Source organism: Nasonia vitripennis, chromosome 5, assembly GCF_009193385.2.
Source record: "Nasonia vitripennis strain AsymCx chromosome 5, Nvit_psr_1.1, whole genome shotgun sequence".
NCBI lineage: Eukaryota > Metazoa > Arthropoda > Insecta > Hymenoptera > Pteromalidae > Nasonia > Nasonia vitripennis.
Genome location: NC_045761.1, coordinates 2706411 through 2766516, shown reverse-complemented (window position 1 = coordinate 2766516; position 60106 = coordinate 2706411). Strand labels below are relative to the sequence as shown.

General features: G+C 47.0%; 7 protein-coding genes across 19 annotated transcripts; 2 read left to right on the top strand and 5 right to left on the bottom strand.

Moving 5' to 3' along the window:
* Nucleotides 1-1870: 1870 nt before the first annotated feature.
* LOC100123304 (myc box-dependent-interacting protein 1) lies at nt 1871-27653 on the bottom strand. Of its 4 annotated transcripts, none has more exons than XM_003425247.4 (9): nt 27150-27652; nt 8661-8796; nt 7066-7256; nt 6528-6800; nt 6220-6338; nt 5983-6026; nt 5430-5639; nt 4775-4953; nt 1871-4534 (listed from the first exon to the last, which is right to left on the bottom strand). In XM_003425247.4, exons 1-9 carry the CDS (start codon nt 27216-27218, stop codon nt 4454-4456), a joined length of 1302 nt encoding a protein of 433 aa, XP_003425295.1. In that variant the 5' UTR covers nt 27219-27652; the 3' UTR covers nt 1871-4453. The 4 variants fall into 4 exon arrangements, with proteins under 4 accessions (XP_003425295.1, XP_001606930.2, XP_008201929.1 ...); XM_001606880.6 differs by having other exon boundaries at nt 4775-4917; XM_008203707.4 differs by lacking the exon at nt 5430-5639 and having other exon boundaries at nt 27150-27653.
* A 225-nt stretch (nt 27654-27878) lies between these two features.
* Nucleotides 27879-37684, bottom strand: LOC100123297 (acidic leucine-rich nuclear phosphoprotein 32 family member A). Of its 2 annotated transcripts, none has more exons than XM_031932420.2 (7): nt 36335-37684; nt 32169-32312; nt 31848-32080; nt 31667-31770; nt 31501-31589; nt 31317-31419; nt 27879-31235 (listed from the first exon to the last, which is right to left on the bottom strand). In XM_031932420.2, exons 1-7 carry the CDS (start codon nt 36407-36409, stop codon nt 31174-31176), a joined length of 810 nt encoding a protein of 269 aa, XP_031788280.1. In that variant the 5' UTR covers nt 36410-37684; the 3' UTR covers nt 27879-31173. The 2 variants fall into 2 exon arrangements, with proteins under 2 accessions (XP_031788280.1, XP_001606921.2); XM_001606871.6 differs by having other exon boundaries at nt 31501-31574.
* On the top strand, nt 34714-40614 carry S2P (membrane-bound transcription factor site-2 protease). 5 transcript variants are annotated; one of them, NM_001193293.1, is given in 6 exon segments: nt 34714-34887; nt 38791-39069; nt 39141-39491; nt 39565-39723; nt 39796-40053; nt 40125-40614. In NM_001193293.1, coding segments are annotated over 6 exon segments (1533 nt in total). In that variant the 5' UTR covers nt 34714-34767; the 3' UTR covers nt 40491-40614.
* Nucleotides 40062-41282, bottom strand: LOC100123282 (LYR motif-containing protein 2). Its single transcript, XM_031932422.2, has 3 exons — nt 41059-41282; nt 40839-40979; nt 40062-40761 (listed from the first exon to the last, which is right to left on the bottom strand). Exons 1-3 carry the CDS (start codon nt 41092-41094, stop codon nt 40684-40686), a joined length of 255 nt encoding a protein of 84 aa, XP_031788282.1. The 5' UTR covers nt 41095-41282; the 3' UTR covers nt 40062-40683.
* Nucleotides 41283-41476: 194 nt separating this feature from the next.
* LOC100120228 (zinc finger C4H2 domain-containing protein) lies at nt 41477-45177 on the bottom strand. The gene is made up of 5 exons (XM_001607747.6): nt 42749-45177; nt 42504-42675; nt 42249-42427; nt 41963-42163; nt 41477-41880 (listed from the first exon to the last, which is right to left on the bottom strand). Exons 1-5 carry the CDS (start codon nt 42805-42807, stop codon nt 41751-41753), a joined length of 741 nt encoding a protein of 246 aa, XP_001607797.1. The 5' UTR covers nt 42808-45177; the 3' UTR covers nt 41477-41750.
* Nucleotides 43741-49140, top strand: LOC100123273 (sorting nexin-12). 3 transcript variants are annotated; one of them, XM_008203704.4, is made up of 11 exons: nt 45111-45240; nt 45457-45552; nt 45622-45746; nt 46083-47205; nt 47310-47380; nt 47508-47653; nt 47807-47922; nt 48135-48311; nt 48375-48534; nt 48612-48651; nt 48721-49140. In XM_008203704.4, exons 4-11 carry the CDS (start codon nt 47123-47125, stop codon nt 49020-49022), a joined length of 1095 nt encoding a protein of 364 aa, XP_008201926.1. In that variant the 5' UTR covers nt 45111-45240; nt 45457-45552; nt 45622-45746; nt 46083-47122; the 3' UTR covers nt 49023-49140. The 3 variants fall into 3 exon arrangements, with proteins under 3 accessions (XP_031788281.1, XP_008201926.1, XP_032456208.1); XM_032600317.1 differs by lacking the exon at nt 47807-47922; XM_031932421.2 differs by lacking the exons at nt 45111-45240; nt 47310-47380; nt 47508-47653; ... (3 more) ...; nt 48612-48651; nt 48721-49140 and adding an exon at nt 43741-44693 and having other exon boundaries at nt 46083-46850.
* A 2564-nt stretch (nt 49141-51704) lies between these two features.
* Nucleotides 51705-57627, bottom strand: LOC100286822 (cortex). Of its 3 annotated transcripts, none has more exons than XM_008203701.3 (9): nt 57323-57626; nt 56219-56287; nt 54098-54364; nt 53563-53812; nt 53312-53497; nt 53091-53244; nt 52826-53033; nt 52441-52759; nt 51705-52332 (listed from the first exon to the last, which is right to left on the bottom strand). In XM_008203701.3, exons 1-9 carry the CDS (start codon nt 57470-57472, stop codon nt 52121-52123), a joined length of 1815 nt encoding a protein of 604 aa, XP_008201923.1. In that variant the 5' UTR covers nt 57473-57626; the 3' UTR covers nt 51705-52120. The 3 variants fall into 3 exon arrangements, with proteins under 3 accessions (XP_008201923.1, XP_008201925.1, XP_016842450.1); XM_016986961.2 differs by having other exon boundaries at nt 52167-52364; nt 57323-57627; XM_008203703.3 differs by lacking the exon at nt 56219-56287 and having other exon boundaries at nt 57323-57625.
* Between the last annotated feature and the right edge of the window lie 2479 nt (nt 57628-60106).

The window sequence follows — 60106 nt, the reverse complement described above, 5'->3', positions numbered from 1 at the left end:
GAGTCTCGCTCCGTCTCTGTCTCTCTCTCTCTCTCTCAAGTTCTCAACCCGCCGCCGCTGCCTGGGACACGCGCGCGCACGCGACATACTACTGTACCCGTGTGCAGTGCAGTAGCGCCGTCCTTGTCTCTCTCTCTCTCTCTCTCTCTATGCGGACTGACTGACTTTTTCGGGACCCCCGCGTGCACCGCGAAAGGGACTTGCATATGGGACGTTCGCGGTTTGATCCGAAACCCGACGTTTTTCATGCACCGGCGACGCGATGGACGCGTGTTTATAGCTCCGTCTTCCTAATTTTTGGAGCGAGAGCGGTATCCGCCTATATCATAAGATGGCGGAGCCCAGTCGAACTCACTCCAGCAGCGAGTGTGACACGTCGTGACATCTTCCGGCCATGGGGCTTCACTACGGTGACTTACGTTTGAATTTCCCGCCATTGCGCGAGGGTTGGCAGGCTTTTTCGCGGGCTTTGGAATGATTTTTAAACTTTCAGCTGCTGAGAGTTCGTTTCATTTTTTAACACATCGAACAGTGACGATTCCATTTACTCGAATAAGTTCGTAGATATTTAAAAAAAATAAAACGCCTCGATAAGAATCGAAAATCCATGCTTCAACCCCGAGCGCGAGAATTCGAGAGCATTTCCTATGCGTTTTCAAGATCACTCGCCGCCAGCCCTTGACTTATCCGGTATATACACAGCCGCAGCCCGACGAGAAATGCAAAAAAAAAAAAAAAAGCGCCCGACTGGGGCTTCCCGGCTGAACTTCCGCCGACGATCATTTTTGCCTCCGGGGGTTTTCTCTCTCGCGCCGACTTTCCTTGAATTATACGCGGCCGCCTCGCATTTCCCGTCGCCGCGTCTGAGATCCGCCAGTTTACCCGTATATACTTATCGTTCGGTATTGGTGCGACGTTATGCAATACAGTGGAACGAATAATCCTTTGGGCATTGACGTGAAACCCTATGTGTATAGTGCAGGGCACTTCTCGGAAATGCGCAATGTTAACAACTTGAGCTACCGAATCCGCGCGGAGCTTATATTACGGAGAGTGATTTGTGTAGTGATGGAATAATCGAGAATTCATCGTTAGCTCTGCTCGAACGAGCGAATGGCAATTTTGGGCGTGAACCTGGCGCTTTTAGATTTTGCTTTGTCATTTTATGAGAATTAAACGCACTGTTGTATAAATATTGAACGAGCGATATTTATCACATCAAACAAAATGTAATCGAGATTTACGTGATCGTTTCGCGTTTGCATTAACAATTATACATCTATCTCTTATCTTAGAGGATGAAAGTGTGAGACTGTGTGAGAGAAAATTGCCATCAGCCACCTCTAATTCGCGGTAGAACTTTTTCACCCCGTTCGTGATTGTATATACAGATGTTCCGGTACACTTACAGTGAACGTGTTGCGCAATAAATTATTGGATTTGAAAAAGATGTATGTTCTACATCATTAACGCTTGCTCAAAATTATGTAACGAAAAAAAAAAACTGTTTGCTGTGTCGACGCCAAGAAACGTTCCCAAAACGTCGCACATAAGTACTGTTCACACAACTGAGACTTTTACATCCTCCACGAGAAATCGCGCCGAGTAACCCGCGGGATCATACTTTTGCATGGCCGAACAAAGCCCTTGGCATTAATTTTTTTTTCTCTCTTTTTTAATACAAATCCGATTTCCGCATGGACGAGGGCTTCTCGCAATTTGTTGCGCTGGTGTACGCACACGTCGCTTTCGCATAATCCGATTACACGCGTCGCGCGTTTCATCGATTCCGCCTTGAATAAGCCCAGGGATACGCGGATAAACACAAAATAACGGATCACGCGAGGGAGTTAAGCTCAGAACACACGAGTCGCATAGCAGACACATGCTAGTTTATTGTACTTTAATTATTACTTAATGTTTCATTCATTATAATTATACTTTTAAGGTTACATATTTGCAGTTATGGCTACAGTAAAATTAGACAACACGACATAAATATGACAAACGATATAACAACGATCGATTCCACAGTTACACCGACGTCTCCGTCTGTTTCGCTTCGTCGCTAATAATCTCTCATTTTCGTTTCGTTTTTTCTCAAACGAGTACATATTAATAAGTGCAGGTAAAAAGCTTACGATCGGGGACTACGTGAGCAGCGTCTCCTCGATAGAGTCAGCGGTCGACGGAATGCTGATTTCGCTTCTTTTTTCAAAATACCTTCTCCATTACAAAACGCGTGTACATATAAAATCTTATAAAATCTCATAGTAAAGTAAAAAAACGTTCGTCTTTCGAGCCCTGCGCTACAGTCTTCGTAGACCGCTGCACTTTCGAGGAGAACGCTGAACAATGTAACCAACATCGAAGATATTTCATGAACTTAGCCTCTTTCGATTTTCATGAGCTCTTTAATTGGCGTAACGATGGGTCGATCCTTCAACTTAAACATTTGACAATTTGTATAAAAGAACAATCCATCTTGACTATAAACTGTCGTTTCTTAAATCATATAACGGAATAAAAACATACGTGCGAACTCGTTCATGACGTTCATTGACTCGCTTTATTGTTTGCTCTCTTTCAAGTTTATATTGTCGTAATATTTACTACAAAGGGTTTGATACAATACTCAAGAGTTTTTCATAAAGTATTATTATTATCATTATTATTATTAATATTAATATTATTGTTATAATGTATAAATTTGTAAGGACAAAATGGTTTTAGTCAATTCGTTCGCTGCGATGCAATAGTCGCACCGTAGCGTCCGACGATTAGCAGCTGCCATATAAGTATATATACTTTCTACGCGATTTGTAGAAAAGAAACAAAGATTAATCAAACTTATTCATTTCACGATGATTAATCGGATTTATACTCCGCGGAATACATCGTATAAAATTTCATGGATGACGTGATCCGCAACAATAGATTTGCGTAAATTCTATAAATTCGTAATTTCATTTTTATAATATATTATATTTCATCCGTCCACGCCGCACATTTTAACCTTCTAATGATGAGAAGACGCGTCATTTCAATGAGTAATTGTTTGATGAATACTAGGACCTTACTGATTTGGTGAACCGCTTCATGCGAGACGGCGTCAAAGTATATTTCTTGCTTTTAAAATACATCTCTAAAAAATTCACGCAGCGACTCGTCCATTAACAAAACATAATGAGATAAGGAGACGAAATAACGAAATTGCTTTTCGAAAACGCTGATGGACGATTCGCTTCAATAAAATAGTCTTACGATTTACAAGTATAGTCTCTATGTACAAATTCATAAAATAATATTAATTTATTATTATAGACTTTCATATAGTAGTTATATCGCCCGTAGCTTAATTACGTAGCAGTTTAGTGTTGTTGGCTCGCGCGCATTATTCTTTTGAAATTCTCATGAAATACATCGTTTGATTGGCGACGCGCGAGAATAGCTCGCTCGATGTACACACTGTTACATAGCAGAACTCTTAACGAAGTATCGGAAAATCTCGTCCGACGCGAATTTGCAATAAATTTACTAGATTACTCGATCGTTGTCGAAGATAAATTTACAAGTGACTTAGGATTGCAGCACAAATAGCAATCGCGTCCACAATCTCGTCGATATTGTACAGGTTTCGATAGTCGTAAAAAAATTCACAATTTCATCGTATAAATATATTACACCTTCAGATTCGACGAAAGCTTCCGATAATCCACTGTATGACGTAACGATAAAAAATTCCGCAGCTACACCGAGAGAAAATCGAACCGTGCCAATAAACATCGTCGCAATCAACAACAAACTCTCATCAGAATCTTTACAAAATCAACTTCGTCGCAAGCTCGACTCTTTTCTCGGTGCGAGCACGGCCATGCGCGAGAAAGAAGGTTAAAGGAAGGGAGCAGTCGGAGACTGAGAGAAATTAAAGTGAGAAAGTTAGAATAAGAAAAAGGATTTTAGTGACGACGTCGTTGCGGCGCATCCTGCGAGAAAGACAACAGCAGCAGCAAATGTCGTCGGTATTGGCACAGACAGTGGCTGGCTTAAGGCACTTCGAAACCGATCGCTTTCCCTTTCCGCAGCACCCTTCAGCAGCGTGCGTGTATCGCATCTCCAGCTCGTTCTCTACGTTCTTCGTAGTCGTCATACCATATCGTTGTCGCACGTGCATGCGTGTAGCTGTAATCGTTGGCTCGCCCCTCTCGGTGTTTCGGTACACGCGGAGATCGCGGAAAAGGCCGCGCGGGAAAAAAAGTGAAAAAAGAACGAGAGTGACTGCGCCGTCGTTCTCTTTTCCTTTCGGGCTCTGCTCGCTCTCTTTCTGTCTCTGTTTTGCGTCCAGCTCGCGCGTCTAGGAGCTACCCGACGCAGCGTGCTCGGCACCTTTTTCCTTTCTCCGCGAGCAATGGAGTGTGTAACGTGGCGATTCGGGGTTGGCGCACGCGGCTGCTCACAGTGGCTTCGTAAAGTTTGCCGGGAACATGCCCTTCTCATTCGTTCCCTCCTTTATTCCCATCAACCAGCCCTCCTCCTGAAAATAACAAATCCATGCGTTAGGCGTATACGAAAAAATATTGGTTCTGTCGTCTTAGAATGCTCAGCAGAATAACCGAGAGAGAAGGAGATCGGTAAAAACAGGTCACAGAGAGCCAAGAATGTCCTCTCCGAGAAAGATATTTGAATAACTTGAACGAACTCCCAAAAAAGCTACATCTCTAATCCCCCTTTATGTTTCTCTCTCGGCGGCGCATGGTCGAGAGCGGCTACAAACCTGTTCTTCCGGATCGTCGTACTCGACAACGCGAATGATTTCGCCGACTTCGAACGACAGCTCGTCCACGTCTTCGCGATTGTACTTGTAGGTGGCCTTAACCCTGTACAAGACGCCCGGTGGCAGATTGTCAGTTGTCGCCCCTGCAGATAAATGGATACCATTTTCATATTCCACGTCTAGAAGGATTCAATTTGCCGCCATTAGGAGTGTTTATTCATCGTTATTGCTTGGATCGCATATAGTTATGTATACATGTATTGCCATTGTGTTATATCGAGAGTCAACATTTATAAGCATGCGTGTGCAGAATAAGAGAGTGTTATACGTGTTGGCAGGCAAATTGGGTAGGCGAGAGGAAACAAACGATTGTAGAAAGTTATTACATAGAAGCGAGCGGGAGAGAAGCGTCTTTTCATCTCAGACGACTTATCTCCGATTGGGAAATTTCATTGAAAGCGATTTCGTTACGAAGCTAATGAATTCCACCTCGAGTGCAACAAACTGCTATTAAATTTATTGGTTCCTCGGCATAAACAAAGCAGAGCCGTATTGAATTTCCAATCGAAGGAAAGCTCGCTTTCGACGAAAGTCTCCACACGACAGTGTGTTTAGCGGTGGCGGCTGCGGCGGATGTCAAGCGCTGCCTACTCACCGACGGGAATGTCGTAGAGCTCCTCGACGCCGCGCTTGCTAGCGGGTGCCTTGGCGCTCTTCGGCGACGAGGCCTCCTGGTTATTGAGCGAGCTCGAGTTATCATTGCTGTTGTTAGCACTGGTGTTGTTAGCATTGCCGTTGAGCTGTGCAGCCGGCGCGATCGTCGAGGCGACGTCCTCGTGTGACGCGGCCGTCGAGTCGTCCAGGGCTGTAAAAGAAACGCCAAAAACACACACAAAACACTCAAACGGCTGTCGTTTCATTTCGTAAACCAGGTAGTGCCTCCTTCGTCGACTGATTCAGAACACGAGAGAATTATTAGAGACACGCGCGATCGAGATTAAAGTACAAACGTGTTTTTTTTTTCTCACAGAGATTCCTTTTTTAGAGAAGATACACTGACGATTAATAAATACGACAGATAGAAAGAGAAGAACAAAATAGTGTTAGGCACACAAGTCACAAAAAAACATTGCTCTTTTTGCTGAATCTGTTTTTCTTGCGTATTCTCAAAGTCAAGAGTTATTAGGCGTGACGGAGCTTTTAGTTACCTGCCGAGACGTTGTTCTGAGGTGGTTGCGTGTTGATGATGAGCCTGAAAGAAGAGCGATCGTTAATGTCCGATGAGTCGACTACTTTTTTCGTCCTTCTCCTCGTTAAAAAATTAACAATCCAACCCAGAGCAGGACTGATCGTTAGATCGAAAAAATTATTCAGTCCTGCTCGGCGTGACCATCTACAGAGGAGAATCGACGAAGCGTGACTAATGCTATATGGGATGTACTAACGAGGAGTTGGCGTTTGGCGATTTCGGCGACTGAGGCGACGAGTTCTTCTTGAGCGTGTACGAGCCTCGCTGGCTGTCGTTGGCCAGTTTGTCGACTATCGCCTCGAGTTCCGAGAAAACCTGAAAAGCAGAACGACATAATAAGTAAAATCAATTTCCCAGCGCTGCAGCGGTAGCTTTCTACGCGAAAGCCGCGTCTCTCTGGTCGTTACACTCCGACCGCAGGGAAAAAAAAACACTCTCGCTGCGCTCTAAAAGCATCCCAGAAAAGGAGAAGAAGAAGAAGAAGAGGAAGCTGCGTAGGTATACCTTGGCACTTTCGGTATGGAACACTTGCTCGGCCGCGAATAGCGTCTGCAGATTGGTGACGAGAAATAGCACGCGCGAGTCGTAGAGGGCCGGCAGCTCGTCGTGCAGCTCCGAGTTGAGTTGCTCGTAGGTGCGCTTGGCCTCCTCCAAGAGCTCCTTGCCCCTCGACACCTTCAGCTCGTCCCTCTTCTTCGGGTTGCACTGCAGCGACTGGAAGTTGTGCCTCTGGCTGTCGAAGTCCACGAGCTTACGGCCGCGCTTGTCGATCTTTTTCTGTGAAAAAAAAAAAAAAAAACCAAACATCAGTACACGCAGCAGTGATGGTCGAGGAGGAGAATTTTAGCGATGCCACGGGGGGTTGACGACCATCGGATTGATATGTCGGACGAGCGATCATATGTGCGATGCATCTCTCTCGGCGGGGAAGGTGTGACTGGTTTTTTAAAGAGGCTCGAGCTATTTTTAAAAGGCGACACGGCTTTCCTCTCGTCGACCGCATCACGGAAGCAGTTTCAGCGTCGGGGATTAGAAAACTCACCCGCATTTCCGGAAACTGGCTCTGATACGTGTTCAACGGGACGAGGACCTGGTCGGCGAGCTTGTGTGCGAAATCCTGCCAGAGCATATCGAGGTTCTGTGCCTGGACGTAGAGCATGTCGTGGCCCGACCACTGGCTTTCGTAGATCTCGTTCAGCGAGTCCATCAGCGACTTGGAGGCCAGCTGCACGGCTGGAATTAACGGATGCAATTGTTATCGTAGAAACGTCGAGGAATTTTTCTTTCTCTCTCGCTCTCTATATTCCTCGCGCGGTTATGCGTTGCGCGCGTAGAAAAAAAACTTTCTAAGCCTCGTTGCGCAACGCTGTGTTAGAGTTTCGGTTTCGATAATTAATGCGCGTTATTACGGTCATTGTGCGCGAGTTTCACTGCGGCGGCGTGGAAAAACTCGTCGGTGGAAATACATTCGGATAACTTTATGCATCTGCGAAAAAGAGTTTCTCCAGAGCCTCTCTCCCGACGGCGCTGAGGGTCGTTAGAAAAAAGAAAAGCTCGAGATTTACGGCCGCTACACGACAAACGTTTTTGCACTAGCGCAAAGGCGCGGGTGTCGCTGCAGTAATCTCAATTTCATACACACACTCGGCTCTTCGTCGCTCTCTCCCTCTCCGCCCCCCTCTCTCTCTCTCTCTCTCTCTCTCGGCTAATCACGCAATTAAAGCGCGGAGAAAAAAGATAAAGATTCTACTTCTTCTCATCGCTTTCAGCTCTTGTACTTTCCCGGCAGTCAAGTGCGTTCACCTGCTCTCGCGGCGCAGATAAGGCGCGAATACGAGTGAACACACCTTCGGCATCGCCAAGTGCGAACTGTCGTCGCGAGGACTCGAGAGAGCCGAGTAAGGAGACGTTACTTCTCGATCGGGAGTTTAACGAACCGGACTGAATGGATTCATTCGCATCAATCACTCGGTACTGTATTCGATGTTACGTAAATTACGTCGAAGCTCGCTTACGCTTATCTTAATACGTTTAATTTAACATTCCCGCGCGAGCCCACGCAAGGATTCGGCCTACCGGAACGAGTTTTTTCCTCTTCTTCTTCCGATGCAACTGGGTCAAAAATATGCAGAACTCTCTCTCTCTCTCTCTCTCTCTCTCTCTCTCTCTCTCTCTCTCTCACTCTGACGCGCGGGCGAAGAACTCGAGCGACGGCCCATTGAGAAACTTCTTACAATACGCGTCTCCGGTATTATATTATACGGCATCGTTGCGTAATTAATTATGAAAATTTCCCAACGACTCCGCATTTTTCCGCTCGTTTCGCGCGCTAATCGCTCCGTCAAGAGCGAAAAACCAGATTACGGCGCGATATTCGCACGGGGGCGAGATTTACGCGCTCCCGTAAATCCCGATCCGGTGCGTTTGTACCTACGTCGAAGGGGGTCAGCGACGCAACGCTCGAGTTTCAGCGTTAATTTCAGAGACGTCTGCTGCGTTATAAATAGAGAGAGAGAGAGAGAGAGAGAGAGAGAGAGAGAGAGAGAAGAGCTGGCTGCCGCAGGTGCTCGCGAGAGCGTCGCATATGACAGCGTAGAAGAGAGAAAGAGGGAAGAGAAAATCGAGAGAGACACTTACCTCGGACACACCTGATGTAGTTGTTGAACTCCTTTTGCAGTCTGTTGGCGGCGTTCTGCTGTCGCGTGAAGTTCTGCAGGTGCTCGTCGAATATGTCGTCGGCCGTCCGGTCCACCTTGCCCAGGTTCTGTAGAAACTGCGGGGGAAGAAGAGAGATTTTCTGCGTTAGAAAGCTCGACTGGCGACTTTTCACTCGTTCGGAGCGCGCGATGAGTCACGAGACCGAGTGTAAATCACCGGTTTCGAGAGCTACTGATATAATGAAATCATATAACTACCTCGCCTTTATGCTTTAATCGCTCAAAGGTCGATGGCTCGTTCAACGAAAAACATCGCGCATTCGAAAAGCTCTCTCGATATAGACACGACGACGGGGAAAAGAAAAAAATCCGACCGGGCTAATTAAGGTCTCTTCGAGTTTCGCCTCCGATCCCAATCTACATAGCGAGATCCGAGACCTTACGCTGTATTCCCAAGACATTGTGCCATGAAAACGTTCTCACACACTCGCAATAGCATACGAGGCCACATCGACGCTGCTCTCGCATAACACGTACGCGCGCGCGCGCGCGTCTATGCTCGTTTTATAGATCGTATACACAGAGGGAAAGGCTGTGCGCGGATGCGTAGGAAGACAGAAGGTGGGCGCATCGCTCGCAGCCTAATTCGTACACGAGTTTCGGTCGCGCGCGATTACCTCATCCCTCGCGACTTTCGAGTCTCAATTGGGAAACGAGACACACGCGAGCAGTACTCCTGACTCCTACGTGCGCGTTTCTTTCTCTGAAACTATATGGCTGTGGAACGAGGAAATTAAACACGCACGATCTCGCGTATGACTGTATACGAAAAAAGTAGTCCAGAAGCTGGATTTGAGCAGCGTCGTAAAAGTGTATACGAGTCTCTCGAGCTCGGGGAAACCATTACTCTCTATTATACTTGTTTAACACAATAGCGCCGTAACAATTTACGCGGCCACGGATAAATTGTACTTTCAAGAGAGTGGGGGAGAGCGAGTCGATGAGTAAAATAAGTCATGAAATTTTCTCGCGTTTACTTAGAATCTTCTCCGCCGATGTCTCTCGCCGAGCCCACAATCGGCCTTTCCCCATATCCACGAGAGAAAGGCGCTCGACAACTATAGCATCCACGGGAACACACAATTAGATCCTCTCCGACGTTCGACAATCGAACGGCCCATCTATTCCCCGCGTACATTACGCAACTCGGAGCTGGAGAGAGACACAACACGATACACGCGGACCTGCATAATAATCGCCCCTTCCGGGGACCTCAACACCTTCTCTTCGTCCAGCAACAGCGCGACGCGCCAGTTTTTCCGACCCACTTTTCCGCCGCTAGCGTGAAAAGCAGCGTTAAAAGCGAGGAGAGGTTTTTTCGAGGTTATGCAAGGTTACGGCTATGCGTGCGTCTGGGAGAATCGCTCGTAATTTCCGCGACTTTTAGGGAAGCGACGCTTCCCTACTGCATTGTAATAGTGCGTACTCGAAGAGAGTCGTTTGCGGCGTTAGCTAATTTTATAATTGCACGCCGTACTTGCACATTCCTTTCCAAGCTCGCTCTGAAGTTCGGTGTATTACATCTGATTTTGAATAAAGCTAAGAGTCGTATCTCGCTCGGCGTAAGCTTTTTTTATAGACGAGTGACTCAGCGCACGTAACGTTGACGCTCGATAATCATCGTTATGCTCGAATCGATGGAAGGAATACTCCGCGCGTCCGAATGAATAACGCTCTCTATAGTCGAGGGCCGTATAATTGCACTACAGCGCATTAACTCAAAGGCCGAGATGATAAATCATATCCGCGCGCGCTAGCAACGATTTCTCCGCCGCAGCTTCGGATTCGAACGCGTCCGAAAATATATATCCCCCCGGGACGAAACGCGCGGCGACAGAAGCGGCTCTTGTGTGCAAGTGGAGCTAAAGTGCGAGGAATGCTGCTCTGTCGGAGGAGATGAAACAGACGATCAGCTGGCACTGGATTGAAAGAGATTGGAAAGGTGTGTACATAGGTGTGTGTGTGTGTGTGTGATTTTCTATGTATACGTGTGTAGGTATTATTTTCACAGTCGCGAAATAAACGGAAAAAGACGTTACATCCCGATCTCGATATCTCGCCATTCCATTCTATATAGAGCGCAGTCAGCCCGCGGCGGACAAGTGCATCGCACAGCAGGCGCTCTCTCGTGCAAACCCACACTCGCATACTTTCACGGAGGGCGAAGCGGCGCAGCAGTGCAACCCGTTACTTCGGCCACGACCTTCCGCCTGAAACAGCGCGTTATTCGCGCTCACCTGTGTGCATATACGCGAGAGGACATCACAGATACACGAGAAGCGGAAGTGGGACGATTATCGGAGCGTGGTCAGCTTTAATAATGCATGGAAAGATTCTATCGAGATAAGCGCTGTTGGATGGTTTTCGCTTGATTGTTACACGCGAGCGTTGTTGTTATTATTCGATGATGTTTGCGCGCCGCACCTGTTATATACGAGTCGAGCTATATACGCTTGTTGCTGTTTCTGCCTCTATAAACGCGATTGTATTTTCGATTGTGTACATCAGCCGGAATCAATCGACGCTCTCTTGAAGACTTGGATAGTATATCGATTTTTCGAAGGCACTGGAGAATCGTAAAAACTTTACATATTCTCTCTCGGTCTCCCGCTATGCACGTACGGATTTATTTGACACGCAATACTCTCGCGGGGTAATTGAATAATAAATTACATCATAGCTGTGATTGCTTATTTAATATACTGCCTTGCCGGAGCTGCGAATTTTTACTTCGGAGGAGTTTCAGGTTACCCGCGGGAAATGTCGCCTTTCAACGCTGTATTTTTACACAGCCGAGAGTGAGAGGCGCGTAAACTCGCCGAAAAAGTAACTCTAGCAGACGCAGTGCAGCCGTCATCTCTCGGGGCGATAAAGACACGCGCGCTTTATGATATACCCTCGCTACTCTGTGTCTCTCCCGGAGAGAAATAAAAAGAGGAGCGCGCGCGTGTATAGCCGAGAGAAGTTATGCTAAACGGCTAACGGTTAAAGAGAACGCGCGCCAAAGCGACGACTCTCGCGCAAGCGTGTGTACGCGCCGGAATCGGCGACTGGCCGTCTCGAATAGGTAATATAGCCGGCCGGGCACTGGGTCGCCGAAAATGTTCTCAGGAATCGGAGCTTGCTTTCTTTCGATTTCGTTCGGCATAGGCGTGATCTGAATCTGGGATCGGCTAAGCAGCTGTTTCTTGAGAGGGGAGTGGAAATTTGTTTTATGAAAATTTGAAAAAAAAAATCTAGCTCGTAGGAAAGTGAACGCGAGCGCGTCTGGGCGAGAGAAAAGCGCGAGAAAAGTTTTGAGAGGAGCCGGACCTCTGTCCCGAGAGAGCAAAGTTTTTGCAACGAAAATAGAACACGTTGTCCCTCTCCCTCTCTCTCTCTCTCTCTCTCTCTCTCTCCGGGATTTTATTAATAGTAAGAGGCAGATGACGCGAATGTCCCGTTGCACAGTCGTCCTCTTGTTTCGACTCCCATTGACTCCCGGACGCGAAAAATCAAACGCAACTTTATTTTTCCTTTCCAGCTATTAAAATTTTCATTCGGTAATAACATTCGCCTCTCTCGATATATTCCGCTCCCTCTCTGGCGCGAATTTTTCCATAAAGCCTACCGTTACTCAACCCACTAACTGTTTTACAGTTTCTCTCGCGGGATAATAAAATTATCACGCGGGGAGTTTAATGAAAAATTCAAAAATCCCTCCCGCACGCATTAAACGGAAACAGGTTTTCGCTCCGATACGCGCGCGGAATGCGTATGCAAAAACTGTAACGATGTCGATCCTTTTTCCGCGCTTTTCCGAAGTCGTGTGCGCGAAGACGATGAAAGAACTGCATTACTCGCGAAACTCTACACCATCTGCTTTTGTACGACGTATCGGGGGGCTATATGCCTTTTAGTGGCAGATAAGATAGCGACGCTCGACTGTATGAATAATATATAGGATAGGAGTGTATCGAGTCGCTTCTCTCTCTCTCTCTCTCTCTCTCTCTCTCTCTCTCTCTCTCTCTCTCTCTCTGTCTCTCTCTCGTCGAGTAAATAAAAACTTCTTTGTCAGTTTTATCGGGAGATGACTCGATCTCTCTATTTCGCGCGGAAAAATCTTCGTAGGCATTTCACGGGAGTGGAATATGCCAAACATTTTTCTCGGATATTCGCGCACAATGTTGCTCTTATCGCGAATTTAGATTGCCGGCGAATCAGGTGTGCCTGGCGCCGGTGCCAAAATTATTCCTCTTCACTGGCTCGTTTCGCACGTTCGTTACGATTGTTAATTAAAACTGCGATAATAGCAACAAGCTTTCCGGGTATTCTATTCGTGGACCAGCTGGAAGCTGAAATTCTTGATCCGTCAATATTTGACATACCAGAGAAGTCAAATTTTCGCTGCAAAGCGCCGAAAAAGTATATTGGATTCGTTCCAGCAACGACGTGTGCCTTTTTTTTACTTTTGACGCTGTACGTGTTTAAAATGTAAACTGACGTAACGACTGGGCATTAGTGCTTAGAATTTACCGAAGCTAAAAATAATATTCTCCTCATTGCTTCCGGTCTCGAGAACGTTTCGTATTCTCTTTTCCCTAATTGCTTTGGCGCTTTTTTCGAATTTTCACTCAGCTGCAAACTTGGCGTACGAAAATATTTGTTGAAGCGTTTTTATTTTATTTGCAAAAGCGAATATACGAGCATCGCTAATGTAATCTTGTATACTCGAGTCATTATAATCTCTCGCCTTTATACTTTTGCTGATTAACTTTGTTTATAGAGTGTAGAGCATTACACACACGAATGAGCGGGCGATAAAGCGAAGCCTAAATCCAATCTTTGCCGAGCGTAAAGCTTTGTTATAAGTAAATGAGTTGTTGCTAAAAATCTATTTGCGCGACTATTAAGAAGTTTAATAAAATCTTCGTGAGCCTTGCGAACGTAATTACGACGAGTAGGTATTTACAGATAGAAGGTAGATCTCGGTCGACGCATGTTCTTGTTCATACATTACAAGTAGATCACGTCGACGATGGCGAGACAGATGCAGGCAGAGATATACGCTTTCTCTATCTTGTCATCCTCGGCCGTGTTATTACGAAATTATTATACGAGGTCGAGGGTACGAAAACACTTGTTTTCAGCACTTCCAGCATTTCAGGCCGAGGTGAAAGTTAAACGCAGTTTGAGGAAGAACAACAAACAGCCTATTTATGCGGATTGAAAATCCTAAGAGAGAGAGAGAGGGTGGGGAGAGCAATTTAAGAGAAGGGTCGTCGCACGCGACCGCAGTCGAATTCGGTTCAAGGGACGATGGCCGCGGAAGAATCGGAATGTTGGCGCGGAGGTTCGGACATCAACCTCGTCTGCCGGCTACCTGCTCGTATACGCACGCGTATACCTATACATCTTTCTCGTTTTGCCTCTCTTTCTCTCAGCGCGCGTTTGGATCCAGCCGGTGCACACGAGCTCTCTCTCTCTCTCTCTCTCTCGAGGCGCCATTACGCGCCGGCGAACCGTTCGCTTGATTTGACCCTTTTTTTTTCTTTTGTGTGTATAATACAGATCGATCGGTACTCTTTCGGAAGCTTTTTCACGCTTCCCGATCGCGTCGTCGCACCTGTCCAACTTAGATTGCTTTTTTTCGGTTTAGCCTGATTTTCGTTATAAAGCACAAAACAATCGCGCGCGAATCGAAACGGATCGACAGGCCAGCGCGGGGCGACAAGATCCGGAGAGAACGGCCCAGCGGCAGCACACGTAAGAAAACGGACCAGTCCTGCACGGCCCACTCGTTCTCATTCCTCCTTTCGTTCCACTATCTCCTCGCTGCCGGCGGCTGCGGCGGCGGCGACGACGGCCGAGATAACGGAATCCCCGAGCGTCCGTCCGTGCGATTCATTCCGCGAGCGTGTGTGTGTGTGTGTGTGTGTACTGCCGCGAGTAAAAGGACATGGGGTCAAGAATGTTTCCAAGGCGAAGCGCCGGATTCCTCCCGTTGATCGAAAATGCGCGCGGAGGAAAGTTTTCCCGTGTTTAACGCTATATTTATACGTAGTTGTTCTAGGCGATGGATGTGTTTTTTTTTCTTCGGTGGGCGGCCGCTAGTTTGCATGTTTGTGCAAGAGCTGCAGGCGCGATAGCGATGTAAAGTGCTTGCGCAATTTGTTTGACTAGCGTCGTGTCACTCTTTCGAGCGTATGCATGTGTGCAGGCTTTTTTGAGCGAACCTATAGGCGCTTGGTGCTAAAAGCGAGCCGAGAGTTTGTGTGTATGGATTTTTCGTTCTATGTAATGCGGAGGATTTATGTAATGCGTTTGATTTACGATCCAGATACCGCGTGCAGGTTTCGACTGACTCTCGCGGTTTGTTATTTGCTCAAAACTGGAGTTTAGAATGTGTCTCGACGCTTTCGATCGTGAATACGCTTGCTTTCGAATTTCGCGAACACTTGGGAAAAATAATGATACTTTTAAAAAGGCATCGCTACGCTGATGCATTGCTACATCTCCAGTCGAAGCAAAAACAAGCCGTAAAAGTCTGACACGGCTGCGCGAGTCAGAGCTCGAAAATAGAAAGAAAAAAGGATCCTCGTCATCGAGTTGCAGCCAGCGCGTAACAAGAGGCTCACAAGCATATGACCCACGCAAGAAGAGTCACGCGACACTTTCGAGCATACAACGCACGCGTCCAGCAGCAGTCCGGGTGGTAAACGCAAGCCGGCTTATTTGCGCGCGACGGAGAGCAAGTAGCAGCTTTGTTTACCGAATCTCCTTCCTGCACGAGGAAACGCCTATTTATAACTGATGCGGATCTGCATACGCGTGATTCATCCTGATTTTTTTCGCGAACAACAGCGCGCGTTGCATAACAGCGACTATATAAACAAAAAAAAAAAATGAATCGAAGCGAAGACAAAGTTTCGCTCTCTCCTGAAAATTCCTCGATAAATCCACGGAGACGAGCGGAAGCACCCACGCGTGAGTGTCTCGATCGCCGCGGCCGTATTAGGCGAGAGAATCGCGCGGAGCTGGACCTTTACGAAATATCCGCACCCACGACAAAATCGACGACGACTCACGGCTTCCGACACCCAGCGCGGGATTTGTTTTATTGTTCGCCGCGCCGTGAGTCGTGATCGCGGAGTTGGCTTTCTCTCGAGACGAATTTTTCCTTTTATTTTTGCCGATATAGATTTTTCTGAAACGACGTGTGATCGACGATATTTCGTCGCGTGTTATTATACTCTTTCACGCGTGAGAACTGGTCTAACGCTTTGCATAATCTACATTCCCGGAATCGTGTCCATAACCCCGACGGACTGTTTGCAAATCTCGCGCGAGATATTATATCTCCATCTCGACGATATACAGTGCACAAGAGAGCGAACTGCACACGCCGACTTAATATCCCGATGACGCGACGAGTTAACGCGTAAAAAGAGCGAGGACGCCGCGCCTAATTGAATTAGCCCGTGTCAGGCCTGTGTGCGCAGTATAGGTACACACACACACACACACACACACACACCGGAGGTTGAAAGCAAGAACGAAAAAAAAAAAACAAAACAACGCGCCGAGTATAAACGATCGAGACTAAAGGGGATATAATATCCCTGGATGGCGTTTGGGCGCAGCGTAAAATATGCCGCGTGACCGCATACTTTCTATCGCGGCGGAGCCGATGCAGGTTTCTTCGACCTCAGCTTGCGGCCAGAGAGAGAGAGAGGAATACTTGGGCGCCTCCTTCGATTCGCGCGCGGCTTCTAATAATCGATCGCCGACGCGCCGCGGTGTAGAGCTTTAACTCGAGCTCTCAGCTATTGTCTCTCTACCTCTTCTATGCGTGTGGTTATATCGTTGTACATTACACGCGGCCGATCTCGGGTTTTTCGACTTACGCTACAGCCGATGCCGTGTGCTTTGGAAAGTGTTCGTTATGACTCTCACCTGAAACAGAAAGAAAAATCGATGGTCAATACAAATTCAATAGAGTCAAGTTCCTCTCTCTCTCTCCGCAACTCGTCTCGCTCTAGAAGCCACGGAGGAGCAGAAGAAGAACTTCCCGAGCAAACAACTCCGTACACGGAGAGAGTCACGACTACGCGCATTGTTTATTAATCGAACTGCACACACACACACACAGAGCCGTAGATATATCTTTTAGAAAGGTGCATTCGACGACGGGTCTCTCGCGCGGCGTTTCCACTTGATACAGCCGCACTTGCCCCGCACACCGAGCGAGCGTTAATTACGTTACGGGCAATTATCGGAGTCTGATTGTGCGGCGAGGCTCAACTGTCACCCTGCGGTAGGGATTATTAATCGCCGCCGGGGAGAAAGCTCAGCCGCCGCGAAATTAATCGGACTTACTCGGATTTGTATATGCTTCGAGAAAAAAAAAATGCCTCTTCCTTATACCAAAGCGAGCCAAGCTCCCGATCTCGCGCGATTCAGAACAAGCGGCGAATTTAATTGCCAAGCTGCAGTAGCGAGCGTTGCACCGGCGAGTGTATTAACCCTCCAGAGAGAGAGAGAGAGAGAGAGCCGTAGAGTGAAACGACCTTAGCCGCACGCGCAATGCGCATTATATACTGCACACATACGTGCGCGGACGCACCTCTACTGCGCGCATCGCGAAAACCACCGCTAAGACGCGTAATCGAGCAGCAACCGCGATCAAGGCCGCCGCATATAACTGTTTGTTTGATGTTTTTTTTTTTAAGAAGACGGAATGATCCTTCGCCATAGTGTCGTCGTCGTCGTGGTTGTTAACGAATTGGCAAAAAAAAAAAAAAAGATTCGTCGATAAAGCTGCCCGTAGATTTAACAGCCGCTTTTAACAGCCGCGACGAGGCTTTTGTCGAGCCAGCTCTCAACGCTGCGTTATTGTCCCGGTCATTCAGCTCGCGCGCGCGCACGTAACGTATTCAAAGTGGCCCTGAACGCCCAGTGTCGTGCTCTCCTCTATACATAGTCGTATACACGTCCGAGATTTCATTCGGCGAATATGCTCGATGAATTTTTGCACATGGATTAATAACGCCGTGTTATAACACGATCTGCTTTACGATCGAGGAAGCTATAACCGAGAGGGGATCAATTTTTCATCGCACCTCTAAACCATACAAGAGAGAGCCCGAAACGAGGCTCATTAAACACAGACGTAAGCTGTAAGCGCCATTAGCGTATAGGCTCTTTTTCGAGAGGATGCACCTGCAGGCTAACCTCGTGGTTACGTAAAAGCATAGCCAGTACAGCGTGCAGTGCGCGAAAGGGAGGGGAGAAAAATCTCGGTTATGCGCAGTGCGCGAAAAGTCGTGACTTCCGCGCTACCGCGCCGCCCACGCGCTTTTCCTTAGCTGTACCCTCGTGATATTTTTTCCACAGCCTCGTCGCGCCATGCGGGTAATTCGTCCTCGCCTCTTTCGACATGACTGACGTTTATAGGCTCGTGTGTGAGAGAGTTACCGGTATTGGTTTTCGTATATAAAGCTTGTAATAAGCGAGCCTGCACCGCGACGATTGAAAATTCTAAAATAACTCCGTTTAGAAAGTCGCAAAGCTCGTGTTTGTTGTCGTGCACGCGTAGTGTTTTGTAATGTATCCAGCTTTCTACAACAAACCCGCCGAGTGACACTCGCTTCCTATAGCCTCTCGCTCTTATATCTCGTTTGTACGTGTGCGTGTGTCCAGAAGGAATTACCTAAACGCTGTGTGGGTATAATCAACCCCGCGCGAAGAATTTCCATCAGCCGCATGGGTTACGCAATTAAGCATTAGAGCCAAGCTCGTCCGCGTCACGATTTAGCCCGAGAGTGAGAGAGAGAGAGAGAGAGAGAGAGAGAGAGGAACCGGCATTATAATAATGCGAGCTGCACGCGCGGAATGAGCCGAATGCGCGAACCGAACGAGGAAGAAAGTTTGGAAAACGTGAGAACGGATGGATATAATGCTGTGGTATATGCTGGCTTCTATATATGTGTTATCGATGGTTTTTGCGCCTTTTTTGGGTGTGTGTGTTTTCATTGTTTTAATAGCGGATCTCTCACGCGCGTAAACATTGTCGTATAACGTAAATTATACACGGCAGGTGAGTAGATAATACTTTTATAATTGCATCACAGCAGCGGCAGCAGCTGTCGGGTAATAAGTCCATTATACTTTTACGCTCTTTCATATCGTCTTCAATTAGGCTCGCTAATATCGTGTGTTTACTTTGCAATTTAAACAAACAATTCGTCACCAGTCGAGGTATGCACTGAGCGCGAGCGACAAATCTCATTTGGGCTGGTCGATAATTGTCCAGTCAGATATTAAAAACACCCTTCTCTCATTAGGGTCAAAGGTCACTCGCGCGGTCGACCCTTTTTTTTCAAAACCCACCGCGAAAAGCTTCTAGGGGGCAAAAATAAATCGCGGAAAAGTCCTGGCTCTGCAGCAGCAGCAGCGAGCGCTTCAACGAATTTAAGCCCCCGCGACCCAGTTTCCGAGCAAATGCAATCTCGTTATAGATTTCCGCGTCGCTGCAGGAACCCCGAGTGTAATAAAAAAGCGCTGTATACGTGCAGGACTTATTGGTAGATGATGCAGCAGCAGCGATCATAGTTTTACGATCGCGATATTTATCCGACAGGCGGGCGTGATGCGGATGCACCGAGAGGGGATTATGGGCTATTCATTGCGAGTAGAACGGGATTATCCTACATTTTTCCAACCGTGTGTATAAAGATCGCGAATAGAAGATGTAGATCGCATGTATGCGTCTCAGGGACGGATGGTCGGTCAGGCGCATAGATGATAGAGTCAACATCGAACCGTCAAGGTTCTCTCGCTCCTACGTCTTCCGCGCGTGATCGGCAAACACAGTAATTTGCAGATCGTCGCATATACGCGTGTGCATGTGCGCAGTGGTATAGAGAGAAATGAAAACGGAGAGCTTTCCGCCGCGCGTAAAGAGCGAGCAGACGCCGCTATGTCTGGCTCTTAATTATTCTCTCGATCGGAGCGTTGTATATTGTCATTAGAGTTGCGCACGATATTAAAAACTTCAGCTCCGCAATTCCGATGTTCCATATCTCGGTACACGATAAAACGCAGCGACCGATGTTCATTTCGGTACACATGCAGCGGCTCTCACGCGAGAGATAGAAATCTATAGCAAGAGAGAGAGAGCTAGAGCAGCAGCTGTGTGTGCCCTACGAAACCTCTCAATTCGCCGGCTTCTGTGTGTAGAGGAAGAAAAATAAAGCAGACTACAGTGGCGCAGCGGCAATGGCCTTAATTGTTTGTTTTTTCTCTTCATCGCAGAACCGCTACGCAAGAGCCTAATTATGGGTCGCTCGTATCGCGCGCAGATTAAAGGGGTCGTGATCTATTGGAGAAGTATTCTCGATCAACTTTATTTATTCCAAGAGACGGAAAAGAGAAAGAGAGCTGCGAGGGAAAATGAACGACAAGAGCACATGTGCTGCAGAGTCGGCCGATCTGTATTTATATAAGTCCTGGACATTGGCCAGGACGAGATGCCGCATAGTTTGCGCTTTCAAGGGGTCTCACTCGTCGAACTTATCGGCGAGCTCTCTCTCTCTCTCTCTAGTTTTCCTCCGACTAAATAAAACATCGTTTCGGCATTCGTCTCTATAAATACACCTCGCGGAGCTCGCTCAGTCGTTATCCTGCAGTCCAGCTCTTCTCGACTAATTAAACAGCACTCCGAAACAATGTACACCAACGACGACGACGACCTTTCATAGAGGTGCAGCAGCCCTAAAATAAGCCCTTCGCGATGCATCAACGTCGGGAGATACAGCAGCGAAGGCCTTCCCTGCGTAGCACCTCTCTCTCTCTCTCTCTCTCTCTCTAGAGAGCCAAGTGGTTATGGAACGCGAGAGAGCTGCGCGCATCGCTGCCGCTGGCACTGTTAATTGTAAAAGGGGGCCGAGAAAGAGGCTCTCGTCGCAGCGCGCGCGGCTCGGCTGCCGAGCTTGTCGTCTATTTGAAGAAAGGTCACTCTCGGCGCTATGCCTTTCTCCCTCGCGTTGCAGCGCCTCTGCTCCGTGTATTCGAGTGTATTCGAGATACGCGATTGCACACCTGTGAGATGAGACTGTACGTGGGTGGAATATATTACGTGGTGAAAGGGTGAAGGTTGAGGAAGCGCGAGGAATCCGCGACGAGTCGATCCGAAGATTGTGCGCCGCCGAGACGAGTTATTACTAGTGTCGGTGAGCTATTGACCAACCGCTTGTGTGTTGTTACTTCATTGTTGTTTATACGCTCGCAATGAAAGAAAGACAGCCGCGCACTGTCTACAAACGCCGAGCTCTAATAACCGAAAATTCCAGAGAGCAAAGCAGACGACACCGCAGTGCGTCCGAAAATAGCAGCTACTGCACCCGATTTCGAATTCGAATAACCGATGCGCGTCTCATCCCCACACATCTTTAGAAACTAGACCTAAATTTCGAACCGCCGCACACGCGGTAGCTTGAATTGTGGAAAGCGGCCGGAGGAGAGCCAGAGAGAAAAGTCGCAGACGAGAGAGAGAGAGAGAGAGAGAGAGAGAGAGAGAGGCGCTCGTAGATATATTTGCCGTGTGGTGTACGACAAGACGACTCCCGGGACTCTACGGTACAAGAATAGTAACTGGTATAGCCCGTCGTCGTGTGTAGCATAGCATAGCGCGCTCGCGTGTATAGTATACAGAAGACGAGGCTGCGCGAGTTTTTGCCTGCGACGGCGGGAAGAACACTTGTATTCTTATAAAAGCCTGTGGGGGGTCCTCTACTCGCTGCGATGAATGTTAATACACGCAAAAACGAAAATTCCTCTCCCAGCTTATATCGAGGAGCTCTCGCAGCGCAGCCTCACTCTCGCCCTATAATAGTCCGCCCGCGTTTTTCGCCTCTTCGCCGCGAAATAAGGTCAGCGTCCACTCTTATACCTACTCCAATATCGCGTCGCGGGCACCGCAGATGAAAACTGTACTCCCACTCGTCTGCGCTCTGTAGACGCAAGTAGGCTAGCTCGCGAATTAATTAGAGATACTGCAAGTCGTGCGTAACTAATAAAAAATACCGAGAGAGAGAGAGAGACACGATTCGCTCGGACGATACGCAGACCTGCGCGGACTTTTGATCCGATCGAGAGCTGAAAACGTCAGTCGGAGACGGAGAGCAGATAGTCGTTACACTTTGCGATATTCGGAACGCGAGGGGGTATAATCGTCGTTTCGTGGCAGAGCCGCGCGGATATGGATTACGTAAGCAGATTTGGCGGGAGAGATAGAAAATTCACGGAGAGAGGGAGAGAGAGAGGAAAGTATGAGCGAGGAGGATGATTAAGTTTTAGAAAGTTCCTGCGGAGATGCAACGACGATGTTTAGCCGATGGGAAATGATAAATCCGGGAGACTGGGCTGTCTATGTTTCCATATCAATTCTAGCACAATTGGCATCTTCGCGACGTGTGTGACATCGTTGAAAGGAAACGAGAGTAGAGACGGAAGGAAAATTCATGAAAGGTATCAGTGCCATTATGAAGCGAGTGATAGCCAAGTCCGATGATGTTGCCAAGCGTCGAAAGTACGATAAATTTCACGTGGATTTAAAATTTTTCCCGCCGATTTCTGATGGCATAACCGACACTGCGTAACGCGATTTGAGATGCAGAGACGATACGATGCGCGTCTCTGATGCAAAAGCCATTGTGCGGAGAGAGAGAGAGGCTACTGTATTGCAGACGTTTTTGATCGTCAAACGAGCTTCTGATGAGTGATTAGCCCAACTGACGATTTTATTCTTTCTCTAGTGTGCATTGTACCGCGTTGAGTAACTTTGTTTGTAAACGGCCGTATTGCGCACGACCGTGTGGTCGCGGAGAGCTATATCATATACGCGTATGCAAACGAGCTGAAGCCTCGCCAGAAAAAAAGTGATTTGAATATATATTTTTATTGGACGATGCATAATACAAAGCAGTGTGCTCCGCTTATTTTTGGGTCGACTACGTGCGCCGCATGAGGCTTTCGCTTGCGTTGCTGTCACTTTTCTTTCTCTCCCGTTGTATTATACGCGAAAAAAAAACACGAAAGAGCCCACGAGTCCTCTATCGAGGCTTCGAGAAAAAATAACCAATAGAGCGAGTTTTCCAGTCTCAACACACACTTCTCGCTCGTTAAAAATCACGCCGGCTCATCGATCTTCCCAAAGCTCGCCGTCAATTACGCTCTCCCTTATCTCGGCTCCGCATCGGGAATCAAAGCCCCGTAATTTTCTTCTCTGAAAAACCTCCGACGCGATCGCTCGAAAGAAAAAAAAAACGGTAAACTTCGGGCACAATGTACGAAGCCCCCCCCCCCCCCCCCCCCGAAAAAGCGAAGTACAGCCTCCGAAACTCTTCACGACTCGGAATTCCAGAGCGCGGAGATTTCACGAGTGTATAGCGCGCCGGCAGCAGCCCACGTGCATGTGTACAGGGACCGGTTCTACCTTCACACACACACATTGCCGCAACGAGACACCCACGAATTATACCTGGCGAATGTGTATGAGACGTATAAGTATGCGTATATCCCACGCGAGAGAAATTTTGTTGCATTCCCACGATGGAGAGTTTTCGAGAATCGTTTTGTGCGCGCCGCGATTTTATAGCTTGCACCCGCACCTGTCGACAGGCCGTATAGTGTACGTGTACACAGATGCAGCGCAGCGGCATCGGCGATCAATTAGTCGCTAAGCGACTTTGGCGCCTCTTCCCCCCCCCTCTCTCTCTCTCTCTCTCGAAGAAAGTAACGGTGGCCAGCAGCGTCCATTACTCCCTTGTTTTCAAACAGGATTTCCGTGCCCGATGCAAGCCTCTCCGCGCACCTATACACACGTGCACACACATCTATCGATAGCACGATACAAAGTCGCGCGTGTCGTTATAGGGATTCGTTTCGGCATTCTCTCTCTCTCTCTCTCTCTCTCTCTAGTATACATAGCAGCTTTTCCAGTGCATGTAACGCGCTCACGATCTAGATCTTTGCATTATTTTTACCTCCTCGCCGGCATTGATGTAGCGCCTATATATATAGTGCGTTTTCTCCTTTCTGTGTCGATACGCCGCCGCCGCTGAGGTTTATGAATAGATGCGCGTATAACTGACGTGCTTTTCGATCAGCTGGAGATAAGACGCGGCACTGCGAAATCGTGTGTAAAACAAAAGTGTGTATGCAGGGGACTTTGGTTTATTGCACACACGTTATATACGTATAGCTAAAGGGGAAATGGACTTTTTGCTCGAGAAATTTATTCATCTCGCATGCAAATCTCCGCGAGCGTCGGCAGTATACGCGTTGCATGAATAATCGCACGCGTATAGCATTTCCATCGCGTCGTCGTTTATACACGGACGGACAGAGAGTCAATTTGTACTTCAATTACCGATGCAGTGTATCGATCACTCGTTCACTCGCATAAACGAGCTTTATCATCGTCGTAATAAACCCACTACTTCGGATTAATGAAAAAGGCGCCTTGTTTATTCGAAAACGGTTTTCCGACACGCTATTTGCATTCGCCGATAAACAAAAATCCACGGCGCACCACTAACGATTCTAACTAGAGCAAGTGTATCTCCGGCTCTTATCGCGCCGCGCAGCCTCGCGAGCGATTAATTAAAAGTGTTCCTCTCCCTCGGCGACACGTACACACACACGCGCGCGCGCGCTTGTAACGGAATACACACGGCGTGTGCCGTTGCAGAAACTCGTTCGGGGGCTATATACCATAAACGATACGCAGCGCGATCGGCTGCGAGAGAGAAGAAAAAATGCATAATGCACTTGTGCTCCGCGAGCGATTGGCACACGGAGCTATGCCTTAGTTCCGTAATAAGGACCGATGCGCGCAGCAGCACAGCGTGTCTGGCTCTATTGGAAATCGAAACCTGTGTATAGCCGCGTGCGTGGCAGATTTGATGTAATGATCGATGCTTTTTTTTAGCTCGCGGCTGTGTATAGTTAGGTAGTTAATCTGGCTGCTGCAGCCGGTGAAAGTTTGCTTCGAGCCGTCTATGCGATTATACGATTGTGCATTATTGAGACGACCTCATCGCGGTTGTTGCAAAATTTGAAAATTCTGAAACCGTCCCACGAAAAAGAGTCGTATATTCGCGCATTAAAAAAATCCGCAATTTCCGGTAGCGATATGAATGCATAATGTACTCTCTGCGTACATGCGCTGAAAAAAAAAAAAGAGCCGTTGCTTCGTTTTCGCGGAACGTCACGGCTACATGCCTCCTAATGACCGATGGAAAATATAAAGCAAACCGAACGCTTCCTCCCGGCAATGAGAAGAAAAAAGATCTCGGGCGTTCGATCATGCTTTTTCATTATATATAGGCGCAGCTCGTCGATCGCCGAGATAAGATTTCGGAATCTAGCGCGCGTTTGTTTCGGCTTGAATAACGCGAAATTGCGTAATCATGTGTGCAGTTAATTGCACGAGGCTCGCGCGGGAAAATTCGTTAGGAATAACAAATGAAGTGCGATTATTATTGTCGCTCGTGCTAAAAACGAAAAGAGTTAGCGCTGATCGTAAAATCGATAAAAATTGCATCACTTTATACTACTGCCGCTCTCGTCCTAATCAAGCCCCTATACCTCCAAGTGTCTCCCCTCTTCAAACCTACACTCACCGCTAAACGGCGCGGCGCACTTCTCTCTCTCTCTCTCTCTCTCCGCAAATAAACCCATTTCCCGAGAGTTCAAACACACACCGGCGTATCCATCAGAAGTCTATCCCTCCCGAGCTCTCCGGATCTTCCTTAAATACGCATAACGGCTCTCACGGAAATCCACATCTCTCTCTCTCTCTCGTCCTCCGTCAATCCCGTTTCGGCAGCTGGCATTGACGCGAGTTGCATAAGTAATTGTCATTTTAAATGGAACCCCCTTCCGTCCGTCCGGCCGACGACGACGACTACTGCATACGGTTGCGTAACACGGCGGCGACGCTTTCGTGCAAAAACCGCGCGTGGAAATAGCACGGAACGAGTGCGCACGCGAGAGACGATCTCTCGGCTTCTTCTCTCTTCGGCCGGACGACCGCACGGGAACACGCATATAGGCGCGTGTATAAAATGGAGACGCGCGCGAGGATATGAAAATAGCTGTCGCGCGCGGCTCTCGAGCTCGCCCAAGAGCGGCTGTACCTATGAGTTACTGTATTTTCACTGCTGATTGTACACTGATATATGCAAAGACGGCACGGCTCGAAAGGGAAAATCCCGATTGCTATATAGCGCCTACTATATCTTTTCTATGCATAAGGTTTTTCATCGCACCTGTGTGCGGATAAAAAGAGCCGCAGTTAGAAAGCCCTCCCGGCGTGTACGTACACGCGATGATATGGCGAGAGAATGAGAGAGAGGTGAAGGATATTGAATGACAGCATAAGGCGCATATAGCCTGCACCCGATACCCTTCGCGCGCGCGAACGAGCCTCGGCCTGGAAACTTTTTGTTTATTCACTGTGATTTCTCTCGCTGCTCCTACTCGTTTCCTTTTTTCCGATGTATAAATAACTCGTTAAACGCGCACAATTAGCCTCTCCGCGAGATAATAGAGAGCTGACCAAAAAAAAAAAAATAGAAAACAACAGAGCCTATACGTATAATTTCGGCGCTGCGCGTAGAGATAGCGCCTATCTTGCCCCGGAATCGAGCCGGTTTTAATTGCTCTCGCGGCGTAATTTTCAGCACTCGGTAAGCAAAACTTGCAGCGATCTCTCTCTCTCTCTCTCTCGCTTCTATTCCGAACCCGCGGAACTCGCTGAATAGGAGTAACCCTACACCGCTTTCGGAGAACGCATTCTTTGGCTGAATTGAAGTAAGTACGATATCGCGGAGCGCGGCAAAAAAAAAAAAAAAAAAGGAGCGAAGCCATCCGGCAAGGATAGTTTTTCGCGCGACTATACCCGATCGTAACGTCCGCGGAGACTCAACAAGTGTACGTATATGTGTATATAATCGGTTTTCGACGATGTAAACAGTCCTCTCTCTCTCGGAATAACACGACCGCACAGGTGATGTCTCGCCGTTTTCTCACTGCTCTCGGGCTATGTATAGGCGCGCATACCTCTCGCGGCTTATCACACTCGGTCTACCTACTTTCCTTCGGCGTACAGGCTGTATCAATTTCGCGCATCGACCGACAGATGCTTATCGGCTCGCATAAATTACTCGATCTCCCAATCTATATATATATATATATACCCAAGTAGGTATGCGTGTAACGGTAAGCGCGAAAGCACCGCCGTCGACGAAGACACGTACAAGTACGTGCAAACGCAGCGAGGAAAAGAGGTTATGTCACGACGCCGCTATGCACAGACAGACAGAGACAGGTAGGTAGCTGTATCGTCAGCTCTCTTTCTCACCTTCTCCTTGGCTCTGCCCGCGTGCTTCTGCACGGTCTTGGCGATGAGTGCTCCCTTGCTCTCTGCCATGGCTGCTGCTGCTGCTGTTGCTTTCCTACTGTTGCTGTACGAACGAATTGCTGTCGTTGCTCTGTCGCGCACGCACTGACTGTACAATCGCACTCTCGGAGGAAAAAAAAAACGAACGAGTTGCAGGCCGACGGAGAAATCAATCAGGGCCAATAACACTGCAACGGATTACTCTCTCTCTCTCTCTCTCTCCTCTTCTTCACTATAACGTATACTGTTACGTACGCGAGGGTCACACCGACCTGTGTATATTAACTTCCCGGTCTTTTCTGCGATATACGCTATGTGTATACTGTACTCGACTCGAGACGACTATATACGTATATGCGAGTGTACGTGTGTATTCGGATATACGTATATATTGAAGAATGAGGCGCGCGACGACGCCAGGCGTTCAGCGAGTGTGATGCGCCGTAGAGTACTGGCGGCCGCAGCCGCTCCTCGATGTACCGTAGGCCACGCGATCCGCGCCCCCCCCCCCCCCGTCTCGCGGACTCAGCGGAGAGAGAGAGAGAGAGCAACATCTGGCGGATCTGCGCTCGGTGGGAGGTGAAGGCGACGCCGCGATTGGTCGGGCTGAAAGCTGCGCGGAAAATTCGAATCGCGAGTTTTTCTCTCGAAGGAACTGATGGGATGCGGCGAAGTAAAACACCGGGCTGGTTGATTTGTAAATGGTTTTATTAATAAATTATCTTTTCTTATTTCGCGATGAGGATTGCTCAAAAGAAATGAACGTCTGATAAAAATCCATTTTAACAACAGAAACAGACGGACGACACGCGCAAATGTATGTGTATGTATTGTGTGTAATATATATGTATAACCGTAATAAGTTCATACGTATACCTGATACACAAGGGCGATAGACAAAATGTTTTCTCTTTCTCTCACTCTCTTTCTCGCTATCATCGCTCATACTCATCAACACATGGTCTATCCAAAAATTACAATTGACAAAAGCGCATTTGCCTCGCGGGCCGCTCGGAATTTACTCTTCGTCGCTTGTATATATTATACGCTCTCCCTCATTTTAAATTCTCAATTTTCACCTCAATATAACCACCAGCTTTCATAGTCAAAGTTATCTCTTTTAATAATAAAATTCTTTCTTTCATTTTTTTTTTTTTTTTTTTCATTATTATTGTACTTAGATAATTCTCCCTCCCGCATTTTTTTTCCACCAAACCTCCCTTAAATTTTTCATTCCGCGATATACATTAGTGAGTCGTGACGAGTTGATCACTTTGAACAACCTTGCAGGATAGAAAGATAAAAATTTTTTTAGAAAAAAATATATGTATATATCGGTACATATATAGACTTTTTTGTTTTCTGTTTCTTTTTTTTAACTTTTTTTTTTTATCTTAAGAAGTTTATGCTCGAAAGCTCGGGGGTCGGCGCTCAGAGCGCTCGTCGAGCTTTCTCCTATACGTCTGCTGCTGCATCTTTTTTCCAAATATTCCTCTTTATACCTTATCTTCGCAAGGGCAACGTCACTCAAAGTAATGCGCACTAATATAATAAGCATTGAAATTTGAACATCGGTGCTTGTTTAACGGATCATTTTGATTGTATATAATATCGGTTTGAGAGACATGGTAATAAATTGCATTTAGGGCGGCCGGTACTCATCTCCTCCCGTCTGTTTATTATTATTATTATTTTTTTAGACTTTTCTCTAATACGTATGTGATTCCGTGCGAACCGCAAAAACAAATAACCGCTGATCGAGAAAATTTTTTTCTTTACAAATTTAGCTCTGTATAACACGCGCGCCGTGTGCTTTGTGGTACCTAATATAACGTTTGCTTTTAGTCTTGGAAAAATTGGATAAGGCCATAAACCAATCTGGCGTCAGCCCCGCACGAGTCCTCGGGCGCGCACCAGCCTCGTTTTCCTAGATCTGTAATTTTCTCAAACTCCACCTTTTACGCACTGCCTACCGCGCATAATTCATATTTTCATTAACTTTATCTCCTCGCACTCGCTCGCTCTCGCTCTCTCTTTTTTTGTAAACTTTTCTGGTACATTTTCTATCACTTTGTTATAAAACCAATCCTCTCTCTCTTACTTTTGTCGCTTGCTCGCACAACGCACTCTCACAAGCACTCTGTCGCACAATTATAATACGTCGCCTCTGATCGCGGCTCGTCTCTCGCGGTCTTCAGTCATCTACAACCGTCCCAAGTCTCTCGCGATTCTCGGCTCCGTCCATTGTTTTCATTAAATAATTAATTATTCATTTACGTTATTTTATTTTCTTTTAATTAGTTTTCTTACTTTACTCTAAAACTGACTCGGGTCCTCGTCGACGTCAATCTATCTTTCTTTTTTTTTAACGTGTTGTCGTCGTTGTTCTCTACTTCGGTATTTTATTTATCCGCCTGCCCTCAACTTTTAACTTTACGACGCCTAGCCACTGTCGAATCGTTGCAAAAGCACATGTGTAAACTTCTCTTTCGTCCCCTCTCGCATCATCATTTTATAATGATAATTCTAAAATAAGTATAATAATATCTACTACTCTTAATCTGTAATCTCGACAGGCAAAATTTGCATCGCAAGATTGTGTAGTAGCTGAGGAGCCGGTGGGTGATCTTTGAGACAGAAAGTAAAGGTTTTAGTAGCACATTTTTTTTTTGTTCTGTTACTTTTTATTTATCTATATTTTATAAGAAAAATATCTTCCTTTTCAATTTTAGAAGTAATAATATGTGTTACAGGAATTGAGTGAGTTGGAGTTCTCGTTTTATTAAGGTACGAAAAAATCTGCAGTCGTTGATATGACAAATATACTAGCAGTCGATATAGCACTGCTATATTTCTTTTTTTTTCGATCCTTGCAATTGTCTTGATTGATTGGTCCATCTTACGACGTATATAAATTTATTACAATTCAGTTGTTGATGATGGGCAAAAAAAAACTCATAATTGTTCGGTCACGATTTTCCAAATTTTGCAAGACGAATCGAATGGAAATCTGGCGCGCCTCGTTTACCTTACATCTAAAAGGTAATGGTTAATTAGCTGAAAGTGTGAGGGTACGAATCAATCGTAAAGGCTTTTTTGGACGACCCGAGAAAAAGTAAAAAAAGAAACATGATTAAAACATTGCCTCCTGTACATACGAAACATGTTCCCGTCTCAAAAATCACAGTGCGGCACCGCGCATCATTTCGACGGGTGTGGTTTGTAAACCTGTACAAAAGTTGATCCTCGTTTACATTCTACGCTTAATAATGGTACAATAATGATGTATTTAAAATGTAACTTATATAACCTTAGTACTGATTAACGATGGCTGCATTCCAGCATAAGCCCAGCCTTTGGCCGAGTGGAGCTAACAGACAAATACGCTCCTATGAGTGTAAAACTCCGCTGCCTTCTCTCTAACTCGTACTCTCTTGAGACCCCAGTCGTGTCTTCTTACATCCGTTCTTCTCTCGCCAAAACTATGCAACACTTCTAATTCTCTAACTATATACTCTATATAAAATATCGTTAGTATAACTAAAACGCGTGTTGGGTCTAGCTGGAATGCGGCCCTTATTTATGCCTCCTCCATCATCCTTTCCAACTTATTCTTTAATGCTCCATTTCTCGATAACTTCCATTTTGTTTTACATATACTTTTTTCATTTTTCGTTTTATGCGCATATAATAATTGTCCATCTCTCTTTCTCGCTTGCTCGTTCGCTCGCTCTCGCACTCATTCACGCACAAACGTTCACTCCGTTTCTCTCTCTCTCTCTGTACTTCATTTGTTTTTAGTCGTATGTTACAATTTTTCAGTCAATGATCTACTGACAAAATCGCGCAACTCACTGTAGTCTGTCATTGGTCGGTCAATTAGTTTGATTCCCAGCTGTTCTCTTGGCGGCACACCTTTTGTTTTTTAAACGTTTGAACGAATTTTACATTCTCTCGACAGCATCGAAACGTCGTAAACGAATTTCTAATTCCCCGATTCAACGCCGTCTTCGTGTTTTCTCTTTTTGCCTCGGGCAGGAGACGAGTCTGCAAAAAGTGACATTATGTTACACAATGTTTGTATTTACATATTTGGGTATGCAGTTTCACGTTCGGCTTCGTGCATACCTTCTTGTTGTTGTTCTTCCTGCTCATCTTCTTCGTCCTCGTATTCGTAGTCGTCTTCCTCCTCGTCGGCTTCAACAACGTAATCTTCTTCGTCGCTTTCGTCCTGCAAGGTAAAAGAAACGACCGTGAATTTAAAAATCACAGATAAAAAACAAAACGGAAATTCGGAATTTCGAATACTTACTTCGAGATCTTTATACACCGAATCTAAGAGAACTCCTCCGTCTTCCAAGTCATCCTCGTCTTCCTCGTCGGAAGCTGAAAGAAAGAAAACTGAGTTCGTGAATATACGAATCGTGCATGCATAAGTTAATAACAAGCGCGTGAGAATAGTCGGCTTAGACAATTACCTTCTTCGCTGTCGTCTTCATTAGCATCTCCATCTCCATCGTCGTTACCGTTAACCTCGTCGTCTTCGCCATCGCTATCGACTTCGCAGTCGTCAATGTCGTACCTGCGAACATTTCCAAAAGTTGAAAATTTTGCTCAGCTGCAAACGAGCCTACCATACTCCTTTTATCACCAACTCACCCGTCAAGGTACCGTAGGCTGGGTATAAGACTGAAGACCTTCTCCCTGTAATTGTCCATGTTTGTCGCTTCATTGTTGAAGAGATCAAGGCTTTTCAAGTTCTTGAACTCCTTCAACGGCTGTAGCGTGTCGAGGTCCTTGATTTTGTTCCCGCTGAGGTTCAGGTGAGTCAACTTTGGGCTCGTGTGCAGCAGGTTCAAACCGCTCGATATTCTGTTGTCACTTAGTTCCAACTGAAACATTCGAATCGGTTCGTTATAGCGATCGATCTATTGGGCGATCGATGACCTAAAGTTCATTCACACAGCTGAACAAGCGTACCTTTTTGAGGTTTGGTAATTTTGGGAAGCCTTTTAAACTGGTGAGTCCCACGTTGATGAGGCTCAGCGATTCTAGGGCGACGAACTCGTCCGTCAGGCCGACGATATTCGTACTCCGGCAATTGTCGAGTACGAACTCTGTAATCTGAAAAACACGAGAGCAAAATGGACTTTAGCACACACAATTTGCATAAAATCGCGCAAAGATAAAAAAATTCAAATCGCGACACGCTAACACAGAGGAGGAGAAGGGGTCACACGAAGAGAGAGAGAGAGAGAGAGAGAGAGAGAGAGAGAGGCGCACGTACGGCGGCGGCGCGGGAGATGGGTCATTTTATTGATCGGAGAAAGGAGAAAGAGACGGAAGAGTTAGGCGACCGTCGCGGCGCGCGTCGCGTAACAGGCGTGTAACGCGCGAAAACAGCGGGGACGAACCGCGATAGAAGAGGTATAAAGCACGTGAAATCTCGCGCGCCTAATGCCAGCGCAGCTGACTTTTTCTCGAAACCTCTCCGGCTTCCAGCGCTTGAATTCGTTTCGCAAAATCGAAAAGCCATACTACTGACTAGAATCCCACGCGGTACAATGATAGAAGAAAGTCAGCACCGTTAACGCAGTCGCGAAAGCTCGTAAAAACGGGGAGAGTCTCGCGCACGCACGGCACGGCGTGGCCCAGTTATAAGGCGCGAGTTAAGGGTATTTTCCTCTCTCGCGACGTGCGCGTGTAGGTATACATCAGCCGGTGTGCGTTTCAACTCTTGCGGCCGGCGCGCGCGAGCGAGAGGCGTCACGTGGGAAAACGCGGTGCGTTAAGAGCGCGCTTCGCTGCGCACCCCATCTCTCCTCGCCGACGTCTATTGTACAATGCGTTAGTGTAAAGTTTCGCGACGGAGAGTTCTGTACGTTGTGAATTAAACTCGGTTCGAAATAAAATTTTCAAATTCTCCGAAAGGGTAACGCTACAGGAATCATTGAGAGAGAAAAAAAGTCGTTCACCGCATCCTACCCCGCAGAGGCTTGCTCGATTTCGCATCGCACGAGACCCGCGCACGAGAGACAGAGAAAGAGAGGAGCCGCGCATGAGAGTAGGAAAGTGCGTCCACGTATAGAGACACGGGTACACACCGCGCACGGCCGAACGGATCGATGACTGTGCAGCAGGCAGGCAACGAAGTCGCGGGGGCGTATGGCTGATGTACGCGCGCGCGCGCGCGCGAGCGAAGGGGGTTAGTTAACCCGTTCTCGCTCTCTTTCTCTCTCTTTTGCATTTTTGCGCGCGCGCCCTCTCCTCCTTTTGTCTGCCGCGGACTTCGCGAAGTCAAGGCGCGCGACTCTCTCTATATGCACTTCGGCCGCGACTATTTATAGACTCTTTCCTTGCTGCGGGGAGATTTTGCGATTGTTTGCTTTTTTTGAAGTTATAAATTCGCGCGCAGTATGTGGATCGAATTTCTAGGCACGAGCTTCCGTTCGATGAATCGTTACACGGATAATGATGCTTTTTCATAGTCTACCTGACCAGCGAAAGCTCTCAACCCACCCCCGCCGAGTCTTGTAGCGTCGAATCGTCGTGTAGCCGACTAAGTGCGTACAGCCGTTTCCTCTCACGGGCCACCCGCTGCTTAGAGTGTGTGTGTGTGCAGATACGGAGTACATCAAGGTCGGTGAGACGCCAATCTCACACCGGCTATCGATTTTCAATTCATTCTTCCGTGCGTGTGCCCCGAACTCGCCATCGGGTGTCTCTTTTATTAATATTATTGTTGTGGGCGAGCTTTTTTTTCGATGGAATATACCAAAGCGAATTTTTCCGAAAATTTTAAGCGAAGAACGTCCAAGTTCGCAGAATCGACAGCGAAATCGTGTGCTTCTGGGAACTCTCCTCACTCGCGGCGGAATACGAAAGCGTCGGGATGATAAAAATTCAGCGCGCGCTTACGTAACGCGTTTGAATTCTCTACTTCGCGCCTTTTTTCGCCAACCATACAAACAAGCGAAGACGCGCATCGATTGAGCCACGGAAGCGGAGTAAAAATCGATAGGAATTTGCGCCTCGTATGCATACATTAATACACGGGTAAGATTAACTCATCAGAAACGCGCCTATCCGCAGTCAGCCGTGTTCGCACACACGCAGAGAGACGGGGGAGGGAGGGGCGCCCGGTAACACGGTTACGCCACTGCTCTCGCAGCGGCGGCCGGCGGAATCAACGCCCACGCGGCGCACGCGAAATCCCTCGGTTTCTATCCCAAAAATTTCGCCTGTCCCCCTGTCCACGTCGAGCTACAGTATGTACGCGCGAACCACCCCTCGCGATGTGAAAACTTCACTCGTACACGCGTATGCAGATGCGACGCACTCGACGACGCACATCGTATCCTTTAGTATACGCGCGAGAAAGATGCATCGAAAAAACAGGACGACAGGTGCGCGCGCCGTTTCAATTCGCGCGTGTTATGCGGCGGCGCAGAGAGAGAGAGAGAGCAAAGTGGACTCGTCCGACAGACACACAACATGGCCGGCGGCACGCGTGACGTCGTCGGCCGTTGCAGCTGTGTGTATAGTGCGGAGGGCGTCGCAAATTTTCCGCGCCTGCCGTATGCCCATTTTCACGCCTACAAAGCGAGTCTCGCAACGGGACTTGTTGCCGAGATCCGCGCGGATTCGTACTATCCTCGGAGACGCGGCTCTGCTTCCTTTTTTCCCGAATCGCGCGCGTGTAAGTATACACATCACAGAACAGAGTGTACATATAGATGTATAGATACGTATTCGAAGTAAGTGCGTATATACACGCGTGCATGCACATGCGCAGTGGCGGATTCGGGACGCGGCGTGGCAGGAGAGAGAGCGCTCTACAACAACACACTCTGTGTGTACCTACTTCCCTCTCTCTCTCTCTCTTGACTCTCGCGCAAGAATCCAGCGGGGACGTGCTCAAGTTCAAAGATGCGCGGCCGATCATCCTATCCTCTCGCTCTCTCACATCTCGGCCGATCGATCTATCATATCAACCGAGCGCTCTCTCTCTCTGGCCCACGCACTTCCGGCGGCAGTGCTCACAATGAATAGCGCGACTATATAGGAGAGCAAAGCACTCGAAAAGAAAACACGGCCCCGTGCGCGGCCCGAACCTTGACCCAATAATACACGGAGCCGAGAGATGGCCGACTTCCGCGAGTTCGCGCATAGATCGATGAATCCGACCTGTTGTCGATATCGCGCAGCGTTGTGTATACCACCACCCCCCCCCCCTCGGACGGCGAACAGGTGCTGATGTGTGCTACGGCGCGGGCCTTTCGAAGCTGTTGCGTACGCGCACGGACCAGTTTACTGCACTTTGACGCCATTCTCTACTATCGCGTGTGCGCGCGTGACGTCGCGATATCGCCGATACGCACGCACGCGTTTCGAGGGAGCGAGATGGAAAAGCCGAGTACGCATTATACACATCGGCAACGAGAAGAGAGTTGTTATACGAGCAGGTATATACACAATTACGCGGCGGCCGCTAATGCAGCCGGAGAGCGTTCGCACGTTTCCTCGATCAATTAACGAGAGAGCGCCGCCGCCGCTGATGGCACCGCGGAAAAGACGTCGGCACATATGCTCTCGCGGACGAAGAAACGGAGTAAAACCGGGAAAGAGAGTGAGAGAATCACGACGATCGCGCGCGGCTGTAACGTGTCGGTGCTCTCTCTCCCTCTCGCTCTGTCGGTGTGTATATATATATATATATATATATATATATATATATATATATATATATATATATATATATATATATAAGTATACGTGCCTCCGAGTGAGAGCGGCGCGAGCGCGCCATGCTTCTTTTTCGCCGTCTCTCCCCGATCGCAACGCTCTCTCTCTCTCTCTATCCTCGCTCTTTCTCTCTTTCTACACGCGCATCCCGATTTCGTGCACTCGTTATTGTCGTCGTCCTCACCCCCGGCTCGATTTTTTCTCTCGCCCGGCGGAGGCGCTGTTGAATAACGCGCCCGCCTATGCACGCATGTACACACACGTTATACGGAGCACGCACGAAGGAGAGAAATTGAGGATTGTGTATAACGCGCGACTTTTGCAAATAATACTTAGAAAGAACATACGAGAGAAAAAAGGGGACTGCTGGGCGAAAAGGATGTATAGGCAGTAGTACTCACTTCGGCGGGCTTCCTGCCGCGCTTCTCCAGCTCTATCCGTTTCTCCATGCCGCCCGTGCGCGTCGTATCTTCCATGCAGCAGGAGTCGTGCCCGTCGACGACGGAGGCAGCAGCAGCCGCACCGTCTTCTCTCGCTCTCGCTACCTACTCCTCCTCTGCTCCGCTGTGTGCGCAGTGTGCAGCGCTGCTGCTGGTGCAGAGCAGCAGTCCGTCCCTCGCGCGTGGCTCTCTCTCCCTGCTGCAGCAGCAGCGACAGCGGCTTCCTCAGGTGCACTCTTGGGCCGCGCAGGTACACACTCTCACGGACACACACGCGGATGCTCCCTCCGAACGAGAGGCACAACCCCTCGATCGCACTTTCTTTTTTCTCGGTCGCTTGCACCGCTGCAGGACCGTCTCCACTCTTCACCCAACACTGCTCAGTCAGTCGCACGTCCCTGCGCCAACACTGCTGGTGCGCGGCGGCGGCGGCGGCGGCGGCGAGCACGGCGACGGCGATCTCTCAAAACGAAACGGCACCTCCGAGTGCACCAACACTACGCGGCAGAGTGAATAGAGAGCGAAGAAGACGGAGCTGCGAAGGAGAAGGAGGAGAGGAAGGAAGAACGATGAAGGAGAGAGAGAGAGAGAGAGAAGGAGAGCGCGCGCGCGTGCGCCCACGGAATATGGAGGAACACGAACGGTCTGTCGCTCTACCGCCGCCGCTCTACTCTCTCTCTCTTGCTCGCTCGCTCTTCTGGACACACCGCCGCACCACCTGGTAGTGGGGGCAGCTAAGGAGCGGAGAATAAATAATGCGGCCCGTGTGCGTGTGTCGTTCTCTATCTCGATCGCACTCTCGCACTCTCTATACCTATCTGGCTTCGATGCTTATTGTCTTTTTTTACTCGCGGCGATGATTTTTCCTCCCCGCCGCACTCGTCGCGCGTTTCTTCGATGCACTGCTTCACAACACACGCCTTTCGTCTCTCTCTCTCGCTCTCTGTTACACAACTATTTTTCTCCCCTGCGCGCGCTCCACTATCCGCACCGGCTCCTTTTTGCCGTATAGCTGCACTCGAATTACCGCCGATTCAAATTCCCTCGTCGAACGAGTCTGCGCCCACTATTAGGTGTAGTTTACGTTTTTTTCCAAAGCGGCGCGGCCCAGCTGGCTCTCGAGTGAAAAACACCGGCGCACACGCACGCTCTCCACACACACACACACACACACACACACGTCTCGCGGCAGCCTTCGTCAACGAGTTATAGAGATATACAACGACGGCGGACGGGGAAGAACGCGAGGAGCTTGTATACATGTGCGTTGCGTGCGCCGAGAGATGTTGTTGATGGTTGTTGCTGCCAGAGCTGCTGGGTGCGCCGGTGCGCGCGCAACTCGGTCAGGTAGCGCCGACCTGGCGACCCTTCGGCGAGTTGCTGTCGAGGTGATCGTTCACTCTTGTCGTTTGCGTTTATAGACCGTCCCCGGGTATCGCTTTATTTTCGAAAATCGTTACTCTGGCCAGTTTAGTATCCGATTCTCGAGGCGATTGCAAAAATCCTTGGGAGTCACTTTGAAAGTTACCGGATCGAGTCCATTCGCAACTCCGTAATGCATTTTGGAGCATCTTTGGTAGTTGCGATTTCGACCATCACGGCAGCACCGCTCGACGCTCGGTTGTCCCAAGGTGAACTGAACATCGTATCTGCGGTGTATCAAGTACACACCGCTATAAAGCGATCAAGTAGTGGCGACGCTCGCTGGATGATTTCGAGAGTTTAGCGATTATTTTCTGGAATGTAGAGCACTTATGTATCGTGTAGAGATCAATCAGAGAGATTAGTCAGAAATATTGAAAATTCACTATTTTTTTAAGCTGTTTTCGAATTTTTTATTAAATTGATTGAAATTGTTTTAAAAATCAATATTTTTTTACAAAATCGCTTGCTATTACCGACAGAGTTCGCGGAGCACTGTTTTAACCTATTATCGCGAAATTTGAATTAGCTCTTTTCCTTCCGGGGTATCTTTGCATGACGAAGTTATAACATAAAACATTCAACTTATTTATTGGATTTGATTTTATCGGATGGAGACGTCGTTAAATTTCGAGTTCTCATTGATACACGCTCGAGTGATTAGAGCCTAGGTTTAAAACAAATCAGTAGTCGATAAACATGGTATCATAATGGAAGCACTTCACATCCTCATAATTATTGGACTCATTCACTTTTCATTCTTTTTCTTTAATACTATTTTCGTGGTAAGACTTATTCGTTATTGTATTCTACGTCAATATTTTATGTTGACTTTTATATTCCAATATTATTACAGCCATTATTTCATCGTTAATTTCAAATTAGGTTATGTGCAATGTTTATACTGTATCTGACACAACAGATATCCTTATAATGCTACTCTTAATAGACCTATAGCTAGATTTTTCTACTTTGACATAAAATATTTATTGCAGTCATGTATGCATCTACCCTACCTGACCCTGTTGAATAAATTTGGTCTAGAAATCAAATTATTACGCATAAAATGGTTCACAACTGCCTTCAACCGTTCATTGATGAGATGGGGATTGAATCGTTCCAAATTCTGGTCACTGTGGTACAATGCAGGACTGATCTCAACGATTGTACTGCTTCCAATATCAATAGTAGTTATTTTAAAAATGACACTTAACATTTGGTTGTACAATTCAGCATCACCAAATGAAAAGAAAGAACAAGTATTGGAACTTATGGTAAATTGAACTGTATTTTGTTTTCTACTGTATCATTACTGTGTTCTTCAAAGTGATTTAATTGTCATCAGGTTCCAGGAGTTGATATTCCTTACAATGAAATGGGGTACTACGTGCTCTCTTTAATATTATGCAGTGTTGTGCATGAGATGGGACATGCTATGGCAGCAGTAAGAGAAGATGTACGCTTTTTTGGGATAGGAATGATATTGTTTTTTGTTGTACCAGTTGCTTTTGTTCACATAAGCGATGAGCAACTTATTATGTTACCAGTTAAGAATCGCTTGAGAATTTTGTGTGCTGGAGTATGGCACAATATAGTTTTTGCAGGATTTGCAATTGTTCTCATAGGAGCTATCACGGCATTTTTTTCACCATTTTTCATGACAAATGCTGGTGTCTTCATCAAAGATATCTCACCAGTGAGTTGTAATACAATACTCTTTTATCTTCTTGTTATGAAGCAGTAATTGCATGCTTGAAAATATATTTCAGAAATCTCCTCTATTAGGACCTTCTGGGCTTTTATCAGGAGATGTAGTACACAGAATTAATGACTGTTATGTAAAAAATTCAACACATTGGAGAACATGTATTCTGCAGGCAACTCAGGCACCAACTCCTGGTTACTGTGTAACAGATAAGATGGTCAAGGTATCGTCTTAACTAAGCAAGTGGATTCTTAAAATTAATACTATGCAGATTGTAATGAAGTTTAATTTTTAGGAATTAGATAAATCTTTTCTGGCTCCGGATAAAAACAATGGAGTTTATAACTGCTGTGATCAGCACAATGTAGAAAAGGGATATCTATGTTTTGAGCATTTAGAAGGGTTTGATATTCAGACTCCCAAAGCTGCCATGCACTTTTGCCTTCCTACTCGAGCAATTGTAGAAAGCTCCCATAATTTATGTCAAAACAATGACCAGTGTTTTATGCTTAATGACTTGTGTGTTAGACCTGTGTTGGGCAACAGAACAAAGGTAACTTATCAGTTTAAAAATTTATAAATTTCTTTATTCTTATCCTGACTGATAAATATGTCTATGAGCAGATTGTGCAAATCCAAAGATATGGACATAAAGATGTACTATTTTTTGGACATCCTTCAGAAATATATTATACAGTTGAATTGACTGACTGGGTTCCAAAATTCTCCTTCTTAAATCCGAATTTTCCAGAGGCCTTAATTCTACTTTGCAAGTATATTGCAGTTTTTTCATCAGGCTTGGCAGTCATTAATGTAGTGCCTTGCTTTTACTTTGATGGTCAACACATTGCTGCATTATTGACAGAGACTTTGTTAAGAAACAAGATACAACAACAGAGTGCACGCTCAATGATTACTTTGGCCATAACAACCACATTCACATTGCTACTTGGATTTAATTTGATAAATATGTACCTGCATAAAATGTAGACTATGTGACTTATTATACAGTTATTGTGATACGTAAGCTAGTGCAACTATTTAAATATGTACAGATATTTATTATACACTGCTGATGAATTTATAAATATAAAAACAGTTTTCATTTATCATATGAGAATTTCTTCATTTTAGTCCTATCCTTTTTGTGCAGTATGAATCATGCACACACATAAAATTATTTTTACTGCGTTCGACCTAAGTTCTTTTGGAGTTCTCGCAGTGATTTTTCTCCATGATCCATTAATGCTTTTATGTGCAACTATAACATAATTGACAATCCTTCATAAATAAGATATTCATAATTTATCTTAATTATTCTGAGAATATATAACTTACATCATCAGTTACATTTTTGTAGGTTTTGAAATCTGATCTTGCCCATTCCCTCATGTATTCTCTGTCAGTCTTATCAGGTATTAGTTTTACAGTTCTCAAGATATTTCTGTACAACTTTAAAACTTGTCTGCTGTTCATAAACTGAAGGGAATCATTTTTTCAGTAATGATAATTTTGTGAGAAAATTAATTTGTAAAAAATAAATATGTATTAAATTAACCTGTTTTAAATCCATTGCTGGTGGTAAGGGCTTCATAATGTTCTAATTTATTTAAAAAAGTTTTCCTTTATAATGCTTTTCTACTTTTTGGCATATAATTACATGATTTTTACAAATTGCACTTGCTATGAAATAGCAGAAGAGCTAACTGCACGTAAACATCTTTCAGAGAACTGATCATATGGCTATTCACGTTCACGCGTGCGTAAAATGACGTGTGAACTAACCTTGTCCAATAAAAAATGGATTAACCAATCAAAAAGTAGTGCACGAGATAGTTTGTGACAGAAATTTAATGAAGTGATGTTTGATAAATAAAGAAGAATCACTTGTTATTACAAACATTTATTAATAAATTTTATAATAATTTAAATGTTAACTGCAGATACAACTGTAGTAAAAATTAAAAAAATGTTGCTTCATTGAACACACAATTATTACAATATATTTGTAGTATTATTTAAAACAAGACAGTTGATACAGGTAGACAAACATACAAACGTTTTGTACTAATGACACGTATTTTTTCTGATGACGATAAAAAAAATTGTTAAAAAAATGACACATCTTACAGCTATGAATTGTATGCTAAGATTCCATCAGCTGAATCATTTTGATTACACTATAATTATGATGTGATTACCATGAATCAGTAAATGAATGAATAAATGAATTTCTTGGCAATAAAAAATTTAGTCTTTCTTTTTTGGCTTCTTAGGATTACGAGATCGAGACTTGGCTTTGCACAGAGGACAAATGGGTGCATTTCTGTGAATCTGTTGATGGCAAGAAAGGCAAGACTTCATGGGTGGAGGTTGTTGTCTGAAAGAAAATTTAATAGCATTAGTACACATTCCATATTATCTCGGTAAAAAAAATTACAATGTGATGAACTGAAATGCACCTGAATGTTGGAGCAGGAGGCCCAGGGGCTGGAGGAAGTGGTCTGGGTTCTGTCTTACTAGAGCCTTGTAGAGGCTGTGGCGCCAAGAAGGCATTACTTCCTTGATGTCCACCATGCGAGTGCATATTTAGTGGAGGAAGCAAATCTTCTCCTCGAACGTCCATTCGCCACTCTGACTTTTGTACTGCACGATCAAAATAACTAGAATTCCAAAGAAATTTGACTGTATGGACAGTATGTGGCAAAATATTTTTGTTAAAGTAGAACAAAAGAATGAATGTCTTACTCTGGAGTTATGTCAGACTCAATTTCATAAAGTTCTGGTAATCTCTCAAGACCTAAATAATCTCTTCTCATTCTATCAACGTCGTGTTTCAGAGGCTGATAGTCATTATTATGAATAATTTTAGCAGCTTCTCTAGCCCTATTCCTAGCTTCCTCTGCATGTTTGATCACCGATTCCATCTGAGCAAGACAATAAAATCATTTTTCACAAGAGAAAAATAAAAGAAAGCCACAAAAAATGTAGTATCAAGCTTACAGCATTGATATCAGCATGAATTTGCCTAAGCTCTTCAACGTGAGCCATCTTCTCCTGCATCAGAAGGTCCATCTCCTGTTTGTACTCCATCAAACATTTGTCCTCCTGTTCAGTGAGCTCGACCTCTTGAAAGATCCTCTGCTTTATCTTGTCTAACTGGAGAGTCTTGGATCTAAACACAAGAAAAAACAAACCATCAACAAACCCATCAAACAAGTCAATGCAAATGCCAGTAAAAATCTCACCTGATGTCCTTCAAAGCTTCAAGCTTAGCGAAGAGTATTGTACCCTCCGGATTGGCCATCTCGATCAACCCTTCCAAAATTGCACTAGCTTTCAATTAATTAATTGATTAAACAAACTAATCCTTCTAACCTCAGCTAAACGCTAGCATCGGCTTCTCGCGTTTTCGGAAAGTACAAGAGCCACGACACAAAAAGCTCCAATCCTCAGCTGCATTATCTCTAGTTTCTTTGTTCGATCCTCGCCGCGGCCACAGGATTGTGTATTTACGCTCCCTTTTTCGACGTAAAACAGAGACGAAAAGACGCTCGACGATAATCAAAGCGTTCGATTGTCCAGCGTCGATGGGTCTTGATCAGTTTTTTGTCGACCCGATTGACGCACTGATTTTCCCCTCCGAACTACGCGGCGACGACGACATTCCAGGGGGGCGCGTTCCGAAATTTTATGGTGTGTGTGTGTTGCGGCTTGGTTTGTATATTATGCAGCTGCTGCATTCGACAGCATCAGTAGCGATATGTCTCTCTCTCTCTCTCTCTCTCTCTCACTCAGTCTCTTTATGGACCATTTGTCGCGGCCAATCAGGGCGCCGGAAGCTGAGATTTGAGGGAAGCGGCCAATCGCAACAATCGTTGGAGCTTCTGCTGTTGCTACTTGTCGGGAGGCCATTTAAAAGTGTAGTGTAGTGTATGTATATTTTGTATATATTTTTAATTTCAACAAATTCTGCAAATCGTCAGATATTATGCTTTACAGAACAAGCTAAGCTCAATGGTCTCAAAGTAGAAGGAAACAGAGAGAGGAAGTGTAATAAAATGATCAAATTATTATAAATTATTATGATCGAAAAATAAAAAAACAACATCTAAAAGAGAACCCGATAGGCGGCGCCCGCGTTTCGCGCCAAGAGATACGCGAATAATAGATATATAGCATATAATGACGAAACCGTAGGAACGTCGCATTCGCATTCATCGCATCGAATGAAAGGAGTTCGAGACGTTATGTAAAGCTTGTTGGCTGTCCTACAAAATCGACGCAGGCTGCACATCGCTAAAAATCGATATCAGCAAAGTAAATTGAACAAACGAAAACTGATCGACGCCAGCGCAAAAACCGTTTCGAAATAGCAGCATAGCTATGCAAAATGCAAAGTCAGTAAGTAGCAGGCGATAATAATCGAACAGCGCAGAGAGCTACGAATTGCAGCGTAAATCTATGCTAATAGGATCGGCGAGTGCGCTCGTACTCGGCGTTAAAAAGTCGCCCATCTCGAGCATCGCAAAATGCAATAACATAATCGCCGAGGAACTTTCCCTCTGTATCGGGGGACCAATGAAAGCGCTGCTCCAGCGGCAAGAACCAACGACCTCGCATACGTCCGCACTTCTCTCTCTCTCTCTCTCTCTCTCTCTCTCTCTCTCAGCGAAAGGGGGAGGAACCGGATTCCTCGTATCGGCCAGCTAAAGCAGCAGCAGCAGACTCTCGCATACGGATACACACGCATATATACAAAGAGAGGCGGCTGGTATGCGCAGTGCGTCCGCGAAGGTCTATGCCTCTCGCGCTGTCGTTGCCCACCCCACTGTACAGTGTACACACATATCTCTCCTCGGCAGAGCGGCAGCCGCGAGGACGTGACGGTAGGTGGATTTAACGTCCGGTAGGCTAGTGCTGCGGCGGCGGAGTAGCCGAAGGGGACAAGAGATCGCGAGAGAGAGAAAGAGGAGTGTTGTATAAAGTGCGCGGTGGTGACAGTTGTTGTGTCTCGAGGATAGCGCCATGGCAGATACGACGGTCGACGCGACGCGGCGGCTCAACATCAAGAAGCAAACGCTCGACGACGCCTACGCGGCCCCGGCGAACTTTCTCGAGATCGACGTGATCAACCCGATCACTCACGGCCTCGGCAAGAAGCGCTACACCGACTATGAAGTCCGGATGCGAGTGAGTATCGGTCTATATCACTGCTCTCTCGCAACCTACACCACCACCGCCTCCTTCTCCTCCTCGGCTCTTTGTGTCACACGTCTCTTTAATATGTTCCGCAGGTGCTCCGATCGACACCTCTTCTCCGTCGGCTATTCTCATTACCCAGCAAAACACGCGCACAGTTTCTCGCGGTTATACCTATGTGTCATGTATACCTATACGTTGTACGTACCGACCGACGACTTACGTGTCGGTTGTTTTGTTTATTTGTGGCTTCTTCTTTTCTCACACGCACACACACACACCCCTTTCGGTGATGAGTCCACATGTCAGTAGGGTATTGGATCAGATCGGAGCGATATAAACGCTGCTGCCGAGAGCAGACTATCCGCCGGAGTCGCCTCTTTCCGATGGCTAATGGGTTTCACATGTCCGATCGTGAATCACTCGCACTCGAATTTTTACGCGTTGAACTGCGATGATAATGAGAGAGCCAAGCTCCGCGCGGACAAAGGATGCGGGACGATCTGTCGAGATCTATTCTTGGCCTCTTAATTTTTGAGTATGTAGCAACAAGTGGTGCTGCTGGGCTTGTCTGTCAGTAGCTGATGTTTACGGGTTATCTGTTGAGGGAGGTTGTTGACTGCTTTGAGGAGGCAGCAGGAAATTTTTCATTAATAAATTGAGAGGGAAAAATATGGGGTTTGTGTAGTTTGCCATTTTGGAGCACCAGCCCGTACTGTCTTTTCTAATTGCGATCCTTGTGCTTCTGTTGCAGACAAATTTACCAGTCTTCAAAGTTAAGGACTCCAGCGTGCGAAGAAGATACAGTGATTTCGAATGGCTGAGAAATGAACTTGAACGGGACAGCAAGGTTTGTTAATTTTGGTACTGCTCATTGTACATCTCTGACTTGATGTAACTGTGTGTGACTTTATTACAGATTGTAGTGCCTCCACTGCCCGGTAAAGCGTGGAAAAGACAAATGCCTTTCAGAGGCGATGATGGAATATTCGAAGAGGACTTCATCGAGGACAGAAGGAAGGGCTTGGAAGTTTTTGTGAATAAGTAAGTTTCAGTGACAAAAAGTGTCACTTGTGAGAGTTTTTATACTCAATGAGCAACAATATGTAGAGCACATTGATTTTCTATCGAGAGGAGATAATTTTATCAAAAGATAAATTTGGAAGGCTATTTTTCCATACGTTTATTAATTATCGCACATGCGCACATCGATGAGGCGCACTTTCATGTTGCTGTGCGGCGTGAATCTAATCTAAAAATTATAATAATCGGCAGTGGGGTTAGGTTGGCCGATGCGCACAAAAATTAATTACTTGTTGTAAGTATAGCGCGACAACGATACCGTTGCTAATCCTTTTTCTTTCTGTTTCTGTGTTGCAGAATTGCTGGACACCCATTAGCGCAAAATGAGCGATGTTTACACATGTTTTTGCAGGAGGTCTGTATAGATAAGAATTATGTGCCTGGAAAAATAAGGAACACATAGATTATGTAAAAAGGAATGAAATTTAGGCAATAAGAACGTGAAAATTCACCTGAACATGTTAGAACATTCATATTTTAATTGATTTTCACGAGATGCGATCTGGAGTTCTCTCTATATATTATATAAAGTTTTTCTTATTAAATTATGTATATTCTTTGATTATGAAATTCGGTTTTCATTGATTGAAAAAAAATTTCTTTATATACTGCAATGTCACACTCACGTACACACACACACACACATACACACACACGTGCATATAAACATATATTTACAGTACTATGTCGGTAAGGTCACAATGAAATGTACATTTAACTCGGTGTGATTTTGAATCTTAGAGGCAAAGACACATTGAATTGAACGAGCCATCACACACGCAAATTCACATTTGTATGGAGCAATTGTTAATGGATTATTACAAAAGGTTTTTGAGATCTGACTACATGTGCATTTTTACTCACTGCAAGATATCGAGAAAATTATTAGAAAATAAAGTAAGATTAAAGGAGGATAAGGTGTTTTCTACACATTTCATTTGATCGAGAGATGTGAGATTTGTTGTAAGCAAATTATTTTAAATATATACTTGTGTATTTAACGATTCGGACCATGAAATGTATCGAACATTCGCGTATAGTAAAATTTGTTTAAGTATATTGAAATCAGCGGACTTGTCATTGCAAAACCTCGCTTCCTTCTCTATCCGCCGTCAGTAACAAGGAGAAAAGCTCTGCAGTATGTGCGCACGTATTCCTTCGTTACCAACCGAGCTCCGCACCTGCGATACTCGTATTCACCTACGCTTTGGCGCTTGCGTCACTTGGTCGCAGTCGTTTGTTTGCCTTAGCAGCGGCCAGTGCTATGATAGAATCGTTTTTGGAGTTTGTTGATCCCGAGCATTCGTCATAAATGTGTCTACTATTCTGTGTAAACAATGGGAAATTGCATCGGTTACGAGATCAGAAAGTTCGCGAGGACCGCCTGGAAAAGAATTCGATGCAAGAAGAAACGCAAAAAGTACGTCGATCGCTATTCTTTGATATAGACTCGCGCTTCTGTCCCTATACTTTTAATTATAATATTCACTTCTTAATAAATAATCGCTCTTGCTCCAACTCCAGGTCGATAGTATTGTTGGTGGTTGGTCTTGACAACGCTGGAAAAAGTTCGGTGGTCAACTATATTTTTAATAGTAAGTATATAAGCGAAATTTAATTATTGATGCGTAGCTTCTTTTCTTCGAGCTCTGTCAATTGAATGACTTGGCGCAACAGTTTCGATTCTAAAGAAATTTGCTGAAAAATTGTTCAACGTTACAGAAAGTCTACTGACGCAGGAGAGCGTCGTGCCCACCATAGGATTTCGTACCGTAAGCTTCGATTACAAATCAAAATACTCTATACGCCTGTACGATGTAGGCGGTGGTCCGCAGATCCGCGCGCTATGGCCAAAGTACTACGCCGACGTAAGTTTCATCGCTTATTGAACTTTACCTCGAGTATACGGAGAAAAAGTAGTCTATATAGTGTAAAGATTCATCGGCCTCTTGAGAGCTTCATAAACAGCGCTGGGCACCGTTTATTTATACCGTTATATCCGTCATTAATCGATATTTTAGGTGCACGGCGTCATATTCGTAGTGGACTGTAACGACCACCGTCGCCTAGCTGAAAACACCGCGGTTTTTCAGGATCTAGTCTGTCACGACTTAATTTCACAAAAGCCAGTTTTAGTGTAAGCATGTTTCCTCCTCTTTATTTTCCATCGTTATTACCTATACACAGCCATTGTTCGCGTCCGCTCACTGTCGGACCGCTTTATTGTTCGCTTCACGAACGGATGCACCTGTACTGAATGAAAATCATAACCCGCAGCGACGAGTTGTGAGAGTGATCGTGGGCTTTTTTTTTTTCAAATCCTGATTTACCAACCGCGTCGCTCTTCAGTTTAGGAAACAAGCAAGACTTCAAGGAAGCCGTGGACGAGCTGGACCTGATCGAGATCATGAAAATCGAGCAAATCGTCAACTATGCCAAATCTTACACGAGGGTTGAAATCTGCTCGTGCTATCCGGACAAGCATAAGCACTTCAATTTGAATAAGAATATCGACATAGGATTCTCGTAAGGAAAACGAAATCTTCGCTTATCGTCAAATTCTTGCGTAATCAATATCGATTTTTCAAGGTGGCTGATTCAGGACATAGGCGACAACTACGAGGCGCTCGAAGAATTGTTGGAGGAGAGGAGAGCCAAACAGAACGAGAGGTGGTTGCACGCGATAAAAACGTGGACGGCCGAGAGCTTCGAGAACTCCTTCGAGTACACCGATTCGGACTCCGAATTGGTAGGATGAATCCAGCAATAAGTTACGAGAAATAAAGTCGTTCAAATCACTCAACGCAATTTGTCATTCTCTTTCAGTACATGAAGCCCATAATACCAAAGAACGAGTACAAAAAGCGTGAGTAATTTTCAGTCCATTTTTCAGAATGTTCTCTAAGCCTCTTACCTGAATCTCCGATAAATCCAGGTCGAAAGAGACGGAGAACCCTGAAGAGCATCTTCTGCATCACGAACAATCGAACGGCGCCGATGTCGGACTACGACAACAACGTGGCCCAGCAGAAAAGTACGAAGGAGCTGATTCGCAGCATGAGGATCGAGGAGTTGATCAGGACCACGGAGATCGACGCCGACGCCGTGATGCGGTACAAGAGGCCCTGGATCAGGCGAAAAAAGTACCGACCGAAGACTGCACCAGCCGCGACAAAGCCCTTCGAAGTCAAGCCGGTCGAGAGACCGATACCGAACCAGCTCCCGGTTCCAGCGTGAGATCACAGAACATACGATCTGTACCTTATACTAGACGGAGAAAGCGAGAGAACAAGTGTATTTTTGGGAGAGCGGAATCTCTTTTTGTACCCCGAATAAATTGGCGCGTGACTTTGAACTCGTTGTGGTGATTCTTTCTTCGCGTGCGATCGATAGCACGTAGATTATCCTCGGAAAACCGCTACACAAACCCGTATGTCGACTACGATATCCAGCGTTCTCGCGCACGATTCAAATGGCGCCGTGTATAGCTATAATAATGCCCGGGCTCAACGAGCAGCTCGACAGCAGCAGCGGCGGCGGCGGCGGCCCCTGAAAAATCGTAGGCAGGCAATCAGCCAGCCGATTAACCGGTAATTTCATACAAAGTTCTTCCTCCTCGCGAGCAGGAGCCCAGCCGTGAAAAAGGAGCAGCGCAGCGCGAGCGGGAGGATCATCCTCGGTTATTAAGACGTTCGGCCTGAAATATTGCGTCCAGCGGAAAATAATTGCTCCGGAGTCATGAGCTCGCTAGAGGGAGTCTTTTTCACCGGTGAGGCATATACGTGAATTTATGGCACGGCTATTGGCGCTGCGAGTTTTTCCGCGCGAGGCTCTTCTCCAGTTTTGGAAAAGTCGCTCGTATCGTTTGTTTTTCGTATCAGTGCGGCTGGAAGTAAAAAAGTGGTAAGCACCGCGTACTTGTATATAAATCCCGCGGCGCATCGAGGATTTTTCCTCTCGGCGCACAAAGCGCGTAGCTCGTCGGCCCCCGTTAATGACTCGCGGATAATTATTGTCCTGAGCCAGGTGGTCCGCCGACGCCGTTGTATATCGGTGCCATAACGGCCCCGTTACGCGCTCGCGATATACTTCTCTCTCTCTCTCTCTCTCTCTCTCTCTCTCTCTCTCTCTCTCTCTCTCTCTCTCTCTCTCTCTCTTTCGCAGCTTCTTTGACCGCTCGCCGACAAAGTGTGTATGAATGTACTCGCTTATCTTCCGATACTTTCCGCAGCGTTATTATTGAGCGAGCGAGAGTTATATATTGTACATTGTAAGCGCCCGCGTACGTGCAGTATATAACGTGTACGTTCTAACGGCGACGGATGATCTATTTAACACATTTGTGGGGCGCGAGCGTAAAAATCTGGCGCAGCGCGCTGCTGCTACTCGCCTGCGGGACAGCTTTTTGAAAAGTTGAAGAAAAAAGGCCGGCAGTTTAATCCAGATAAGCCAATATTTACTGTACGCATTGAAATTAAAAACCGGTCGAACCTGCTTTCCCCGAGGCGATAACGAAAATTTAATAAAATCAAATTTTCTACTTTCAACTTGGTCCGCTCTCGTGCGCGCCTATGTATACGGCAATGAAACCTAACTGCAGCAATAATTTCTCGGGAAATTAGATCTAACGCATTTAGAAAATCGCAAATACACTCATAAAAGCAATTACCTTACATACATATACAAGTAGCATTATGTGTATAATATATATTGCCGTTCTCGAGAGAGAGAGAGAGAGAGAGAGAGAGAGAGAGAGAGAGAGAGAGAGAGAGAGAACTAGCCGCGCTTCATCCCTTGGACCAGAGCCGGGTAAAATTCTACACTCGACTGCTGCAAGCTTGAACCTAATCAGCTGCGCTCGCGGACGATTGATTAACAGCGCGGCTCCTCTTTATCCTATAATTTGCGGGATCAGCAGCGCGGCGGCGCAATAAAAGTTGAAACGCCGAGCCTGCGCTCGCGCGAGACTTACGTCTAAATTATTGCGCGGGAGAAACGACCGTAAGCTCCTTAACGGGGATATGGGCTGTGCGCGGGCACGGGCCGAGTGGCATTATACGTGCCTTCGCGAATTCTCGAGAAGGTGTTGCCGCCTCGCACGTGCAGAACGTGTGTGCGTGTGTACACAAGCTCCGCGGAGCTGTATGATAATTTTCTGCCTGTTTCTTTTTTTCTCTTTTCCCTCGACCGGTCTCTCTCTCTCTCTCTCTCTCTCTCTCTCATGCTTACTTATTGTGGGAATCGATGATTTTATCCCCGCATATAACGTAGACTTTAACGTCCGTACGCGGCAGCGTTAACAAAAGCGCAGCTCTCGTCGCTGGTAAGCGAATTAACACATCAAACGAAAACAATTTATCAATCGGTCCCTCTTTCACTCTCAATTTCTCCAAGCGTCAGTCGCCCAGCGCTCTTTCTCTCTCGCACGCGGCTGTATCTGCGCAGCAGCATCCCCTCGTTAATACGCATACACCGCCGCGAAGCCCTGGAGAAATGGAAGTCGCGCCGTGTGTAGAGCTGTCCTCATGATGAATGTCCGGAGATAGCGGCCGCCCGCAACCATGCGTCTTATTTGCCGCGAGTGTATATATACCCGCCGCGCACATTTGCCTCCTTCGAGAGTCGCGGCCTTGCCGAGGAAATAAGATGCTCGGGGTTTTAGAGAGTCATTTGGTACTGGTTGTTGTGTGAAATCGTTTGGAATTTGGCTCGTGTGGAGCTTGGTTTTGTAAGGCGAGATACGGGAACTGTGTGATTTTAGTTTCAGTTTTCGTAATTCAAGGCGGGCTCGCAACGCAGGAGAGAAGGATTTATTCGCATTTAATGCGCGACGCTTGACGTGTAGTTCGGACTACAGAAAAAGATTAATAATCTTGTTTCCCGGATGAAGGACGTTTTGACGTTATATTTAGGTGGTCGTTTATGAAAAAGTAAAAATTTAATTTATTGAAATATCTTTCGCACTACACGTACAATCAGTGCTTTGGATTTCAGTAAAAACATTGTAAAATATCGCGCATGACTAATTTCATTAGCCATCTTATAATACTGCATCACACGATTAAATTCTCCATGCCACGAGCGGCACCTTTACATAACGTTTGCTTTCAGAGCATACAAAACGAAAACGATTGCGCTGGTACTCGAGTAAAACAGTTATGCTACATTACGTACACGAATAAATAAAAGATTATCATCGATCGAAGCGGCGATTTCGATAAACTGCACACAGCACACACAAATTCGAATAAATAAAATGTATAAGTTAAACTCCGTTGATTACGCAATAAATAAAGATAAACAAACATAGAAACACCCAACGAAACGGAGAACGCTCAACGTATACAGTAATAGCCCAAACTTTTGCCGCGCCTCGCGTCCGCCAGGGAACTGTGCGCGTTCGTGAAGTCGGCCATGCGCAAGAGCCCGCTGGAATCGCCGGTAACAGTCTTGGTCTTGCCTCTGTCGGTCCTCCTGTACTTGCTCCAATTCTTGTCGTCGTTCCCGAAGAAGTCCCAGATCACCAGCGTGTCCCGGTGGTGCATAGCTTGGGATGAAAATGTTCTCGCTCAAGCATTCCTACATAAGAGAGGCGAGAGAGAGAGAAAGGGAGAGAGAGAGAGAGAGAGAGTAAAGAAACGAAAATCGACCCTACCCAGCTTGGTGTGATCTGGTCCCCAGATGATGTTGAGCATCTTGTGCTCGGGCTGGATGGGCACGGCGTCGACGACGCGATTCAGCGCGGCGAGGATGACGATCTTCGAGCGCAGCTTGTCGTTGGCCAGGTAGAACCAGTGGACGAGCAGCTCTCCACTGAGCTTGTTGAACATCATGCTGTCGACCGAGCCCACGAAGTCGACCTTTTTGTAGCTCAACTGCGTCTGCGTGCTGACGTTCCAGAGGGACAGAGCTCCGTCACCCGGACCTCCACCGATGCACAGGATGCCCGAGCGCCAGGGGTGCCAAGCGAACGCCTGAAACGGGTAATTTATTATTTTGATTAAAAAAAAAAAATTTGATACAAAAACGCCGCTATGCACCTTGATGGTAGTGAAGAAGGCGATCTCGAAGAGCGGCTCCATCGAGGGGTACTCGAAGAGCTTGACGAGCCTGTCGGTGCCGCTGAGCACCAGGTACTTGTCTTTCACCGACACGGCGATCGCTCGGATCTCGCACTCGAACTCCTTCACCATGACGGACCGGCCGCTGCTGGTGTCTATTATGTTCAAGTAGCCGTTGTTGCAGCCGCTGCGCAGAAACGAATCACTTTATTCAATCTTTTTACTCTAGAGGGAGAAAGCTTACGTGATCATGTGCTTGTCGCTGTTGGCCCAAACGGTGCTGGCGACGATGCACCTCGGCGCGTTGCAGGGACACTTTATCGTCCAGGCGATCTTGGAGGAGACGGTGTCGTAGAGACTCGTGTGGCCGTCGACGCCGCTCATCGAGACTTGGGTACCTGCGACAAGAGTCGAACTCGTGGAACTCGGATGATTTCTTAGAAAACAATTCTTTGAAAACAATACCCTGGGCATTCCACTTGACGCAGCAGAGGTCCGAGACGTGGTCGATCCTGTAGACCTTGGACAGGTAGGACTTGGAGTCGACGTCGCAGACGCAGAGCGCGTTGGACATGCCGGCGGCCAGGGTATCCTTCGCGCTCCAGTCTATCACGTTCTGGGCCTTGATCGACATGGCGAACCGGAAGATCTCTGCGAGCGGTCGACTGTTAGGTGATCGTTCCAAAGAATCTTGTAACGCATAGGTGTATACTCACGAGCTCCGTGATCGCGGTAGCGCTTGGAGTTCTCGCCGCGCATGCTCATGAGGGGCTGCTTGCGGGGTCTACAGGGCCACTGGCCCTCGTCGACGAACTCCTGGATGGCGAGGCGTCTGTAGGCGCCGGCGAGCGAGGGCTCGCGGCCGATGTTCAGGACGCGCTTGTTGCCGAGGCCCTCGAAGATGTTCAGTCGGCCGAAGGCGTTCTGCATGTACTCGCGACGCCAGTGCTCCGTCGCGTTCTGCACCTGCGTGTGTGATAAAATAGATTAATTTATTCCATTACACATGGAGAATCTCTCTCGGCGTGTCCCTTCCATTACGGGAGCAGCTCCCGCGGCGTGTCGAACGCGGTGTAGGCGGTACACGCGTACCTACACGAGGAGGTGCGCCCTTGGCAATTAACTAAATTGAACATCGAGAGCCGCGCTCGTAAATTTATACGCATCGCTCGAAACGGTAGCCCCGCGTAGATATCGAGATATACAAGTGCCTCGATCGGGGCTTCCGGTTGATTTCTTTTTTTATCGTACCTCCTCGAAAACGTCCAAGTAGTGCCCGTCGTTCTCCTTGTACTTCTCGGTGCGAGTGTGGAGGTAGTGAGCGGCGTCGACGTTGACGCCTCGGCGACGAGGTATGAAGCGGTCGCCGATGTTGCCGTTGTACGAATGCAAGCCGGCATGTGCGAGCTGCCTGGACGAGTGCTCGTCGCGGACGACGTTCTTGAGGACGTTGATCTGCGAGGAGGTGAAGCCTGTTGACGTGGCCGCCGATTGAACCGAGGCCGGGTTGATGAGGCGCTGGAAGCGGTTAAAGTCGTTTGAAATCGATGCGCCAAAAGGCCTTGGAAATCCCTGCCAAGGACGGCTACCGACATTTTTTTTTTTTTTTTTTTTTTTTTTTTTTTTTTACCGAAGAGCATCCTTTCGAGCCCGTAATTTACAAGGATCGATTTGCATGGCCATTAAAACAGTTACACGTGCCGCATTAAAATGCATTAACATATTCGCGAGAGATCGCGCGCGCCGCGGTGCATCTGCGCCGTCGTTGTCCTCGTCGGGAAAAAGCGAAACCAGTTACATATGCATTTATATGGAGCCGCCGCTGCTGGGGTGATTTTTCTGTCTATACCGCCTCTCTCTCTCTCTCTGCACATGCGATTTTTCGCCTCGCTCTTTGACGAGCTGCAGCGTATAAAGGGCCGACTCGCGTTGGGGAGATTTTTCTGGGGATTATTCGGGCTATGGAAAATGCGCGATTGTTGCAGAACTAGTTTTGTGCAACGGACGCTCGGCGGCGGCGGCGGCATTTTTTTCGGAATTCGTAATGCGCGCAGATGCAGTTTCGCTCTTGTTCGGATCAAAACCGAAAAATTCCCCAAAAACAACTTTCCCATATCAATCATCTGGCCGGACCCCCAGGAGAAAACACAGATGCGCGACACAAAAGCCGATGATTTTTCTCGGACGACCTTCGTCTTCCGGACGGTTGAAGAGGCATGTGTATAGTTCCTGCAGCGCGCCAAGTGAGATATGCGCGCTGATTTGCATGGAGCTAAGTTCTCTGCAGAGAGCCGGCGCCGAAAAATCGCGCACTTTTCCCAGACCCCCTGCGACACGAGTTGGTTCGCGCTAGAGGAGGGAGACGCCGGACGAGGAGGGGATTTTTTCATCGCAAGGTGGATACGGGCCCGAAGGGTTGTACGAGTTGTACTCGCTGCGCTTGCGTCGCTTTGGGAATTCGCGCTCGGTGAAACAATGGTTATGCGATTTTTGCGTAATGGAAGGAGGATATCTTCGATTTGACGAGGGACGAAGGATCTCGCTTGGAAACAACAAACGGGGGGGGGGGGGAGGGAGCGATCGCCCAAAGCAAACAAAGCGGCGCAACAGCCATTAACTAAATATTATTCAAATGACTCGGGATCGGGGGACTTTAAGACTCTTACTCTTTGGCTCGTTTATGCAGAGGGCGAAGAATGGCCGCGACGCCTCGTAATTCAAAGCAGTCCAAAGGAATATCTAAGAAAAGCGCCTATCATCGCTTTATACATATACGCGCACGAAAAGCCGGCGCGCGCTTATTATTATACAAAGCAGCGGGAAAAAAAGTGCGCGACCGGTCCTGCGATCCACTCTGCTGATTATTAACGCGAGAGGCTTCCGCGTCCTTAAAAGATTTTCTAATTAATCCATACGATTATGGTTATACACGAATAGTTATAGACCGAGTGAAGAATTTCCAGGCTCTTCGCACTGGATACATCGGAGTGTGTAAGCGTAGGCAGGTTCGAGGAGGCTCGTCGGAGAAAATAATAAAAAAAAAAAAAATAAATAAATAAATAAACGCGAGCAGACAAGCAACCGGTCGAGTCTTCCCACGGTGCTACCGGACCGGTCAGAGTACTGCCGTCCAGCAGATGACATCAAACTCTCTCTCTCTCTCTCTCTCTCTCTCTCTCGCTCGCGCGCACACGTGTCGCGCCCGCCGAGGATTAACCGAGGCGACTCTCCAATTCTGTGAGCGAGCACACAGGTATCACCTGCTGCTGAAAGGGTTGCTTCTTCGACGTTCGCAGGGGGTCGCCTAGTTTTTCGCTCCTTCTCTCTTTCTCTCTCATTGGTCACTTTAACGCTTATTCGCTATCAACTCACCGTGCACAAGCCGATCGAGAGGCTAGCATCGAAAGTGCGCTCGTGATAATGGTTCGTTCTGTGACTTACCTGAAACAAACGTAAGAGTATCCATTTTTATTGTGGCGACGTAATACTCGACTTTTCGCTCTATCCCTCGCGGAATGCGAATAATAGCTGCATAGTCGCGGCGCTTTTCCTCCCATTAAATACGGAAACAGACTGCACAGCGTGTGTATGTGTCGCCGAGGCGCGAGATATAAATTGCGCCATAGCGGGATATGGCCGAGCGCGCGATAAAAGGACGATTTGAATTAACACACGCTATACGCGTATACGTGGAATTCGTTATTTAGAGCTCGGGCCGAGATTGAGGAGTGAATTACGATTCCCGACCGAATTCTCTCTCTCTCTCTCTCGTCGCTGTGTTGTTCCGAATGGATGTGTATATAGTGTACACACTTGGCTCATCAAAGCCTCGCGAGAAGTGCGTTTATACGCGTATACGGAGCAATGCTCTCCCCACACCGTGTATACACTCGCGGAGAACGACGACGAACACGCGAAATTAGCATACCAGCCGCTTTAAAAAGTCAGCTATCGGTTCTCCGTACACGCACGCCTCTCTCTCTCTCTCTCTCTCTCTCTCTCTCTCTCCAGCACCTTGCGTAGTTTCCCTTGAAATTTTCGATACCCATTTTAAAATTGCCCGAGCTCGCATCCCTCAAACTACATCGCCCGCGAGGTCTGTCCGCGTGTGTGTAAGCGTGTAAGAGTGTGTGTGTGTGTGGCACGCGAGCGCTATCGCGCAGTTCTGCTCGGGCTCGCGCGCGGCTGTGTCGAACCAGGAAAGGCTTTTAGAGCCGAGCTCGGATTCGCGATTAGCGGAAAAAATTCCATATGGTGTCTGTTTGACTAGAACGCGCGCCGAGAGAGAGAGAGAGAGAGTTGCGCAATGCGTGCCCACGCGAGAGCATTGTTTTTTTTCTTCCGCATCAAACCGATCTCTCGAGCCGATTTTTCGAGATGCTCGGTTGGCTCGCATTCCGGGCTATTCGTCGCTTTGTAAACGATCGGGAAACGGGAAAATTAAGAAAATAAGGAATCAAAATGCCAAGGACTCACCGGCTCGAAGTCCAGCACGCGTCGAGGCGGGGCGAGGAGATTTCCGCGCAGCGGTGTGGAGACAGCCTCGCTGTTACCCCTGATCTCGACGTCGTAGTCCCGACGCAGATTGTTCTCTACCACCAGCCGATGCATCTCGATTGATCGCATGCGAACGCGGGTAAAACTGGTGCTTCGCACTCTTTTGTGTAGAAGAAAAAAACTATCACAGCGAGAGCATCGCGTTAGGTTAAAAAAAAAAAGTTTGGGTAATTTTAAAATCACCTGACCCGGCGATCGGCCTAGCGCTAACTGACCGGTAACTAGTCGCCGACGAGCCCAGAGTTTCATAGCGAAGCTGTCAATATAAACAAGCGTTTGTGTACAGCTCCTCTGCTGAGATTTAGAAAATCGCCGATCCGAACAGCTCCAACACTCCGAGCCGCGACGATAGGTGGCGCATAGGCGCTTTCCTGTCTCCCTCTTCGCTATCTTCGCCCGGAGCGCATATGTAGCGGTGGGCCAGCTACGTCGGAGAAGCCTCGTTGGGGTGTTCAGACCGCTCACGCTATAACTGTTTTACATAGCGCCATATAGTTTTTTCACTAGAACCTCATAACTACTGTTTTTAGTCCCTTTAACTCACATAGCCGATGATAAACAAAAATACCTAAGTCAAAACAGCCTCGTTGGCCTGCCGGAGGTGATAAGAAGAAGAAAAAAAAAATCAGGTTCAAGGCAGGGATTCAAGGCGGCGGCTGAAAAATGAAACGCGACGCGCGACGTACGTCCCCCCTCGCGCTACCGCGTGTCTTATCTCGAGCGCAGCTGCCCCCACCCGCTCAGCGACAGCAGCTCAACTCTTTCTCCGCGTGTCTCTCTCTCTCTTGCTCGCTCGGCGAGCGTTAGACGCGGCCCGTTAGAGCGAGGCCATTGGCTCGCGGCGGAGCCCGGCCCCAACCCCGACTAGTCGTGGGGCGTAGCGCGGAAAGACGGAGAGAGAGAGAGAGAGAGAGAGAGCGAGAGAGAGAGGATCCCCCCTACGCCGGCGATGCATTAGCGGTGCATGTGTGCACTTTGTGTATATATCGCCTGTGTATGAATTCGGACGCGCGTCTGCGTTGCGATGGCAGGGAGCGTCCCTATATTTGATTGCAGGGGGTGGAAGGGCTTCTCTACTTTTCGCTGCGCGATACAGTCAGTCTGGCTCTGTGTACGTTCTCGCATGCTTGTAATACAGTGAAAAAGTACGTCTTCGTCGAAGATAAAAGTAAGCTAGATACGTAATCGGAGGAGCAGCGGAAAAAGTCAAAGCCGCGCGTCAAAAAAGGGCGAGAGAGAGAGAGAGCCGAATGAAAAAAGAAGCCGAGGAGGAATCATTCGGCCGCGCGCGCGGCGGCGGCGGCGAAAAAAAAAGGGATCAAAAACCCGGAGCGAGACGCTTATAAAACGAGAGACTGCGAGAGTCAGAGAGAGAGAGAGAGAGAGAGAGAGAGACTCGGATATGGAGAGCAATGCAGCGAGCCGAGGAATCGCGAAGCGGCCGAACGGGTCCCGAACCGGCAGCAGCCTCTCTCTCTCTCTCTCTCGGACGATCCACCTCTGTTGCTTCGAGAGAAGAGAAAGAGAGAGAGAGAGAGACAGAGAGAGAGAGAAAACGAGGGCCCCGCGAGCGACTGGCTGTATGGACCCAGCCTCAGCGCCGGCTCGGACGGGGCCTCTGCCTCAGTCGTTCGCCGCCGTTCTTCTCGACAGCGTAAGAGCTCGCGCGAGCGCGTTCTCTCCTCTCCTCATTCCTCTCTCATAATCACACTCCGCAGCTCATTTCCCAAGCGATACGCCTCCGTATACGCGAGGACTTTTTCGCTCGATTTTTTTTTCTCACTGCGCAACGGCTTATCTCGCGTGTGCTGTGATTATACGCCGGGGCCGAATATCATTGTCATTCCGCGCGAGTCGAGCAGCCCGGCAAACGTGACGAACAACTCCGCGAATACTTACGTTTCATCGAGTGAGAATAGCATCAGTGTGAAGAAGCAGCAGCAGCAGCAGCAGCAGCAGCCGAGAGATAAAATGATAATGTGATGCGCTGGGCAATCAGAATCCGAGCAAGAAGCGACGTCGCTGCAGCTTGCTCATCGGGCGTTAATGAAGATAGTGACTCTTCTACTCGCTTGCATATACTCACCGACGACTCTACATACGTATACGCACGCGCGCACTTGGCGGTAAGTTTTTCCTCGTGCTATATATACATATATATATATATATATATATATATATATATATATACACGCGCAGCGCCGGACACGGCAAACATTTGCGTGCACTCTCCGCGCTGAGAGATTTATTTTGTTTGAGGATAGCACACACACACACACACACACACACACGAGTCGGGAGAGGCTGTTGCGCGCGTTTATTTTCGATACTGGTTTAACGAGAACCGATGTAAATAGCTTCGTGTGCGCCTGCGAGCTTTGTTTGTCACTTTGGGATCGATTCTAAGACGCTCGAGCCATTGAAAAAACGCGCGAGTATATATGCATATGATTTAGCGAGCCGTGTGCCACTCGCGTGCGTTGACTTTATCGATTATTATTATTATTATTATTATTTTTTTTTTTCAATAAGCGGCTGGCCGTGAGCGCGACTGCTCGGTATATGTAAATATTCTCGTCACCGAAACACACACGACTCTCCATATATACTAAACTTTCCCATCGCTTCGACAGCCGTGATCGACGTTTCCTCCGAGAGACGCTCGAGTCCATAAAAAATCATCGCGGGCATTCGGGGATCACC

Bases quoted from the DNA above. Each gene is read 5' to 3' on its own strand.
- LOC100123304 (XM_003425247.4), bottom strand. From the start codon at position 27,218: ATGGCAGAGAGCAAGGGAGCACTCATCGCCAAGACCGTGCAGAAGCAC. The intron at 6,801-7,065 runs GTGAGTTTTCTA...TTTTTTTCACAG, and splicing joins GCCAGTTTCCGGAAATGCGG to AAAAAGATCGACAAGCGCGG. The intron at 4,954-5,429 runs GTGAGTAGGCAG...GAATCCTTCTAG, and splicing joins GCTCTACGACATTCCCGTCG to ACGTGGAATATGAAAATGGT.
- LOC100123297 (XM_031932420.2), bottom strand. From the start codon at position 36,409: ATGGAAGATACGACGCGCACGGGCGGCATGGAGAAACGGATAGAGCTG. The intron at 31,771-31,847 runs GTGAGTTGGTGA...AAATGTTCGCAG, and splicing joins AGCCTACGGTACCTTGACGG to GTACGACATTGACGACTGCG. The intron at 31,236-31,316 runs GTATGCACGAAG...CACTTTTTGCAG, and splicing joins GGAAGAACAACAACAAGAAG to ACTCGTCTCCTGCCCGAGGC.
- S2P (XM_031931624.2), top strand. From the start codon at position 38,506: ATGGAAGCACTTCACATCCTCATAATTATTGGACTCATTCACTTTTCA. The intron at 39,724-39,795 runs GTATCGTCTTAA...TTTAATTTTTAG, and splicing joins TAACAGATAAGATGGTCAAG to GAATTAGATAAATCTTTTCT. The intron at 40,054-40,124 runs GTAACTTATCAG...GTCTATGAGCAG, and splicing joins TGTTGGGCAACAGAACAAAG to ATTGTGCAAATCCAAAGATA.
- LOC100123282 (XM_031932422.2), bottom strand. From the start codon at position 41,094: ATGAAGCCCTTACCACCAGCAATGGATTTAAAACAG. The intron at 40,980-41,058 runs GTTAATTTAATA...GATTCCCTTCAG, and splicing joins CAGCAATGGATTTAAAACAG to TTTATGAACAGCAGACAAGT. The intron at 40,762-40,838 runs GTAAGTTATATA...ATTATGTTATAG, and splicing joins ACAAAAATGTAACTGATGAT to TTGCACATAAAAGCATTAAT.
- LOC100120228 (XM_001607747.6), bottom strand. From the start codon at position 42,807: ATGGCCAATCCGGAGGGTACAATACTCTTCGCTAAGCTTGAAGCTTTG. The intron at 42,676-42,748 runs GTGAGATTTTTA...TCTTGTGTTTAG, and splicing joins GAAGCTTTGAAGGACATCAG to ATCCAAGACTCTCCAGTTAG. The intron at 42,164-42,248 runs GTAAGACATTCA...TTGGAATTCTAG, and splicing joins GAGTCTGACATAACTCCAGA to TTATTTTGATCGTGCAGTAC.
- LOC100123273 (XM_008203704.4), top strand. From the start codon at position 47,123: ATGGGAAATTGCATCGGTTACGAGATCAGAAAGTTCGCGAGGACCGCC. The intron at 47,923-48,134 runs GTAAGCATGTTT...GTCGCTCTTCAG, and splicing joins TCACAAAAGCCAGTTTTAGT to TTTAGGAAACAAGCAAGACT. The intron at 48,652-48,720 runs GTGAGTAATTTT...CGATAAATCCAG, and splicing joins AAAGAACGAGTACAAAAAGC to GTCGAAAGAGACGGAGAACC.
- LOC100286822 (XM_008203701.3), bottom strand. From the start codon at position 57,472: ATGCGATCAATCGAGATGCATCGGCTGGTGGTAGAGAACAATCTGCGT. The intron at 53,498-53,562 runs GTGAGTATACAC...GACCGCTCGCAG, and splicing joins CTACCGCGATCACGGAGCTC to AGATCTTCCGGTTCGCCATG. The intron at 52,760-52,825 runs GTGCATAGCGGC...TACCCGTTTCAG, and splicing joins CCTTCTTCACTACCATCAAG to GCGTTCGCTTGGCACCCCTG.